Below are 72,089 nucleotides of genomic sequence, written 5' to 3' on the forward strand. Positions count from 1 at the left end.
AGTCATTCTTCAATGGTCAAAGTAGGATATTTTTGGGGCACATTATCTCCCAATTTGGGATCATGGTGAATCCCTTGAAATTGAAAGAAAATTGGAATGCCCCAACTCCCACTAGCCATTGTTAGATGACATTGCCACTCCCTTATATCTATTGCTATAGAAGGTTGCGAAATTTTTAAGGAGTAGTGCTTATGGTGTGTCTTTCCAAAGACTTATTTTTTAAATGTCAATAACTCTAATGATGAAAGCTCAATAACTACTCTAAGCATTTTCGTATGTTTATTGATGCTTCAAAAATGGTACTTGGAATCACATTATTCTAAAAAGTCTAGATCTACTATGTGAAATAACTCTAGAGGTTTCCCACTAAGTAATAGTTTTGTGTGGGTCATTTGGGATTGTGATATTGACAATGGCTCTAATTTTGAAAATGTTGTACTAGACTATCTATCTTGGTTGGAGATAGGTGAATCATAGGATGGTGTTATGGATGACTTTCTAAATGATCAAATGTTCTTATGGCTTCAAATTCCAATCCAATGTAGTTGCAAATACCTTGGACTTTTAGGAAAGGTTTGATGTTTGGAGTCATGCTAGACCATTCCTCTTGGGATTAGAGGAAGCAGAGTGCTCAAATCATTGTGCTATCCAAGGTCCATCAAGGCATAAATAGTACACATTCTTCAAGAGACCCAAGAGATTGAAAAGTTTTATAGGGTTATCCGCCATGGCCTACATTTGTTTGGCGACACTTGCTAGTTTGATTAGCCAGACTTAGGGTAGAATGACACATCATCCAATGTTACCCTTAGAACCATTTTAGAACTTGGGTCTAAAATTTAACAATTCTATCAAGCCCCTGATGAGGCATACTATAATTGGTACATCATATTTGTTATGGATCAATACACCAAGCAAGTGGAAGTTTGTGCTTTGAATGATAATACATCCCAATCCATAAAAAATGAAGCCATAATGACCTATTTTGGCTATTTGATTGAGTTGGTGAGTAGACATGGTAGTCCTTTCTTAGATTAGGTCATTTAGGAGCTATTTTACTATGTGATTATTCTTAAAAGGCTACAATGTATGCTTGCATGTGAATGGCCTACTTGAATCGACTATCAAAACTTCAAGAGTATTACAATGGAAGTGGTGGATGAGTATCATACCAATTAGGATGAACCATTGTACTTGGCCTTTTAGGGATACCAATTATCTTTTAAAGTTGTAGTGAAATATACTTTTTTTCAACTAGTTTACGATTTTGAAGTCACATTGCATACGATTCAATCAATAACATATTCTCCAAGATAGATCAAACGAATTGGTAAGAATCAAAAACTTTTACTCCACGTCTTTGGGTTGTTATTATGGCTTGATTACCACGAGATGAAACTTTACAACATCAAAGTCACGATTTGGACCTTCTTGAGGAAAAGTGAGAGCACAATAATGTTATCCAAAGGCATAGGGAGAAGTGGGTAATTATCAATTCAAATTCTAGCTATTTCGAAAACATGATTTGGTTATGGCATTCAATGCTAAGATTGACAATTTCTTCAAATTTTGTTCATCGTAGTATCAAATAATTTTTTGACTAATCCCTTTTGTAAGATTCAAACCATAAATGGTGGAAGCTTTTACTTTGGAACTAAGAAATTCTTAGCATGATCTTTGCTTGTCATTTGCAAGGTCAAATTGTTGCAATTGTAGACTCAAAGCAAGAAGTGTCACTACCTTGTTGATGTCTTAGAATCCAACAATGGTTTATTGACATGGTTGTCCCCTTTTGGTAGTGAGTAGGCAAATGATGGGGTGAGAAGGTGAACCTTGGAAAGACATACTTTAGTGATATACCAGATAATGTGGATAAGATTTCTACCATCCATGTAGCTTCTTTGAGAGCCCCTTTGCATTGATTATGTGTAGATGCTACTCCACATTTTAATACAAATGAAATGAAGGCTTACACTTTTACTATTGTTTGTCTAGTGAAGTTAAGAAAAGAACCTCGTATTCAATTATTTAGGTGATATTATACATTTTAATATGAAGGAAATGAAATCTCACACTTGAACTATTGTTAATTTCATGAAAGCCCATGCACATGAGATACCATAGTGTAGGGCAAGTCAACCTTTTTCCATGTGACACTAATTTGGCAACAACTATTCCTTTACCTTAAGTTCAATAGTGGTATTCCCTATAACTATGGGCAAAGTGTAATAATGGATCTTACTATAGTAAGACTTGCCTTTTAAAGCGCATTTCATGTTCAGTTGCATTGCTAGTTGGGTGACATGGTCCATAAAATGTTAAACTACAACCTTCCACCACATGGTATGTCATGTAGGAGGGCCATGAAGTTATGCACCCAATTTCAAAGGTTCCAAAAAAAAAAAGATACGGACAAGGTTAGGGGGTTGATTACATGATGACCTCGAAAGGGCCACACTTGTGAGGTAGCTAGTAGGGACTGAATACAATCTGTGGTGTAACCAATAGTGTCGTCATATGGAGGCAAAAGTGGCATGCAATTGTGGATTGGGCTTGCTTTGGTTTAATTCTATAAATGTATGAGATTCCCTTTGTAAATGTTGGAAAATAAAGGATTGGAAAACTATTAGTGGCTTATACTTTTCAACTCAATTTAAGTTGATCACCAAATCACGAGTGATTCTTCATCAACACTCTAAAACTTGTTTTGGAATATCACATCTACGTGTTACTAGTTTAACACTCTTACCCTAATGTTGCTCCAAGTTTCCAAAATAGGCATGGACTTTGAAAGCTAGATTCGAGTGGATGCACATGAGCAAAAGAAAGAGCAAAGAAAGAGCTATGGTAGATAGAGCAAGAGAGTAAGAGCAAGAGAAACACCATATAGGGAAACTCTAACAGTCACAATGTGTGACTAACCTTCCCTTATTTAATTGTCATGGAAAGAATAAAGAATAACGTAAGAATGATGGGCATCCACCACTTGTAATGTATAGATGTGTGGTCACGGTGCGTGTAGTAAATACAGGGCAGTGTGACCCTCGTGTAGCCACGGGTACCTTTACTCCCAACAACCTTCCACTTAAAGGCAAATATGCCTCAAGTGAGGAGAGAATAAGAAAAGTGACAAGGTACAAATGCATATAAAGTACAACAGGATGAGGAATAGATGCCATCTCATCCTACACCCATCGTCTTCCTAAGGAAGGCAAAGCATTCCAATAAGAGACTATCAATGAGCAGACATGCAAGATTCTCATTTGACAAGCTCACCAAACATGTCCTCTACCACCTCCCTGATGATGTGATAATGCACCTCGATGTGCTTTGTCTTTGCATGGAAGACCAGGCTCTTGGTTAACTGAATAGCACTCATAGATTTTGAAAGCAGTATAGTAACAATAATACCATGGTCATGAGATGGCCTAACCATAAGGCCTCCGAGCAAGCCTCGCCTTGGTAACTAATACCATGGTCACGAGATGACCCATAAGGCCTCCATGCAAGCCTCAATGACCAGGTTCTTGGCTAACTGAATAGCACTCATAAAATTTGAAAGAAGTATAGGAGTAATAATAATACCATGGTCACTAGATGGCCTAACCATAAGGCCTCCATGCAAGCCTCAATGAAAGCAATATAGGAGTAACAATAATACCATGGTCACAAGATGGCCTAACCATAAGGCCTCCATGCAAGCCTCAGTGACTACAATGTACTCTGCCTCAACAATAGATAAGTCAATGCATTTTTGCACCATGGACATCCGAGAAACAACACCTCTAGCAAAAGTGAAGGCATACCTAGTGGTGAAGATCCTACTTTTTGCATGCCCTATAAAGTTAGAGTCAATGTAACCCACCTTCCAAGTTTGTGGATCCTATAGGTGATAGCCCATCTCACCTACATCCCCATAACCAATAAAGATACATTTCAATGACTTAGGATTGATCTTATTGCATTTATCCTTGGGTAGATGGCAAAAAGCCTCACATCTGAAAACTCTGAGATGTGCATATGAGGGAGGTTTTCTAGACCATACCTTCTCTACAACCTAACGACCAATAGTAATATATAGAGATCAATTTATCAAATGTACGGTAGTAGTAATTGAATTAGCCTAAAAATGTTCCAGTACGCTTGCCTAACTAAGTAGACTCTTTCTTCAATGATCCTATTCATACACTATATAACACCATTTTGGGGTGGCATGTATGGGGCGGTCAACTAATGCTTAATACCCCTCTCCTTGCAAAACTGCTTAAATGCTTTAAAGGCATACTCACCCCCATTATCAAACTTGATATATTTTAGCCTATATCAAGAATAGTTCTCATCAAGAGCAAGCCAATGCTAAGAGGTAGATAAGACATCCTATTTTCATTTAATAGGATATGCCCAAACCTTATGCAAATAATAATCAATGAATATAACAAAGTATTTCACGCCACTCAATGACTAATAGGAATGGGACCACATACATTCGAATGCATAGGAGCTAGAGGCTCACCCATGTGCATAATACCATACTTGTTATGAGAATTGTGGGTTTGCCAGCCATAAAGATGATGATCATAAGAATAAAAAATTTCAATCAAGGGATGGAAGATATTGCAAATGATTAAGCATTTTCATTCCGTGTAAGGGCATGTATCCAATGTGAGAATGCCATGAAGATACATTTAGTATCTTAGCCACAATCGAAACATGATCAAGAGACCAAGATACAAATAAAGGATAGAGGCTGCCAACGTTAGCACCTTTAGCAAAGACAAGATTCTCATGTGTAATCTTTCATGTGAAATCACCAAAAGATACATAATAGCCTACATCATCTAATGGTCCAGTAGATAGAGGACTTTTGGTCAAAGCTAGAACATACATTATGCAAAGTAAAGGAGCTACCTGAGGGAAATTATAGCCTTACATTCCCAATGCCAATAAAATCCAATGCTAAGTCATTCTCCAACAACACAAAACCTATCATGCTGCGATAGGACTAAAACTAGTCTTTATGTGGTGCGTAGATCGGATGCTGTACGCTCGCATAGTGAACGCCGAAAGGTCCCCAAGAACAATAGAACTCTACTTTTTGCACAAAACTCAAGGTAAAAAGCATGAACGACATGAACAAGAGACTAATTGGGTGCAATCTCCCCCCATGCCTTGTGTGAGCGCTCCACAAAGCATGTATTTTATGTATTAATCATCTTCAAGCTCAAATAATAGCCCAAATTACAAAATAGCAAGCTTTTAGCTTTTGAGTTTGCTTTAGCACAAAATAGAAATAAAGCTAACGGGCGGTGCCCAAAGAGTCTGGCATACCCAATACAATGTCCAAGTACAAATAACATAATCGTGTGCCCATGCGCATACAAAATAATAAATAAATATCCAATGCCTCAATAAATATGCGCGACAAAATATAGGCGCCATGCCTAAGGTATGCGCCCATCAAAATATAAGTGATAAATCGAATACTCGCTATCCTCCAATGCTTTCCTCCGCCACTGCTGCTATCTCTACACATCAACTGAAGCATTCACAATCGTTAGTAAAATAATACAATTAAACCGAAAAAAGTGAATACCTAGCAGTCTTTAGCTACATAAATAAATCAATTGGTTAGAAATCAATCCTAACCTTAATTTATTACGAGTGCGCACTCTAAACTCATAAACGTTTATTAATTTAATATGCATTTTGCGGAATCACCCATGTACACACTAAATTAATGAAACACCCGAAAAGGATAGGCGTCCCCATCAACTTCTCGCACAAAGAATCCACTTTGTGTATGAGCCCCGGTCATCAAAGTTTACGGAATCCATCGTAAAACCTCACGGAATCCACCGTGGCAAGGAATCCACCGTGAAATATGCCTCCTGGCATCATTATGTAGGATAACATGAAAGGAAGCCCCAAAATCAAGAAGCCAACATTGAGAATATACTGATAAAGTATTGTAATCAATTGAGAAGCATTAGAGAAATTTGCTATGATGTGCTCATTATCTAATACTGGCTACACTATATTTATCTCTTCAATCTTTATACTAGAGTTACTAGGGACAATGCTACAATCATCAAACTTTTCTTGCACTTTGCCCTTGCCTTTCTTTTCGCGCTTATCATCACACATCTTATGGCATTGTAGCTAAATATGACCCTTCTTCCCATAGTAACGATATGTTAGAGAGGACTTAGACCATGGGACTTATTGCGAGGCTACCTGTAAGACTAAGATCTCTATGAGTCTCTACCATGGTGATCATTAACACTCTTTACCATCATGTTTGCCCCTAAAGCTAATGCATGAATAGTGCAGAGGCATCTACATTCTTTTTGCTTATTTTCTTTGTGAGTAAAGCACCATTGACATCGTGGAGTTTCAATCCATCCTTAGGAATATTAGCACATAGAGCTATATGGAAAATGTCCCATGACTTGGGAAGTGTCATCAATAAGAACAAGGGAGATAGGTTATCCTTAAACTCAATACCTTGCAAAGTCAACTGGTTGAATATTGAATGAAATTCACGTAAATGCATAAAGAGACTAGTCCATTCATTCATTTGTGAAGGTCCATAACCTATTTCAAATAACATATTTGTGATTACTTGTCATAAATATCGCATATCTTTTTCCATAACTACTAGGCATTATCCTCAAGTGCAATAGCAAACTTGTTTAGACAATGATAGTATATGGGTGGATTTATATAGTTCATCCAACTCATCTCAATCATCTTGATACATGCCTTCAAGCTTTACACTCTTGGTTTTCAATGACTTAACTTGCTTCTTTTGGACCAATACTTCCCATATCTATGTTTTTCAATAGGAGAAATTTATGCCATTAAATTTCTAATATTGAAAGGAACACTACCATTCAAAGAATTAGCCATAGTGACAATATACCAATATAATATCCAAGAGAATGGGTTTGCTGTAAATGACTACAAATCAGCCCTTCAAAATTTAGCCAAAACAAGGGCAAAATAGGAGGGAAGACCAAAGAATAGAGTTGTCTACCAATTGCAAGTAGTAGAATATCAAAGTAAAATGTCTACTCTCCAAGACAATGCTAAAATAAAGACAACAATACATGTCAATCCAATTGTGGGCAAATATCCAAGAAAGAAAGCTTTCACTACGAGGGATATCCAAGTAGCAAGTGGGATACAAAGAATGCAATTAGAAGTGACTAAGCATAGATCACTAGTACCAAAGATTGTCGAGAATTCAAAGTGTTAGTAAATCATATATCCCATAAGCATATACATCACTAACAAATTAGTGATAGAGGTAAGTGTTGGAGTCTAAAGTATACGGAATCAAATCAGCCTACAAATGGAGGTAACTGCATCTGATAGCATATAGGAGAGCATGTATATGAACCAAGAGTCCCAATGTCTCAAAGAACCATTCTCTCCCAAGTAAGTATAAACATTTCTCACTGGAAGTGAATCCAAAATTCAAAGTAAGCAAGCAAAGCTCAAGACATATACATTAAATTATTTGGGAAGCCTAAGCATATCACATATATATTTGAGAGCATAAGCTTCAATACTCTTAAGTGAGTAAGCACGAAAGCTCAAGGCAACTAACTAAAGCCTAAGTGTATCAAAGTGTGAAAGCATGTTATAACCGATATCAAGCTCATACATCAATGCTAGACATCACCATAGATACGCAGCATACACGAAGTACCATGTAGGCACAATAATCATTTAAAGCATGAGGCTCATTGTTGTATGCTTGCTACCCAAATTTCTACTATAACAATAAACACTTCAATGACTGAGCCAATCAAGCTCTAATTAGCCCAAAAGCCTTTTTAGAGCATCAATGTAGCATCTGGGCATTGCAAACATTCCCTATAAGTATCAGTAGAGCATAAACCAATCAAGTGCTCATTGTCCAAATCATAACTATTTTGTTTTGTATAAAACAGAGAATTAAAAATTGCACGAAATCAACTCTATAAGTGGTCAATCTATAAAACAGAGAATTAAAAATTGCACGAAATCAACTCTATAAGTGGTCAATGACTGAGCCAATCAAGCTCTAATTAGCCCAAAAGCCTTTTTAGAGCATCAATGTAGCATCTGGGCATTGCATACATTCCCTATAAGTATCAGTAGAGCATAAACCAATCAAGTGCTCATTGTCCAAATCATAACTATTTTGTTTTGTATAAAACAGAGAATTAAAAATTGCACGAAATCAACTCTATAAGTGGTCAATCTATACCTTTTGTCACGCTCTTTATTTTTGGCTATATAATACCTGAATCTGATATCGTATGCAAATGTTATGGCCAAAATACAAAAGTGTTGTCAAGTTGCCATAGCTATCCAAAAACTTCTACAACATGCTATGTATCAACTCAAAATGGATAGAATGGCTGCTCCTCAGCTCAATAGGCACTTGATAAGACTCGTTAAGCCTTAGGAAGCTCCTCGATAAGCCGGGACAAGCTAAAAGAAGGGAAGACTCAATGCATACCTTGGGAGGAAGAAACAATGGCTGCCATGAAACATTGAGTTGAAGTTTTGAATTTGGACTAAAGCAAAGGATGAATAAGCTCCTTGAATACCTGCTTTGATACCAATTGAAAGGTAGAGTTTGAGTGGAAGCACACAAGTGAAAGTAAGAGCATAGCAAGAACTATGGCAAATGAAGCAAGAGAGCAAGAGAGAGAGAGAGACTCGTATATGGGAACTCCAACATTCACAATGTGTGACTGGCCTTTCCTTATTCAATAGTCACTATAAAAGAATAGAGACTAAAGTGATAGTGATGGGTGGCAGTCACATGAGTGTACATGTGTCTAGTCACAATGTGTGAAGTAAAGATAGGGCCGGCGTAGCCACAGGAGCCTTTATCTCTAACAAACTTGCTAGGCCTTCTTAGAGTTAGGCCATGCGTAGGTCAATTGATGTTCAAGTCGATAGTTGAACTTAACCTACACTTGTGCCATTGGTATTAACTTGCACTTTGGAAATGAAGGCACTCATTGAGGTTCATGGAGTAAAGTACTAGCCCAAAAGAGTGATATGAAAAAATAACACATTGTATCTTCTTGGCTATGGCATTTGAATTTGATTGTTTGAAGGATGCAAAATTGCAAAGCTAAAGAGGGGCCATGAATTTTTTCTCAACAAGTATGGTTGAGGAAAATGAATTGATGCAGTTTTAAAAAGCCGATAGTTAAGGGCCAAAAGGAAAATAGAAACATAGTTTGAAATTTGAATTTGACAAATGGGTTGCTTCTTTGCCAAGATTTGACCAATCAAATCACTAGAAAATCTAAAAAAAGTGATCCTCTATTGGGGGGTGGTCAGTGATCTTATTGAGGCCGCAACCTTGTTGGCCCATATACCTTACTTACCTTTAAAAAACGAGGGTGCTCCATCAATTAAGCCTACACTGCACATGTGGCATATGCTTATTGTAACACACACATATATACACACTTCTTCCACTCACAAATTTCACATTTTTCTCTCTTCTTGTCATCGCTATATCTGGATGGGGTCCACCATAGCTTCCATTGGCACATGGTCAAAATGGAGTGAAGTAAATAGCACGTGTTGTTCATGTCAATTGACATGCATGTGGCAAGGCGCTTATAATTGTGCAAGTTAAGTGAACCTCACCTCATGTGGCAACTTCAAATTCCATTGATTTCAAAAATTGCAAGCCTCAATTTACTTGCTAGACTTCCATGGAATCGAGGTCTAGTGTATATGTATTATATGTATGAGGAAGGATGATGGGGCCTCGGACGAGGAAAAAAAGCTAGAGGCAAGAGCATGTGCGTGGGAAAGACTATGTGGCATGTGAGGTGGCGAGGTGCCACAGTGCGGGGAAGGGGGGGGGTGTGTGTGGAGCGTCAGTCAGTTCACTTGTATAGTCCTTCTATCGATGTTGGGTCTGCAGTCTCTGTCCATTCTCTCTCTCATCACAAAACGCTTTACAACAGGTATGTTCCTCCCACCAAACACCTCTCTCTCTCTCTCTCTCTCTCTCTCTCAATCTCTGATTGTTGACGAGACTTATTCTCCCTCCCGCTTGTCTTCTTTTCTCACAGAACCCCATAACGAACCTGCATTCAAAGCGCCCAAAGTGGTAGTATGATGATGATGATGATGATACAGTCGTAGCAGTTCTCCCCCTGCCCCCTGCCGCCCCTCCCTCAGGCCTCTGGCCATGGCTTCCCTGACCCCAGGCGTCCTCCTGAAGCTCCTCCACCACATGAATTCCGACTTCAAGGTCGCCGGCGAGCACCGCTCCGTCCTGCTCCAGGTGATCACCATCCTCCCGGCCCTCGCTGGCACAGGCGATGACCTGTGGCCCAACCATGGCTTCTACCTCAAGGTCTCCGATTCGCTGCACGCCACATTCGTCTCGCTTGATGAGGAGCACAATGATCTCATCCTTAGCGACAAGCTGCAGCTAGGGCAATTCATCCATGTTGATAAGCTTGAATCCGGCTACCCTTTCCCTGTCCTCCGCGGTGTCAGGCCCGTTGCAGGCCGGCATCCTTGCGTCGGTAGCCCCGAAGACATTGTCACTACACCTATTGCCCCTGCAAGTACTGGAAAGCCTTTGCAGAATGCGAACGGTAGAAGCGGTCGTTCTCCACCTCAAAATGGCCATGGAGGAAAGGAGCTCACTGTTTCACAACATGCACAAATGGGGACTGCACCGGCTTCGCCATTGCCAATTGCACAGGGTGGGAGCGGGCGCTCCTCATTGCAACAAGGACATGCTGCTAACAAGTCTTCACCGAACACTAATGCTTCCCTACCGCCTGTTACTGCTCAAGAGATTGGCCTGGCAAGAGTCTCTTCAAAGAGATTTGATTCTGTCTCTGTTGAAAGTGCACTCTCGAGATCCACCAATGCTTCTAGCTCAAATGCCGGCACCCCTAAATTGAGACACACTTCAAGACCATCTGAAAAGGCGGGACGCTCATCTGTCCGCGACAGTACTCCATCACTTACTTCTGAAAGCAAGCACGAAAAGACTGCCAAATCTAGGACATCACTATCAGATTCATCACCTCGCCTCAACAGTGTTGCCACAGGCCGAGGTGCTATTCCTGCTGCTCTCTCACGCTCAGCTGATAGGGGCTCTCCAAGAGCTGTTAAACCACAACCAGCTTCCCCAACTCTTAAGACTCCCTCAAGCCCTGGGACGATTGCACAGAAAAGTAATGCGGGAGAGACTCCTAAGCGCAGGTCTTTTGGAAGCCTAATTACTGCATCTAGTGCATCAAAGGTTGGGGACTTGCTCGTTGTTGGAGCAAAGACATTACGGGGAAGCTGGGAAGGGGCAGTTGCAATCAAGGAGATAAAAGAGAAGTTAAGCCCAAAGAAAGCAGTAAAGGCAGAAAGTAAGACATCAGTGGTATGAATCCTTGCACCAGTTGCATGGCTTGTTTCTAGTCTCTCATTATGCCGTCTGTTTCTATAGGCCATGCTACAAGTGAATTTACTTTGTTTCTGTCTGCTATGACTACAACTGAATGCAGTCTTGACTTGTGCTATCTCAGATCTGTTCCATAATAAAATATAAGCTTTCTGTGGGCTGTTCTACGTAGTTAACTTGTTCTTACAATCTTTCTGGTGGATGTACTACTTCATATGTTAAAGCTTAGAACTATTTGATGGGGATATTAGTGTTTTTTAAAATTTCAGATTTAGCAATTGATCCTAATTTTGGAACATTATTCCTTGTCTTTCCTTGTTATTTCTTGTTGAAATGGCCACGTCTTTTTGTGACAGATTCCAATATTTTGTGCAAAGTTTTTTCTTCCCAATTTATGGAAGCAGTTGATCTTCTGGTTTCATATTTTCATCTAAAAAGTTCCAGTTATAATGCACAGGTGCCTGCTCCAGGATTAACCAATGGGAATTCACAGAAACTGCAAGAGGTGGGACGATCTCCTGAATCAGCGGACTCAAAGATTAAGGCACCAATTGCCTCACCTGGAAAGAGAGCCAGTTCATCTGACTCTGATTCATTAATCAAACTGGTTAAAGCATCTGTTCACAACAAGCGTTTAACTGATGGCAGTGTCAGTTGGGAGTGTCTTTGTTCAAGCCTTGTGGAACTGGGAAATGTATGTGTAGATGGTTTTGAGTTCAAGGTTGCTACTATTGAAAGTTCTATACCACTCCATGGTTCTGAGTTTTACTTCTTGTGCTGGATATTTAGGAGGCTGTGCATATGAGAGATGCTGCTTCATTAGCTGCTGCAGAGGCATTAAAAGAGGCATCTGCTGCAGAAGCCATAATCCGAAGTCTGAGGTATTGCAAATAATCGTTTTCCTTATTTGTGGTGAGTCAAAGAGTGTGCTGTTGATGTTATCCACCATCAAAGGCATACTTGATATGCACATGCAGGTAGGTCTAGATAACAAAGCTCAATAAAGTACACAGAAATTTTCATACTGGTTGCTCTTAACAAGGAGGGCATCCCGTCCTCGTAATAGCCATTCCTGTGGTGATGGTAGCAACACTTTATTAGCAGCACACAGAACGATTCTTATGCCTGCTCTACTGTCAAGGTTCAACTAGAAGGAAGCACCAATTCTGACCTATTACATGATGACTGTGTCCCTTGTTTTGAATGATGGCCAAGGTCTTTACTGCAAGCCTGATGTGAATATTGATTCAAGTGCTAGTCATGCTGGTTCTTCAGTCCTTTCAATTATCATCCAATTTGTGCTCCTTGGATACTCTCTGTGAATGCCACATTAAAGCAATTTTAAGCAATATGAGTGTTAACCATGCAACAACAGCTTGAATAGAGAGATTAAAGTTATTGTGGATGGTACTGTATTCTTTCGGGGCACTGTAAAGAAACAGCTCCACCTTGGACATCCTCTCTATGAAGCAATTGTCTCCATTTTGTTGGGTCTCTTGCAATAAAAGTTCAATGTTTTCTATTCTGCAAAAAATGTAAAAGAAAACAGTAGGGAGAAGCCTTCAGTGAGCAACACAGAAGAGGTAGAGAGAGGATTTTAATGTTGTATCATGCATGGGGTCTAAGACTTCCCTATGTCTTTAGAAGAGTTTTCTTGTAGTGTTTGGACCTGCAGGTCTCCAAACAACAGTTACAAGTGCTTAAAGAATTGATGCTTGGTTCTGATATATGGTCAAAGTACTTGGTTTCTATAGTTATTCTATATAGCTGTTTGGTAGCTTGTTTCAATCTAAACTCACAACTTTGTCCTATCAAGTGGTGTCTCCACTTCTTGAGGGCATGCACATTGCTAATAAACTCCTCATTTCATGTGGTATAATGCAACTCAGTTCCTTTTAGGATTTGATCCTCATAGGCCAATGGAACTTGGCAGTACTTTTGTTACACCATTGCTGTTGGCATGACAAATGGCCATGAAGGTTTTATTGGGGTCCCACAATTTCAAAGTTGCATCGGAAGAGTAGATGGGCTTGAATTTCTCAAAGGATTGCTTCATATATGTGAGAAATGTATATGCTACTAGAGTTGCTTAAGTGAGACATGTATAGTGAATCCTCTCAGCTATTCGACATGCCGAATCTCTGGAGTGTTACACACTTATACCATGTATCAAAATATCCAATTTGACATTCCAGTATCCATCCTTGACTATTGTTTTACTTTTGGTGTGTATGATGTTCTTGTACGATGCTCTCGGTGCTGTTCTTAGCATCCCCAACACACTTTCAGCACACCTTTGCCATGGTCCTTGAGACATGGAGGTTGGAGGTCACTTCGCCTCATCTACATCTCTATACACTCTCATCATTTTGAGCATTCATTAGATTGCATTAATCCTATTGTCGTAATATTTTTGTTTCGTTGTGTTTGGCCTAGCATTTGTTTGCATGGTATTAGAGTTGGGTACCTGTTCTTGATTGACACTTGAGCCTTGATCAAGAAAGCTTGGTATTCAAGAGCTTGCAAGCACACTCTTAGAGATTTAGTTGGTGTTTCATACCACCAGCTCACACTGTCCCAATATATAGATGCGCTGGCCAAAGGACCAAGAGTCCAAAGAGTGGTGATCACACAACGATGTGTGCAATAGGGCCTCAAGTTCTACAAGTAGGACTTGACTGTCCTAACCCTAAAGTGTCCCTAGTTTACTCGCACTAGGTCACTTTATGACCAATGTGACCAATGCTATTAGCCCCCATCCAAATGTCCAAGGATGCCCCATTTCTCAACCATTTTACCCAAGGAACCCCTCTTAAAGCCCATCCCTTTCATGTTGATCTTCCCCTTACTACAAGCTTTGAGAGAGTGCTATCCTCACTCTCCTTACATGAATACAAGGGAATATCTTAAAGAGAAGGATTGTTATTCCATCTCTTGTGAAGAATACCACTAAATCTTGAGCTAGAGAGAATAGAGATAGAAGTAGGTCTAAGTAATCTTTTGCCTCAAAATGCTACTTATAATACTCCATACATAATAAGCTTAAACAAAGATAAGAAGCCATACAAAAGACCAACATTAAGGCTTTAGCTACATTGATATTAAGTCTTTCTAATAAGGTGCTCTTTGTAATGCACACATTCAAAGACCTTATGCTTGGAGAGGGCAAGCAATTATACTACCAAAGCTAGTAAGGAGCTAACCAAGTTGTGCAATGTGCACAAATGTATGTTTCTACCCTATGCGGCTAACTAGGTTCTACTTGCCACTATGTGATATACTAGTTCTTGTTTGGCCTTTTCTAGATCATATCTGCTAGGTGAAGTGCCTCATAGGTGGAGTGGAAGCCGACGAGGGCTAAAGTAGCTACGGATGTTATCATTCATCCTTGCTACATCTCAAGGGGATTTATTGATAGAATCATTCTTTCTATGAAAGAAAAGGGAAGCTTGAGGAGTTGTTTCATGAAGGTTAGGACACATTCTCTTGGCACAATGTAATTACAAGTTCATTAAAGGGAGTGTGTTGTTCTTTTTTTACCATTGTTTGAGTAGGTTTTTGTTGGGAATAAAGACTCACCATGCCTTTTACTGTGTTTGGGTGTGAACGCACCCTTCACTTGTTTTACTTTATATATATTCAAAACCTAAAAAGTGGTACACTAGTCTTTGTACCAAACATCAAGTGTCGTACTCACTCTCTCACTCTACTACTCTCAACTCTCTGCATCTTCACTCAGCTCAGGAAATGTGCTCAACAAGTTGGTAGTAGGGCACACAGGTTGTGCACGCTTCCCGAAGCCAGTGACGGGCGTCAGGCCGCTTGATAGACGAATAGGAGCTTCAAGCACCAATTGTCAGTGTTTAGCAGGTGCAGGAGAGGCAGATGGACAAGTAGGTGTAGCGAGCAAGGATCAGGAGGCATCTTTGTCAACACTTGCTGCAGGTGACATGCGATAGGTTGGCGCAAGCCAAACAGGACCTGCACGTGACCAGCCAATGCGAATGTGACCAAGCTCAGCGTGACGCAACCAAGGCCAGGTGACACGCAATCGGGTTTAGTGGGTAGACACGGTGACAGGTTCAGTGCTGCGGATGAGACGGGCTTTAGTAGGCGCTCCGATCATATTCGGCAGTCAATGTTGTCATTTTTAAAAAAATTCATTTCAATTGTATCCCCCTCCACAACTGGGTGTTCGCACACACATGCACAGTGTGCAAGCCTGACTTGAAAAATTGGGCTTTTCTTGGATTTGGGGACTTTAATGCAGAAGTGGACAATTTGACTCAGAAATTGCAAAATCAGTGCACATTTGCACGTGAAATTTTGGGGGTTTTTCACATTTCAGTGAAATTTCTATAATTTTAGTGAAATTTGTGTACACCGGACCTGAGAAATATGGGGCTTTTGCAGAATTTCATCAATTTGTGCAAGAATTGCATGGTATATGCACCTGGGTACTTGAGTTAATGCAATCTGAATGGATTATCCTCTAAAAATTTGGGGCTTTTGATCCAAATTGTCAAATTTGTGCTCAAGAATGCCTTTCGAGCAGAAATTGCAGTGAAATTTTGGGGATTTCACATGTAATTGGTGGCTTGATCTCTCATTGTGTTAGTAATTGCTTGAGGAGTGCAGCAAATGACATTTTTAAATTCTGAAAATCCATTTGCAGATCTGAAATTTCTGCAATCTTGGGATTTTCATTGCTAGGTTGGTACTTTTGTGTACTGTGATCACTTGTGTCACGTTTGGGGTTGCCTTTGGTGATTGGTTAGTCAATTTGGGACTGCAAAATATGGCTGGAAATAGTGACAACAGTAATCTTTTGCACATTAAGAAGCTTGAGGGTGCCCATAATTTTGCAATTTGGCAAAAACAATGCTATAATGTCTTGGTGCAAAAGAAACATGTAAAGCCCATAAAAAAAAAGGAAATCAAATCAGCAAATATGGAACGAGATGAGTGGGATGACTTGGACAAGCTTGCTTGCTCTACCATTGAGCTCTCAGTATCGGACAACTTGCTCTTCAACATTGAGAAGCTGAATTCAGCATATGCAATGTGGCAAAGGCTTGAAGAATTGTATACTCAGAAAAGTGCAGCCAGCAAGGTTTATTGACTGAAAAAATTGATGGACTTTCGCATGAAAGAGGGTACAGCCATATCTGTACATTTGAATGAGTTTAACTCAATTTTCAGTCAGCTGATTGCTTTGGATTTTCATATTGATGAAGAGTTTAAAGCTACCTTTTTGCCATGCACTCTACTTGAAAGTTAGGATATTTTTAGGACAACTTTGAGTAATTCAAATGCTCAGTTGCTATACTCTGATGTGGAGAGTTCTTTGCTGATAGAAGAACTCAATAGGCAGAATAACTCAACATACAAGTCTTCAAATGCATTACACACTAGAGATAGATTTCAGCATAAGAGTAGTTCTAAAAACAGAGCACGTAGCAAATCTCGTGGAAAGAATGTGGAGTGCCATTATTGTGGCAAAAAAGGGCACTACAAAAGGGTATGCTTTCAACTGAAGAAAGAGAAGGGCAAAAACAAAAACAATGAAGCCAACAAGGTTGAAAACAAGGACAGCCAGCCTGCCAAAAAGAGCAATGTGAAAATAGAAGAGGTTAATGTAGTCACTCATGACAATGACAATGATGGTGATGCACTTCTTGCTTCTTCTCTAGATGCACATGCATTGATTGCAGATTATGAGGATGATATGCACACTTGGATACTTGATTTAGGTGCGTCTTTTCATGTCACACCACATCATGAGTGGTTCTCTGACTATAATGGTTCTATACGTGGTGTTGTCCACTTGGGGGATAACCATGCACGTAAAATTGCAGGCATTGACAGTGTGAAACTAGAATTTCAGCATGGCTCCATGTTTGTTTTGCATAATGTGAGACATGTACCTTAGCTCAAGAAGAGCTTGATAAGCACAGGGCAACTAGATGATGCAGGCTATCATACCACCTGGTGGGGTGCAGGTGCAGGTGTAGGTGTAGAGTATAGTGTAGAGTACAGGCACAGGCACAGGCACAGGCACAGGCACAGGATAAAAAAAAAAAAAAAAAAAAAAAAAAAAAAAAAAAATTTTTTTTTTTTTTTTTTTTTTTTTTTTTTTTTTTTTTTTTCAAAATTTTTCGGCTAAGGCCCAGGGGATGTTTTTTTTTGTTATTTACCGTCTTTGAGGTATGCTGATTTTGAATAGTGTGATTATTGTATTTATGGTAAACATGCTCAAATGTCACACAAAAAATCTTTCTCTAAAGTCTTCACCCTTAGAGTTAGTACATTTAGATGTATGTCAAATGCCAAGATTATCTCTAGGGGGGAAGAAGTATTTTATTACCTTTATTGATGATGCCATACGCAAAGTATGGGTTTATCCAATTTGTCGCAAAGACGAGGCCTTGGATGAATTTAAAAAATTCTTAGCACTTGTTGAAAATTAGATCAACAAGACATTAAAATGCCTTTGCTCTGACAATGGTAGGGAATATGTGTCCAAAGTCTTTCAAGACTTTTATGATAGCAAAGGGATTAAAAGGGAGCTTACTGCTCCTCATAATTTGCTCCAAAACGGTGTTGCAGAGCGTATGAATAGGACTATTCAAGACAATGTCTGTACAATGTTGTCACATGTTGCTTCACCCCATGGTTTTTGGGTAGAGGTTGTTATTGCAGCCATACACTTGATTAATCGGTCACCAAACAAGTCTTTGGGGAGGGGGGGGGGGGAGTTCGGGAGTTCTCCAAGAAGCGTGGTTGAGCAAAGCCACCCTTGTATGGACACTTCAAAGTGTTTGGTTGCGAGGCATTTATGCACATATGCAAGGAAGAACGCAACAAACTTGAGCCAAAGTCATGTAAATGTATTTTCCTTGGATATGGTGATGAAGGTGAAATGGGTTATAGATTATGGGATCCCGAGAAAATTAAAGTAGTATGCAACAATGATGTTATCTTTCGGGAAGATAGCATGCACAAATAGTCCAAAAGAATAGAGGAGGTTAGAAGGATTGTATTCCGGGAGGATGTACCAATAGGACAACAAAGAATGCTCGTTAGACAACAGCAAATACCTATTGAAAATGTCCTTGAAAATGTAGGGAATGATGCGGAAAATGATCAGCAGGATCTTGCCCATCATGTCCCACAAATTGAGCAAGAACATGTGCACCTAGAACAAACCAAACCAGCTATACAACAGGTTGAATCTGCAGAACAGCAAGCTGTTAATGTGGATTTGCAGGCTGAATAGCAAGCAAATTTTGATCATTGGGTCCGTAGGTCTACCAGAGTGCAAAAGCAACCAAGTAGATTTGTTCCTGGAGTAAACTATGTGGCTAATTATGTCATGTTAACAGATTATGGTGAACCATCATGCTTCGAGGAAGCTATGGACAGACATGATAATAAGAAATGGCAAAAAGCAATGCTATCATAAATGGAATCTCTCATGAAGAATGGCACTTGGGATTTGGTACATTTACCAAAAGGACAAAAAGTGTTACCCTGCAAATGGGTTTACAAAATGAAAGTCACTTTTGGTTCTTTGCCCAAGTACAAGGCACTCTTGGTTGCTAAAGGGTATAAGCAAGAACATGGAATTGATTTTGATGAAATCTTTTCTCATGTAGTCAAAATGACTACTATGCGAACCATCTTGGGCTTGGTTGCATCTGAGGACATGGAACTCATATAGATGGATGTAAAAACCGCCTTTTTACATGGTGATCTGCATGAGGAAATCTACATGCAGCAACCTGACGGTTTTGTTGCAAAGGAAAGGAGCACATGGTATGTAAACTCAACAAAAGTCTATATGGGCTGAAGTAGGCACGACGAGAATGGTATCACAAATTTGATACATTCATGCAATCTCAGGGATTTCATCATTGTCAAGTTGATCATTGCTTATATGTCAAGAAGGCAGCAAATGCTTGCCTTATTCTCTTGGTTTTGTATGTGGATGACATGCTAATTGTAGGCAAGCAAGGATGTTCATGCCTTGGACTCCTTGAAGCAGAGTCTACACAAGAGCTTTGATATGAAAGATCTTGGTGAGGCAAATCACATTCTTGGCATGCGTATACTCAGAGACAGATCAAAGGGTCTTCTTTATCTGTCACAACAGGAGTATATTATGAAAATTCTGTAGTGTTTCAATATGGAGGGGAAGGGGAAGCTATTAGTGTACCATTGCCTCTATATGTGAAACTTAGTGCAGATGACAACTCTACATTAGATGATAAAAAGGCTGAAATGGCCAAGATACCCTATGCTTCAGCTGTTGGTAGCTTGATGTATGCTATGGTTGCTATACGTCTTGACATTACATTTGCGGTGGGAGTGGTTAGTAGATACATTGTATATCCTGGCAAAAGGCATTGGGAAGCAGTGAAGGGTATCATGAGATACCTTAAGGGCAGAAAGGATTTGTGTATCTGCTTTTGTTCTGTTGTCGGTTTCACGAATGCAGACTATGTTGGCCATTCTGACTGCAGGAAGTTTACTTCAAGATATGTGTTTATGTTCATAAGAGGAGCAATCTCTTGGATATCTAGGCTGTAAAAGTGTGTTGCATTGTCTACTACAGAGGTAGAATATGTGGCTGCCAGAGAGGCATGCAAAGAGGTGTTATGGCTTTCATGTCTGGCGAGAGAGCTTGGGATTACAGAGGTTCCTATCCTCCATTGTGATAGTCAGAGTGCTATCATGCTAGCATGGAATCTTGTCTTTCACGCAAAGACTAAGCTACAGGTGAAGTATCACTTTATTAGGGATGTACTTGACAACAAAGGCATCGAGCTTGTCAATGTACATATAGATGATAATCTTGCAGACCTTACGAAGGGTCTTCCAGGCGAGCGGTTTGCTCATTGTCACCAGATGATGGGGGTTGGATAGTATATGTGTCTTTCAGCTTTGCACATACATAGACTTAGCTGATTCTTTCCTCTACCTTCAGGCACGTTGCCTTTAGGTGGGAGGTTGTTGGGAATAAAGGCTCACCGTGCCTTTTACCGTGTTCGGGTGTGAATGTATCCTTCACTTGTTGTACTTTATATATATTCAGAACCTAAAAAGTGGTACACTAGTCTTTGTACTAAACATCAAGTATTGTGCTCAGTCTCTCACTCTACTGTTCTCAACTATATGCATCTTCACTCTCAGCTCAGGAAATCTGTGCAACCGTTTCAAGGTTGATGCATGATATTATCAGAGTGAAACAATGTGGAAGAGAATGACCGTGACAAAGAATGAATAGAGAGAGAAGGGAGAAAGAGAAATAGACAGTGAAACACAGAAAATCTGCAGTGAAGAATGCTGTATAAGGATGCAGAATTATACATGGATACAGAGAGAATATTTGTGTATGTCTCCACCTCGAAGATCTCGGTCTCCGTCAGCCCCAAGAGCAATCTCCGCAGTCTGCAGCCTGAAATATGTGAGACACAAATGACCAAGATTGTTGAATACACAGCCTATTTATGGGCTGGAAATAATGCCTGAAAATAATTAGGTTGGCTGGAATTAATGCAGTCGGTAGTTACAGTTGATTGCTGCCACATGGCAGTTGGCCGACTGCCAGCCATGTGGCACTTGCTTGCGTGGCCCTGCTTGCCAGTCTAGGTGATGACTTTAACACCCCCTCTCATATCTTGGACAAGGCAGTAGATGGAGGGATGTGGAATGGCGGCAAAGTAGAGCCTAGGGAAGTGGCTTCGTAAACAAATCTGCAAGGTTGTCTTCGGTCTTATAGAATGCCACATCGATGGTCTCATCCAAAAACTTCTCCTTGATGAAGTGGTATTGGATCTCTATGTACTTCGTCCGGGCATGAAACATAGGATTCCGTGCTAGGGCAATGCAACTCTCATTGTTGCACTACAGAATAGTAGGATGAGTTTGGGGGCAGCCAAGCTCCTTCAGGAATTGCCGAAGCCACACAATCTCATGTGGTAGAAGACGTGGCTCGATACTCCCCCTTAGTCAAAGATAGGGCTACCGTAGGCTGCTTCTTACTACTCCAAGAGATAGCACCAGCACCCAAGGTAAAACAATAACCTGTAGTGGACTGCCTTTGGTTAAGATCGCTAGCCCAATTTGAATCACTCCAACTTGCAAGAACAAAATCGGAAGCACCTGTACCTACTGGATAGGAAATCCCTAGGTTAGAGGTCCCGTCAGAAACCGTAGTATTGTCTGAGCAGCTTGCCAATGCACTTACTGAGGTGCACTCATGAACTCAGCCAAGAGACCTACAACAAAACATAGTAAAACATAGATCAACCCGTGTGTTGAGGAGCCAAATCAATGATCCAATCAGCTGACGGTAGCGGGTAGCATCTGCCAAAGGAGAATTTGAGTATGAAGTGGCCTTCTAGTTCGGATCCATAGGAGTAGAAATGGACCGGCAATCCTCCATCTCAAAAGTCACCAAGAGCTCATGTACATATCTCTGTTGAGAGATGAAAATTCCCCTTTGAGTCTGATAAATCTCGTGGCCCAAAAAGAAATGGATAAGTCCTAAATCCATCATCTCAAACTTCTGATGTAGGGCTGCCTTTGTCTCTTCGACCTTTTAGGCATGGTCACCTGTAACAATCAAGTCATCAACATACAAAACAAATAACACATGACCACCCTCAGAAGTGTGCATGTAAAGCTGAGGATTGGCCTGAGAGCGCCAATATCCCAACTTTGCATGGAGAAACGAGTCAATCTTCTTGTCCCAAGCATGCGGAGTCTGCTTCAAGCCTTACAAGGCCTTCTTCAACCTATAAACCTTCCCATTTGAGGAACCAAAGCTAGGAGGCTGCTCTACATAGATCTCCTCCTTCAAATCATTGTTCAAGAAGGCCGACTTCACATCCAGCTGAAAGACGGGCCATCTCCTATGACCAACCAAGGCAAGAACAACATGAATAGTCGCCATACGAGCAGTAGGGGCAAAAGTATCATGGAAATTAACACTTGGGCACTGTGCAAAACCTTTAGCAACAAGGCAAGCCTTGTGCTTGTTCAAAGAGCCATCACTATGGTACTTGGTCTTAAAGACCCATTTGACACCAATCACCTTCTTACGAGAGGGATGAGGCACAAGGTACCAAGTGTCATTCTGCTCAATAGCCTCCAACTCGGCTTCCATCGCTTTTCGGCAATGATCAGACTGTAAAGCCTCTTTCACAGATGTACACTCTCTATCCTACATAACATGGGACATCAAACAATAGTTAGAGCAAACAAACTCCATAGAATGTGCTTGGTGCCGTTGTGACCTCCGCTGTCCATCCTATGGTTGCCACTCCTTAGGGACCCCCTTGATCCCTGAATCTTGGAGCATGTCATGAGCCCAATGAGAAGGCCGGATCTCGCCCTGGCGCTCTCCATCTGCTGAAGTTTCTAGAAGGTCCACCAACAACGGAGGACCAATTAGTGAATCCGGTGGTTGGAAAGTAGGATCTCATCTAAAGAAGGGTCCTCAAGAGACATAGGCTTAAGAGGAATAGTCGTCGGGGCCGAACTATCACCAGGATCCCTAAGAACAGGGTGGTCCTCACCCCCCTCTAGGGTTGGAACCTCCACGAACTGAACGTGATGGCTTGTGTAGACATCCCGCTTAACAAGATCACACAAACGGTAGCCTTGAGATTGCAAGCTATAGTCCACAAACACCTGTCTTATGGAAGCTGTGTCTACACAAAACCGAGCAAACTCATTAGAAACAAATTCTCCGCCCTTATCCAAGCGTAAGGTCTTCAGTTTCCACCCCAATCAGTTCTCCTCAAAGAGCAACCAATCCTTAAAGTTGGAGAAAGCCTCCGATTTCACCTTTAAGAAATAGGCCCATGTCATCTTGCTGTAATCATCTACAATGAGCATGAAATACAAGCTTCCGTGAAGGGATTTTGTGCGCATCAATCCACAAAGATCAGTAGAAACAAGCTCCAAGGGCGTTGAAGACCGCCTCGAAGCCTTGTTGGGAACAATATCACGAGTCTGCCTCCCACGGATGCAGGATACACTAGGTTGTTGACTCACCATAATATCTAGCAAACCTCAAACAAACTGATCCTTAGATATCTTCCAAAGGTAATCATAATTGAGGTGACCAAACTGAGCATGTCGCAACTCGGACTGAGTTTGAGAGGTAAGAAGAAGAGAAGTCAAGGCAGAAGAAGACCGCAACTTGTAGACTCCATTTTTCTCATAACCTGAAGAAAGAACTTGTCTCGATCCTCAATCAAGAATTTGAAAAGAATCCACATCAAATTCGACTAAAAGGTTAAGGGCACAAATCTTGTGCACCGAGAGTAGATGATATCCCAAAGTCGGCACATAAAGTATCTCAAATACATGGGTATCACCATGCCCATCTGGAATTAGATGCATGTTGCCCCGTCCCTATATAGGTATAGACAAACTATCTCCAATGAGCATTTGACCATGAGAAGGTCGCAAATGAGTAACATCTGCAGAAGGAGTCATGTGCCTAGAGGCACCATTGTCAAGAATCCACTCTCGAGTAAATAGGGCTGTCAATGCAGCATTAGAAGCCGGTAGGGTCGAATCCTCAACCACCTCCAAATGGAGGAAAGCAGTGGATGAGGGAGCAACCACTGTTCCAGAAGCCTTTCTTCTTCTCCTTGTTGGGGCAATCCTTTTTCTAATGACCTGTTTTGTCACAGATGTGACTAGTAGACTCCTTGTCTTTGTCCTTCTTAGACTTGTCCTCCTTCTTCTTTTGGTCCTTCCCCTTCCTCTGAGAGGATTGACCAATCAAAGCCTTAGATTTTGAAGCATTGGTTCCTTTCAGTTGCTCCTCTTGGTCCAAGACCATAGGTGTCAAAAGATGACGTACCAATAAGACAATAGGGTTTGTGGGGAGGAACACGGAGTGAACTCGGCAAACATGGCGACGAGAAGAAAAGAGAGAAGAAACTCGTGATGAATGGAATGATGAAGTTCTGAATCATGGAGTAAATGTGATACAAGGGAACGAGGGTGCCATAGCACAAGGAAGATGATGAAGATAGCCATGAACCAAGAACCGCAATGTCCTCCTGAAGGGGTGTGAGGTTAGTGGAGAGGCTAGAGAGAAGAGGCGATGGATTGAATGAATCAGCCGTAAGGAATGAATGAGAGTGGCCTATAAATAGGGACAGTCTAGGATGGTACCCCTTTTCGGGGCTGCAAATCCTAAACACAAACCCTAAACGCAAAATGCAGAAATGCAAAAACGCAAACTGCGGGTGAAGGGTTTCTTAACACTCCCTCTCAAGCCCAAAAAGGGGAACAAGAGAAGAGTGAGGTGGAGATGCAATGCTACATGCTGAAGAATGTTTATGCAGCAGGTGCCACTTGGATAGTGTCCCTTGTGGGAAAATTGTTCACTTGCCCAAGCGCTCCAGTACAAAGAGGATGAAAACATGCAATGCATAGGAGGAATGTCGAACTTAGTGTGGGGCCGAGAACCATAAGGATATGCTCGTACTTGATCTCGAGATGTGGCTCCATGCTGACCGAGGGATGAAGGCAAGAAAAAGAGGAGGAAGATGTAGAGGATCCCTAAGATTCAAGATTTTCATTGGAAAGGGAACCTACAGTAATGAACAATAGAGAGAGTGAACTGGAGAACTCGAAACTCAACCTCGGGAGAGAAGCCACTAGCTCCGTGCATCCATGTTGGAAGGAATATGAAGGCCTCGTCACCAAGTCGCGGTTGAACCTCCAAGATCCCGATCTAGGTGGTACCTGAAGATCTTGGGTATCATTAGAAGAGATGACTAGTCGAAGACAACCATCCCAAGAAAGTAGAGGTTGGGTGAAGAACTTCATGTGGAGTAGGTTCCCCCTCTGAGGTAGATAGGGAATCCAAAAATTCATGGATCACGGACTCCGAAATGTCTGAGGATGAAGGAAGTGCGGCTGGCCGTGCCAAAGAAGGTATCTGGGGTGCCGAAGAGCTTCCAAAGGTAGCTTCTCGAACCTAAGTAGTCGAGGGTGGGGAAGGGTGGGGACTCAGAATGAGTAAGAGGTGGGCAACAGTCACTGTCTCTTAGTGGAGCGGATTGGGTAGCCGAAGAAGAGGAAGGAGTCAAGCAGCCAGTGTCTCTCGAAGGAGCGGACTAATGTGGAGACGGTATCAAACAATCACTGTTTCTCGATGGAGCAGATTGCAGATCAGTAGGTTGTGGAAGCCATTGTACCTGAAAATAAGTGGGAGAAGACTGCCGGTGGCATTGTGACGATCTCTAGGAGGTCGCAGTACCAATCAATCCTCCATGTGCTCGAAAGAACTTAGTGCTCATCGGATGCGTCTTATTGCCTTGAGCATAGTACTTTGATAGCCAATGCAGAACGATCTCTGTGGCCCTGAAAGGAGAGGTGGCATAAGGAGTGCTTGGGGGAAGACGTATATACTCTAGGGGGGTGGGGAGCAAAGGTCGAAGTCAGCAAGTATCGATGGTGTGTCCGGTGATGCCACAGTAGGAGCACCCAGTAGTCTGGTCATTTGTTGGTAAAGAAGCCATGGGTACCTGTGTGCCTTACTGAAGAAGGAAGAGATCAGCCATGAACCATGAGCCGTAATGTCCGCCTCAAGGGCTAGGAGGGAGGGAAGTGGAAGGGCTGGAAGTGAGAGCTGCCAGTGGGAGGAGGAGTAAAATGCAGCAGTAAAACGTTGGAGTAAAATGTCGCAGTAGAACGCCGGAGTAAAACATCGCAGTAGAACGCCGTAGTAAAACACCATAATACAACACAACAGTAGGGGAGGTGGAGGCGGCAACAACAACCCTAAATGCAGGCTAGAAAACAATAAATGCAAGAGGGAGTAGTTGCCAGTTAGAGTGTTGATGCAGTGGAAGAAGAAGAGAAGTGGATGCCAAATCCCCCATTGGTCTTTGCCTTCACTGGAGTGGAGGATCTTTGCCACTGTTTGAGCAGATCCCAGCTTTGATACCATGTCAAAAGATGGCGTACCAGTGAAACAATAGGGTTTGCGGGGAGGAACACAGAGTGAACTCGCAAGTTGGCAAACATGGAGAAGAGAATAGAAGAGAGAAGAAACTCTGATGAATGGAATGATGAAGTTCTGAATCATGGGGTATATGTGATACAAGGGAACAGGGGTGCTGTAGCACAAGGAAGATGATGAAGACAACCACGAACCAAGAACCGCAATGTCCTCCTGAAGGGGTGTGAGGGTAGTGGAGAGGTTGGAGAGAAGAGGTGACGGATTGAATGAATCAGCCGAAAGGAATGAATGAGAGAGTGGCCTATAAATAGGCACAGTCAGTCTAGGATGGCGCCCCTTTTTGGGGCTGCAAACCCTAAATGCAAAACGTAGAAATACAAAAATGCAAACTGCGGGCAAAGGGTGAAGGGTTTCTCAACAATAGGAACCAACTCTTCCCATCAAAGAGTCTTAGACTGCCTTGAAGCAATCAAGGCGGAATAAAAACCACTGAAGCGAGGCGGTAACTGGGAAAGGAGAGTTATCGCCATGTCTTTAGAAGCGATCACCTTCCTTGCGTGTTGAACTTGCATCCAAAGTTGCCTTAGCTAGTTGATATGCTCTGCATGGATGACGACTTGTTGACACTCATGGTCCTCATTTGCGCTTCCAAAGAGACTTGCTTCATGACGGTCATCCAATCACACATCTGATCCAACTCTAGCCATATTTCCCTAGCCACCGTCAAATGCTCTATATGAGAGATAACAGTTGTAGTACAAGAAAGAAATAAAAATGAGCGAATACGAGCATTGAGTTTATGCCAATGTGTCAGCCTTTGCCAACTCTGCCTTCTCACTAGAAGAGAGACTGGACTTGTCTCGCGAAGGATGATTGATAGCCTCTATAACAAGCTCTGCCAAATCATAGGACTCCAATATGGCAAGCATCATGGCCTGCCAGATGGGGTAGTCCTCACCATCGAGCTTTTGATTTGAAGGAAGAGCCGGTAGGACCTTCTGGTCCATGATCGCCTAAAACCTTGTCTTGGTCTTAGAAGACATCTTCACCTATGATGCCTGCACAAAACACAAAGAGCACCCTCCTCTGACTATGAAAATACAGCTTGCTAGGGCTATGGTTCGCTCGTCTTGCTCCTTCACCCGCCGAAGGTGATGAAAAGGTAAAATCTGCACTTGAAGGCCCAAAACACAGCCTTCTTCCTTCTCTGACAGCAAAAAACAGCAGCTGCTTCAGCAAATCTTCTCTTTTCTCGCACGCCCATGCTCGCCTCAGCCTTGTGTTGATGCGCAGCCCACCTTCTCGCACTTGAATGCTGAAAATGCAGCCTTATGTCGCGCTGAAATCTCCTCTTCAGATGGGTTTGCACTTGAAGGCCCAAAACACAACCTTCTTCCTTCTCTAATAGCAAAAAACAGCAGTTGCTTCAGCAAATCTTCTCTTTTCTCGCATGCCCATGCTCGCCTCAGCCTTGTTTTGATGCGCAGCCCACCTTCTCGCACTTGAATGCTGAAAATGCAGCCTTGTGTCGCGCTGAAATCTCCTCTTCAGATGGGTCCACCCTAGGTCAGTCCTTCAATGCTCTAATACCATGTCAGAGTGAAGCAATGCAGAAGTGAATGACCATGACAAAGAGTGAAGAGAGAGAGTGAAAGAGACATTGAAACACAAAATCTGCAGTGAAGAATGCTGTATAAGGATGCAAAATTATACACGGGTATAGAGAGAATATTTGCGCATGTCTCCACCTCGAAGATCTCGGTCTCCGTAAGCCCCAAGAGCAATCTCTGCAGTTTGCAGCTTGAAATCTGTGAGACACAACTGACCAAGATTGCTGAATACACAACCTATTTATAGGCTGAAAATAATGCCTGAAAATCAGGTCGGTTACAATTAATGCAGCGGATTGCTGCAGTTCGATTGCTGCCACGTGGCAGCTGGCCGACTGCCAGCCATGTGGCACTTGCTTGCGTGGCCCTGCTTGCCAGTCCAAGTGATGACTCTAACAGATATGTTGTGTTGTTGTTGGTAGTCAAGCATTTGGGAGGTGTGCATGGCTAATTGGTGATGGACCTATCTCAAGAGAGTTGTGGAGGGCTCACCCTGAGGCAACCGAGGGTAGGGGCTATGAGCTTGAGTGCAATACCCTTGATGGCAAGCCCATATAGCAAAGGTGTGGATATAGGTTGCTGCTAGGTCAAGAGCCTCCTAGGTTAGGTCTTGTGCATTTCATTGTGCTCCTGCACCTTGGGAATGTTCGAGGATTGCGGTTCACACACCTTTGAAGATTGTCTTGAAAGGTTGCCAATGGCATCTCAAAGTGTAGCTTATGGGTCCTTGATAAAGGGCAATGGATTCTTGAGAGTCAAAGTTGGCAGTTATATGTGATAGGGATGTGAATTGTGCCTTGTAGGTCTTGGTAGTGGCGTGGGTATGCCACAAGGGTGGTGCTGCAATTAGTCATGTGGGCCGTGGCATGTGACAAAGGCAATATCAATAGGCATCGGGTAGTCTTAGAGTTGGTCAATGGGCAACATCTTGCAAGTGGTGTGTTGGTCAATTGGCCTTGCATAGCCCGTGGATATATTGGAGTGGTGATTGATCATAGTAACATGGAACGGGGAATGGGAACAAGGAGGGGGAGGGGGTCGGGGGACGGCTAAAAGCAAGGAATGGGAATGGGAGGTGGGACGCGGGAGTGAACAACATACATAGATAGCATTTGAATATGTATGCATGTGATGTGGTGGGTGGATGTATGGGCATAGTAATAGGGGATGCCCATTTTGTAGCTTCCCGTCCCAATCCCATCGCCATGTTAGAGCCCCCTCTCATGGTAACTGGGGACGGCAATTCATTATGTGTCCCCGTTCCTGTTCCCAAAACGCATCCCATGTACTATGTGTGTGGGTGAATGTATACTACCAAAGAACATATGCATGTGCATGCATGCATACATGTATTTTCCATTGTAGAAAAAATGTATGTGTAATGTGGGCTTATTTGATTTGACTTCATATAAAATATGCTGATTTTATATGTGTATGTGTTACAAAAGGGGAAGTCCTTGGAAGAAGTCTCACAAAAAAACCACCTCCCCCAAAAGACACCCACTCTACCACCAAAAAGAAAAAAAGTCCCATGTTGTTAGGGGGTGTGACAAGGGGATGGGGTAGGGGACGGCCGGGACGGGGGGACAGCTGTTGGGGATGGGATAGGGGACGTCCCCCATCCCATTTTGGCCCATTCGTTCGGGATGGCATTCCCACATTCCGAGGCGTGGTGATGGCCGTTCTCGGTTACTATGTGATTGATAGAAGGTGCTTGGGGGAGTAACCTAGGCAGCTTGTAGGCAATGCCCCAAGTTCCTTGTGAGTGGTATCTTGTGGTGATTAGAATATTGGTAGCTTTGTCTTATGAATTGTGCCTTTTGGGAGTGCCTTGCGGACCCTGTCAAATGGTATGAATGTGTTGTAGACTACCTATGGTTGAACCAAGAAGAAATTTTCCAAATGAAACATTGATCAATCATGGATAGGAGAAGGGGTTTTGTCTTTTCCTATCTTTCACAATGTTGTTACGATGATTCACCTAACTTCATATCAAACAAGACAAGGAGATTATTCTCACAAACACTTTTGACTTGAGACTCACATTCCAAATGTTATTGTTCTCATGCCCTCAAAAGCTCCTTTTCCATAGCATTGTTTTATGTGTATTCAATGGAAACATAGCTTATGTTGAGCCACATTCATCTGTTCTCATTGTCTAAGATGACTTGATTCATTTTTACCAAGATGGCCATGAAAAGCTAACAATTGGCTAGTCTCTTTGTTGGACATTTGTACAAGTTGTATGGATTGCCAATGAAATAAGTCTATGATTGGGAACGTAAGTTCATTGATCATTTTTGGTAGGTCTTCCACAAATTGAAGACCTATAGGATACCTACTCTGTCTTTGGACATTCAAAAAATTGATGGGGGTAGATCAGACCGACAAACCAAACTATGCAAGATATGCTTCACACATCTATTTCTTGTTATCCATCTGATTGGTTGTGCCACCTTCCGTATATCACTTGCTTATAGGTACTTTGTCGCTAGATATAGTTTGTTGATGCCTATTTGCAAATATGATTCAGAACCAACAATGGCTCTTTGGATCATTAAGGCGAGATTTCTAGCACCATGTGCAAATTGCAATAAACATTAATGATTGCAAAGGAAAGCATAAAGCAGCTCAAGATTGTGCTATATTCTATGTCAACCAACATTGTACTCCTTGATTGCTCAAGGAAGTTTTGTGGTGCACCTGAAGGTACCAAAAGACTGATACAATGAAGTTCAGTAGATGTTATAGCTTGTTTTCAAGGTATTGTAGACCACTCCAGATTGCTAAGAACTGAGAAGATAATCAAGGTATCTTGCTGGATTCCTTGTAGGTCTTTTGAATGAACAATTGGGACAAGGTGAGTAAATAAATCCACACCCACACTTGAAAGAGACTCCTTGATATATTGCATGCTCGATATTTTGCATTGGAGCCAGAATTGGTTATTCTTTATGAGTCCTTCTTTACAGGTCTTGGGGTTGTCTCTGTGAAATATTCCATCAAGTGTAAACTTTGCTTCAAAGCGGAGGCAACATGGGGGTTGGCTCACTTAGTCAAGAGGTACTTTCCTAACTTGAGGATATTGCTGAGAACAACCACCCTCCATAAAGGGGGAATTGTTACATTTCTGGACATCTTACATGGGTGCCCGCAGCATTGGCCATGACCTCTAGGTCATTAGGTATGAATGTACCCTAAAGCTAGGAGATTAAGCTGTCTTGTAGTGTAAATATATTCTAAGACTGGCAGTTAAGAAGTCCTAAAAAAAAGACAAGTGTTCATTTGTGCAACAGCTAGTGTGATCTCCACTATTAGACTTAAGGCCCTTGGGATTCTTATCTGCACATAGGTGTGGGCTGAAGCCTGATGTTGTGGGATGTCAGTCCTTGTGATGGAAGCTAGGCTTAGCATGCTGCTAGGTTCTGTTTTGTCTGTGCAGCTGGAAGGTGAGCTTGATGTCTGTTCCCCTGTTTCTTCCAATGCTTGTATGGTTCGTGTCTTAGTCATGTGCACAAGTTGCATGTATGTGGGTGTTTCAGGAAGTTTGTTATACATAATCCTGCTCCGTTAGTGTGATATTAATTGTCTCATGGCACTTCAGTACAGTAATGTTTTATGTTAGCAATGGTTCAGTGTTGGTGACTTCCCTCTGATTCTAGGAGACTGTCAGTCAGGAAGTCCCTAGTATGAAGTCTTACCACTATTGTTACCTTGTACTGCTGCGTGGAGAAACACAAGTTTTGGAATCTTCAAGCTCTACTGTCACATTTACTGGATTGTTTTAGTTAGCTCTGACAAAACTATAAGATAGTTGTTTTGTAAATGTTGGGTGTAAAGTCCCTTCGTCTCCGTGTAAATAGACTTACGGGTGTGAACACACCCTTAATGTACCCTAACATATAAATACATTCTTTTTATTCTTTGTGTACCATCACATTGGTACACCTATCTTTGCGTTCACTCTTCCTCTAACTCTCAGCTCATCTTTGCTCTTCGGCTAACACTTTGACCTTGCACGCCATTGCGCACTCTCACCCCTTCAAACTGGTATCAGAGCGCGGCTGTCCAAGCTCGCAGACGAGACAGGTGCAAGCAACAGCCAACACTCAGTAGTTGTAGGCGAGGGGGAACAGTCGGGTAGAACAGATGGCAGGTCCATTGTGGATCAGCAGGCAGCAGAAGGCGTGATGGAGCGTTAGATGGGCGTCAGACGAGCGTGAGATGAGTGTCAGACGGGGTATGACGGCGGGTGTGACAGGTGACGCGCGTGAGACGAGCGCGAGACGGGCGTGACGGCATCGGGCGGTGGACTTGCGACACGCTAGCGACACCAGGGGCAGTGCGACCAGCACATGCGGCAATTTGGCAGGCGTCATGTGGCCTGACAGGTCACGGGCTTGAACGTCGGGTCAATGGACTCATATTCTGTTTTTTTCCAAAAGTATTTGAGATTATTTTTACCTCCTCTCTTCCGGTGTTCCCACATGCAAGCACAGTGCGCAGATTTGTGTAGATTTAGGCCCACAAATTTGGGGCTTTTCTAGATTGAGTGCTGCCCATGCAAAATCGAGGCATTTGCGTCAGAAATTGCAGACATTGTGCGCATTTGAATTGGGGATTTAGCCAAATTTATTGAAATTTGCTCATTCGAGTGAAATTTCTCAATGTTGGACCCATAAAATATGGGGCTTTTGCTGTATTGGTGAAATTTTGGTCAGTTGAGTCAGATTGGCTGACATTGGTGCACAATTGGACCCGAGAAATTTTGGGACTTTTGCAAAATTTTGTGAAATTTTACTAAATTTGCCCGTTTTATGCTTTCGGGAACATGTATTAATGCAATCGGGGCAGATTAGTCATTGAAATTTTGGGGTTTTTTACTGAAATCTGTGGATTTTGGCAAAGTTAATGCGTGAAATGCACTTTGGGAATATTTCTGAAGTAATCTTGTTGCCATAAGCAGAGTGATTTGAGCATTTTTAATCTCCTGCTTGTGCGATTTTGGAGAAATTGCAAAGAATTCTTAGTGTTTTGGGGTATCACAAGTTGATATGAGCACATATGTATGTAGTGCCCATGTTGGGCAGCTCCCATTGAGTTGATGTATTGCTGATTATTCATGTTGCAGCAGTCTTAGTGATCATTTGCAGATTTGGGATTGGTGCAGATGTATTTATGGTGTTATTGCTGAAGTGGGAGTTACCTGGCAGTGATGTATGCATTTATTGTATGCTGAAATTGTAGTCATATTGCTGAAAGTCATTCATTCTATTGTTATACATGTACTTGGACTGAATCTTGCTATTATTTGCCGAAAAATTGGGCTGAAATCAGCTGAATATTCAGCTCATTTTTGCTGTCATAAATTGCAGCATTGAATTTCTGGTGTATTGCTGAAAAATGGCTGCAAATGCTTCTAGCAGCAGTGACACAAAATCCCTCTTTGAAATCAAGAGGTTTTATGGCACTGGCGTTGACTTGTGGAAGGATAGGATGCAAGGCATTTTGTTTCTCAAGGACTGTGAAGATGCTCTCTTGGAGACTAAGCTTGCAGCTATGACAGATGTGGATTTTGGGCTAGACTTAATACGAAGGCCATTCCATACATTAAGATGGCAGTGTTTGATGATGTACTTATAGACATCAAGCGTCTTGGTATAGGCTATGCTTAAGGATACTTATGAAAATACAACTTCTGTGAATCAAGTGCATCTTATGCGTAAACTTGTGAATATGGAATTGGATGAGTCTAAGCCAATATTTGAGTATTTGAGTGCTTTCACAGGGGTTCTGAGTCATTTGTAGGACTCTGGCTTGACTGCTTTCGATGATGAATTGAAAGCTATTTTCTTATTGATGACTTTGCCTGACAGCTGGGAATCTTTGGTTGTGTCACTTAGCAACAACCTCGCTTTGACTTTTGATGGTGTTAGAGGTTCAATCCTCAACGAAGAAATCAGAAGAAAGTCTAGCGATGAAAGCAATGGCTTAGCTTACCATGTAAGAGGCAGGTTTGAAAAGAGGGGTAATGCAATCAGTAAAGGGAAAAGCAGAAGCAAAAGCAAGGGCAAATAGCAGGATGCCACATGTTATCAATGTGGGCGTAAAGAGCATAAAAAGCTTGATTGCCGGTACTTCAAGAAAAAGCAAGAAAGAAAGAAATAGCAGGGTAAGAAAAAGAAAGATGATGACATCTTTTCCTCAAAAGAAGTTGCAAAGGCAAATGTTGCATCTAGTGTGGTCATTGAAGAGCTTCCTGACACTGAAGAGATACTTGTTGTAGCCTCATGTAATGATGCAGATATTATGGCAGCAACATGTAATATGCACATCACTAAAAAGGAGGTAATTGATGCCTTACTTTCAGCTCATGATGAGCTGTCACAATCATGGATAGTGAACAACGGTGCTTCTTTTCATGGTACCCCCTCTTTGGAGTCATTTTCTGAATACACTGCAAGTTGCCTAGGCAAGGTTTACTTGGGTAATAACTATGCATGTGAGATAGAGGGTGTTGACACCATTCACTTGGCTCTTGAAAATGGCTAAGAGTTGATTTTGCAAGATGTCAGATTTGTACCTGGCATAAAGAAGAGTCTACTATTAGTTGGGCAGCTTGATGCTGAGGGGTACTTTACTACATTTGGTGGTGGATCTTGGAAGGTCCATAAGGGCTCTATGCTGATTGTTAAAGGCAACAAAAGGGGGACTTTATATTACTTGCATTGTAAAGCATTACCTGGCAAGTTCTTGGCCGTGGCTGAAGTCCATTCACAGATGGAGCTTTGGCACAAAAGACTTGGTCATATGAGCGAGAAAGGCCTTCAGGTCATAGAAACATGAAACGAGGAACGGGAACGGGGAACGAGAACGGTGACGGGAACGCCAAACTTAGGGAATGGGGATGTGGGAATGAGAACTGCATTTAAAAAATTAAAATTCATGAAAAAAAATTAATATTTCACTCATAATCCATGTGGACTTTGGAGTGATAAAACTTAAAACCAAGGTATATAATCCACAAGGACAAATCATTTTAAGTTTTAACTTTAAGATATCATGCATCATTCTAAAACTACTCATTAGAAATTGAATTGCAACTTACAATGCTCAAGAGATAAGCTATTCAATTATAAATAATAAAATCCATAATACATATGTCAAAAATGATAAAACAATGAACAATGAACTAAACTTTAAAGTCTAAGCTAAAAGAACATGCCTATGGTCCCATTGCCAAAAAACTTAAAAGATTACAAATGTGAAATTGAAGTCTAATCTTTGAAAGAACATGCTCATTGCCCCAAAAAAGACTACAAATATAAAGTCTAATCTCTAGACTGAAGCGAAATGCGGCATGTCAAAATAGCCCAAAGAGCAACTGCAAGACTCAAGTACAAATATAATATCGGCATGGTACAACTGTCAACAGTCCAAGTGTCACACTGTCATCAATGATCATAATATCATATATAATGTAAATGTGTCATGTATCATGAGACTTATGATAAGTAAACTAAATCAAAGATCATGATCATGATTTGAGGCTGCTCTAGCCACTCCTCAAGTGCCAGCCTCATCATCATGTTTACCATGAATTGCTGCATCTTCCTCAACATCAGCATGCGTTTCCTCTTCTTGCTGCATCTGCTACTCTGTGAATGGATCGAACTTTGTTGTGATATTGTTGCATAACATCCTCAAATTAGCACTAACGAATACTAGATCGTTTGCTCTCTCCACACCAAGACGGTTTCTCTTCTTTGAAGCAATGTGAGTGTATGTACTCCACAATTGCTCCAAACAAGAGGAGCTATATGACTGACTCAAAATACGGATGGCTAGTTGCTGCAACTCAGGACCATCCGAACCATAGTCCTCCCACCACAAAGCTGCCCCAATTTTACAGCGATCCTCCTATGCATCCCCACAACCAAAAGAACCTCAAAAGGTCCTATAACATGAAAGCTGATCTCTGATCTTTCGTCTAGTGCCATGATCGGGCACTAGACGAGACAATATAAGTCTCCATGCATCCATAACCTCAGTGTCATTCTCCTGACCCTTGCCCTGGAACTCAGGATTCACAACAAATGCAGCTGCATGCATGGGTGAGCTGTAGGAGTTTCACCTCGTCACAATTAAATGGTGTATCTCCTCATACGCCTCATCATTTGGTTCCAACTCTTGTAACTTTTCATTCAGCCTATCCATAGCCTCATATACCTTGCCAATGCAAGGTTGCATAGCATTCATAACCCTCAATAAATGTACAATAGGTGATACCATAGCATCTATCCGCTTTACATCATCCCAAAAAGTGGTGTTATTTGCTTTTTCCAAGCATAAGATACTTGTAGGAGAATCTGCCAATGTTGATGAGGTAAACTCATCACTAAGAAATAACTGTCTCAAGGCACCATTGCATTCTCTTAACCTGCCTAGCATCAAGAAGTTAAAGGCAAATCTGGTATCAGAGTATTTTAAAAGTGTCTTCTTCGACCGCAAAGAGAAGTGATGGCGAAGAAACTGGTGATTCAAAACAAAGCTAACCATTTGAGCTCCTTGCTCTATGATAGGTGCAATCCATGACAGGTTACCAATATCCTTTAGTAGGTTGTTCAAGCAATGAGCTATACAATATGAAACTGTGATATGCGGATAATATCCCTAAATAATAGCACTTGCTGCCCTATTTGCGGGCTCTCCATCTGCAACAAATCCCACAACATGCTTTGGGCCAATAAGCTTAACACTTGTAACCCACTCTGCTTCAAGTACATCTGCTGACTTTCCTGTCCTCGATGCATCATGTGAAGATATGAAATACATTTCCCCACGAGAATAAGCAACCATACCATGAATGGATCGCTTGCGTGTATCATTCCAACCATCAACAATAAACGAAACTTCATTTTTAGTCCACATGCTCTTTCTAGTCACTGCTGCTTGCTCAACAAGGCGCTTTTCCTTGTCGAGTAAAGTGGTGTGTAAGGTCTCTGATGATGGAGATACATACGAAGGGCCAGACTCACCAATCTTCTTGCACATCAATTTAAAATACTTTGACCTGGTTGCACGAAATTGAATGTGGTCATGATAAAAAAAGCGTGCCTCTGATGTATCCACCTCTTCCTTCTTCTTGGGATCCCAACTAGCATCAAGTGTGCTTTGTCTACGTGCAACATGTGGCACTGTTGATGCCATGGCCGATGCAATGCCTGTAGGTGTGGAGGTAGCACTTCCTGATATTGACCTTGCTCTAGATACATCTGATGGCGATGGTGTGACAAAAGTTGCAGGGTCAACTGCAACACGTCGTGGTCTAGATGCAAGATAAGCTTGTTGACCTGCTACACGGTCACGAAGCTCCCTTTGCTTCTCCAAGGTCACATTCGGACAAAACTGTACCTCTGAATTTGACTCATGCAAGAGATGAGCTCGGACTTGATTATGCATAAATATTAAAATGGAACAAGTGGCAATTGGTATTCCATATTCTAATATTTAAGTAACTTTGAAAAATTAAATCAATAAAAATTTGAAATACAAATGCTCGGCTCAATGGATTACCTTGTTTGCTCCACTAGTTCGCTTGTACGGGCAAAGCGTGCAAGTCCATGGTCGAGATCCTCCACCACTTAAAGGGCGGTCAGCATTTACTTATTTTCACCATGACCAATCATCCGACCTTCTTCCTTGACCACCAACCCGACGAGCGGGGCGGGAAGATGAAGCCATTTCAGGCTGAAAATTGAAGGCTCAAGAGTCGAGAGAAGGAAAAATTGAAGGCTGAAAATTGAAGGCTCGAGAGAAGGGAGAAGGCTCAAGAGTCAAGACTCACTCATGAGTCGAGAGAGAAGGGAAAAGGAGAGAAGGGAGAATAAGAAGAAAAGAGGAGAACTCGGAACTTAGAGAAAAAGGAAGACTTAAGAGAAGAGGAGAAGAAGGAAGAGAAGGGAGAAGGTTCAAGGAAGAAGGAAGAAGAGAAGGGAGAAGTGAAGAGAAGGTAGAAGGAAGAAGAGAAGGGAGAAGTAAAGAGAAGGTAGAAGGAGGAAGAGAAGGAAGAGGTTGGAGGTGGGAGGAGAAAGAAGAAGAAGGAAGAGAAAGAAGGCGACTGGGATTGGTACAGGCTGCAGGGCAGCACGGAACGGGGGGGGGGGGGGGGCGTAGGCGATCTGGAGTAGGAGCAGCGGCACTGGGCGCAGGCGATCTGGAGCGGGAGCGGGAGCAAGACATGGTTGCAGATCATCTAGGCGGGATCAGCAGGCAGCCGGCCGTAGGTAAGTGGTGCCACGTGGCGTTTCCTGTTCTGTTTCAGACAGGGAACGTTCCATTAATTCAAAATGCGGTCCATGACGGATTCGTGCCGGGGACGGCGATTCCACGTGTCGGGGGGACTGTTCCGACCGTTTCCTATCACTATGCTTCAGGTTCTCTCCTCTTTAAGGAAATTTGATGTAAAAGGTTTTGGTCTCGAATTTTGTAATGATTGCTTATATGGAAAACAAGTGAAGTCTCCTTATTACTTTGGTGTCGTTAAGAAGTCTAATGCTCTTGACCTAGTACACTCTGATGTGTGCACTATGCCTGTTAATTCGTATGGGGTGCACGGTACTTTGTTACTTTCATGGATGGTTTCAGTAGAAAGTCATGGGTGTATGCACTTAAGAGCAAAAAGGAAGTGTTGTATTCTTTTAAAAAATTTCATGCTTTTGTTACCACACTAAAAGGGCTTAAGTTGAAAGCCATAAGAACAGATAATGGGGGTGAGTATATCTCAAAAGAATTTAACAAGTTTTGTGAGATGCATGGCATTAAGAGGGAGTTGACAGCCCCTTATAATCTTGCATCTAATGGCGTGACTGAAAGATTTAACCGCATACTTTGTGAGAGAGTCAGATGCATGCTGTCCATGGCTAATCTCTCGTAGTAGTTTTGGGGAGAGGCTCTTAAAATTGCAGTTCATGTATGCAATTACTTTCCCAATCGTGCATTGGAAAATGGCATTCCTGAAGAGGTTTGGTCTGGCAAACCTGCTTCATATGACCATTTGCGTGTCTTTGGCTGTGATGTCTTTGTGCATGTACCTGTAGAACAGAGGACCAAGCTAGACATGAAATTGATCAAGGGCATCTTCATGGGATATGGAGATGAGGGAGAGATGGGTTATAGAGTTTGGCTTCCTCAAGGTAGGAAGATAATACGCATCTGATATGTAGTATTTAATGAGGCAAAGTTGCTGAAAAATGCCACACATGGTGATCTTGATAAAAAGAAGGTCAAATTTCAGCATGAGCAGCCAGCCATTAGCTGAAAATTCTGTCCCTTTTGATGTTGAAAATGAATAGCAACCTATTGTGCTACAGCCAAAAGATCATGGACAGCAAATAGATGCACAGGATGAAATAGGACAACGAGAAGAACATGCTGAAAACAGATTACAACAGCAAGAAAATGCTGAAAATCAGCCACTTGCTGATGGTGTGCACATTCCTCAGGATGTATGCCCACTGCTTGATAATACATATCATTGGGTAAGACGGTCTACACTTGTCAGAAGGCAGCCACAAAGGTTTCAGCCATCTTTGGATTGCATTTTGTTGACTGATGAGGGTGAGCCTCTGACATTTAAAGAGGCACAGTCATGTGAAAACAAGAGAAAGTGGGAGCTTGCTATGCAAGAAGAGATGAAGTCTCTATATGCAAATAACACATGGGAGCTTGTACCTTTACCCAAGGATAGGAAAGCTATTCCTAATAGATGGGTTTACAAAGTGAAATGTTTTGATGGGAAGCCCAAATATAAGGCACGGCTGGTTGCTAAGGGCTACACACAAAAGGAAGGTATAGACTTCTAGGAGGTATTTTCACCAGCGGTGAAGATGACTACGCTCCGTGTTTTGTTTGCTCTCATTGCATCCTTGGATTTAGAGTTGGATCAAATGGATGTGAAGACTGCTTTTCTTCATGGTGAATTGGATGAAGAGCTGTACATGAAATAGCCAGAAGGATTTGCTATTCTAGGAAAAGAGCATTTTGTTTGTAAGCTGAAACACAGCTTATATGGGCTGAAACAAGCCCCTAGACAATGGTACAAAAAATTTGATACCTTTATGCTCAGCCATGGATTTAAACACAGTCATGCAAATCACTGCTTATACACTAAAAAGGCTGATGATGGCAGCCTTATTGTGTTGGTTTTATATGTGGATGACATGCTGATTGCAAGACAGCATAAGAGTACTTTGAATGCTCTTAAAAGGCAGCTGAGTTCAGCCTTCTCTATGAAAGATTTGGGGGCAGCTGAACATATTTTGGGCATGCGCATTAAAAGAGACAGAGGGCAGCGTTTGTTGTTTCTCTCACAAGACTAATACATTAGCAAAGTACTTGATAGGGTAATATGGCTGATGCTAAGCCTCTTGGTGTGCCTTTACCGCCACATACAAAGCTTAGCAAATCTGATAGCTCTAAGGATGATGCAGTTGCTAGTACCATGAAGGGTATACCTTATGCATCAGCTTGTGGATCTTTGATGTATGGCATGGTTGCAACTTGCCCTGACATTGCTAATACAGTGGATGTTGTTAGAAGATTTATGTCTAACCTTGGCAAGCCACATTGGGAAGCAATGAAATGTATCTTCAGATACTTGAAAGGTACACAAGAAAAGTGTGTATGCTATGGAAAGGGTACACTAGTGTTGTAGGGATTTTGTGATGCAGACATGGCAGGAGATCTTGACACTAGGAAATCTACCAGTGGGTATGTTTTTACTTTGGCTGGTGGGGCTATCTCTTGGTGTTTAAGATTGTAGAAAATTGTGGCACTGAGTACTACAGAGGCTGAATATATTTCAGCCACAGAAGCTTCTAAGGAAGCTATTTGGCTTGGCTGTCTGGTCAAGGATTTTGGTCTTTCTTCACCTACTCAAGTGCTTGGTTGTGATAGCCAGAGTGCAGTATGTCTGGCTAAGAATGCCATGTTCCATGCACGTACCAACACATAGATGCTCGGTATCACTTTATTTGACAGGTCTTGGATGATGGTCTTGTCACACTGACTAAGGTCAAAACCCAAGATAACCTTGCAGATTTTCTCACTAAGTCTCTTGCAAAGGCTCAGCATGAGCATTGCATTCGTTTAGTGGGAGTTGGTTAGCTTAAAGGTACCACTTCGGGCCTTTAAGTGGGAGGTTGTTGGATGTAAAGTCCCTTCGTCTCTGTGTAAATAGACTTACGGGTGTGAACACACCCTTAATGTACCCTAACATATAAATACATTCTTTTTATTCTTTGTGTACTATCACATCGGTACACCTATCTCTGCGTTCACTCTTCCTTTAACTCTCAGCTCATCTCTGCTCTTCAGCTAACGCTTTGACCTTGCATGCCATTGCGCACTCTCACCCCTTCAGTAAATCCACAAACTCAAGAGTGACAAGTGAGAACAAGGCAGAATAAAACTGGTAACATGATGTACAACTGAATAAATGACAGATTAGGAAAAATTGAACAACTACCGAACATGCCAACAGGCCAACACTGAGCATGGTCTTACAATAATTTTAAGGCTGCAAGCTGTTTGTACTTCTTTCTGCCTTGGATAGCACTATTTGCAGCACCTCTCAAAAATACAGTCCTGGAGGAGTGTAGGTCTGATGCAATGCTCACATGCAGTTGTTTCTACTGTGGTTTGCCAGGAGACTGCTGTCCAACATCTTGAAGAGAGTTATTTTGCAGAATGCCATAGGCACAGGTATACACCTGACTGTATGGCTGCTTGTTTGGGCTGCCAATGGTCCGGGTTGCCTGCCTATCCTGCTTGCTCAGTCTGCCTGACCTTGTGGTAATGCCTGTTGGCCTGTGGAAGCCTCCTGGGTGGAGAGCTTTGAAGGCTTTGTGAAAGCTGCAAACCTAACATTTCTCGCCGTCGGGTTGTCCAAAACTACAAAAACCAAAATAAAATTGACCTAGGAAGATGTTGGGATGGACATCAGCAGCACGTCCCTTGACTATTAGGTCACTTGTTGTAAATGCACCCCTAACTCTAGGGTGGTTGAGATGCTATAGTGTGAATGTGCCCTTAAAACTAGGGTTGCTAACCAGCCCTATCAAATGAACTTGGGGGCTCATTGTGGTAGACTCTAGGCACACTCCCATTCACACATTGTGATGGTGTGGGTTGATGATATGGGATGTCAGCTCTTGTGATGGGGTTTCACCCAATGTGCTGCTGGTCTTAGGCTCGTCCCAGGCTTGGGGGTCTGTTTCACTCTATGGCTGGGAGATGAGTCTAATGTCCATCCTTTGATGTTTCTTTCTATGCTTGTTTGCCTGGGTGCCATGTTATGTGAGCAGCTTGAAGATCTACAGGGGATGTTTCAGGTGTCATCAAGTCACCATACTAGATGCCACTTGGGTAAGTGAGACTAGAAGTGACCCACTGTGGGTCGGTCTGAATTATGGCAAATAAATGAAAATCAATGGCTTGAAAGTGGCCAATTGTATTTAAAGCCGTAAAAAGTGTCACGAAAGCAGCAAAAGTGAGCCAATGTCATTAACCAAAAAACAAACCTTAATTCTCTAGAAGTGTCTTGTTAGTTTGGTAACAGTTATAACCTTATGTAAGCACCAGCACTACAAAACGTTATAAACATTACAGTGGACAGGCAAGCAGGGCATAATGTAACTGATCAGAACTGTTGATTAGAAAGGCTGAATACTTGGTCTAACTTAGTAGAAAATTGGCCAAAACTATTTTCTGTGAATGAGAAAACCATGGACAATCCATTACATGTGTATGCAGAAGATGTATTGGCACTTATGAGATGAATGATAAATGCTGATCGAATCTTCATTTTATCATTCCACCTGTTCTGTAGTGCAATTTTTTGTAGTAATTAGTGATGTACAGAATTTCAAGGTACTGATGTTGAATTGCAAGTTTCTTGAGAAGGTCATTTTTTTACTTTCAGTGTTTAGTTATGAATTTTGATGAGTATTGCGTGTTTTGCAGCATGTTTGCTGAGCTGTGTTTGTCAGCAAAAGCTGAGTGCCCCCAATCCTCAGTGGAGCAGTTTCTTGACCTTCAACAAGGACTTGTTCAGGCTTTGGCAGTTGCAGATGCTTTAGCAGGTAGGGAAAGCCCAGAGCCAGAATCAGATGCAAATCCAACCATTCCAGTAGAACTTCAAAATGTATCTCTTGCCAAGGCGAAGTGGGCTAACCTTTGGGTAGCGGCAGCTTTGTCAACGGATCTGGCTGCTTTCACAGTTATGACCAAACAGGCAGCCAATGTGCACTTGAAGCCAAGGTTGGTGAAAGATGTCAATAAAGACAATGCTTCTAAAAGTCAAGTGGTTCTAGTACTGGAAAAAGCTTCAGCTCTCCAACCAGTGGAAATATCCCGAGCAAATAATTCAACCTCTATGGTCGCTTCACCAAAAAGGCCTATAAGCTCAGCTACTCCTTCCCCAAGAACAGGGTTGATATTGCCGAATTCTCAAACCAAAAGTGAAAAGAAACACACAAATGGGGGTGAGCCTGAAACAAAGCAAACAAGTACAAAGGCAATGTCAACTTTAACTCGTCGGTTGCGCAGTAGTGCTACATCCAAAGCAAAAAATACTAAGCTCTCCAGCAAAAGTAGACCTGAAGCTCCTGCACATGGTGAGCTTGGAGCTGCTAGTTGGATCAAGGGTAGTGGCCTGCAAGAATTAGCACAGCTTGCGAAACAGCTCCAGATCGAGTCTCAAAGCTGGTTCTTGAATTTCTTAGAAAGTGCCCTGGACAGTGGTTTTCAAGTAACAAATGCTTCTGAACTAACAGTAGACAGCTCAGAATCAAGGACATGTCCGCAACAAGACAACAGTCAAATCGCAGCCATGCTTTCACAATTGAAGAGGGTTAATGATTGGCTAGATTATGGCACAGTAAAAGAAGAAACTAGTGATTCGTCTGAGCTTGATGGAACTGTAGCCCGTTTGAAGGGGAAAATTTATGCTTTTCTACTTCAACATGTTGAGTCAGCTGCTCTTGCCTTGGGTAATCAGGGTAATGCTTGATGCCATTGAGGCATGCCATAAAAGAAAGGAATCATATATCCGACAGGTTATGAAGTTTGCAACTCCTTTTGGAGTGATCAAGTGTGCAATTTGTACTTCATGAGGGAACTGAAAAGGTTAAGGGGTGCCTTGCTATTCGGTGTGCTGCTAAAAGGTGTATATGGAGCACCACCTCTAATGTGGTAAATCATGATGGCCAAGAGCATCCCCATTCCGTGGAAGCACAAAGCTGTTGGCAAGAAGCCATCTTAATCCAGGAAAAGCTGTATAGAGTGGTAGGTTCTACTTCATTTCTATTTTTGGAAGTGCATCTTACTTGGTGAACTTAGGGTCTTTCATAACTGAGGTTTTCTAAGAGCTGGACTGATACCAGATTTTATTCTCTTTCAGATGCCAATACTGGATAACATATTCAGGCAGCTATTGATTCAGTGCACAAAGCTTCCAACCTGGGGCTTATCAAACTCTGTAGCATGTCATTCTTGGGAGCTTTGCTGGGTTCTGATGTAGAACACAAGCAGGCAAGGAATTAAAGATGGTAATTGTGATTACTTCATCAGGTTTCTGGTATTAGGGGTTGGTATGTAAGCCACCCTGTTTGCTTGCTGATGCAAAATAAGGAACACTGGAGTATTATTACGAAGACAGAAAAGATCCCGTTTTTCCGTGTTGTTGGCGATCAAAAATAAGGATGCAAGGTTGAGCCCTTCGGTCCTGTCTCTGACTCGCGTGTAAATTCATCTGATTTTGTTTGCTCTCCATTAGTAGTGAAAAAACCCTTTGAACAAAACTACTTCAAATTCCGACTGTGCTCCAATGGCCCATCTTTTACTGCACTGATTGTAAGATGGCAACATTATTATTTGAATTGAAGTGCCCCAAAAATCTTGAAAATTGTTCGATAAATTGAAACATTGAGAAGGGTGAAAATGGTCCCAGAGCCCTCCTGGTCTCTCTCTCTCTCTCTTTTTTCTGTAAAAGGTAATTGTATTAATTACGAAAAAAGGTACAAGTTTACATGAGTACACGATGGCTCTAAGCCAACGTGTGTAAAATGTCAGTACAAAACCACGAAAGAGTTACACAAGTTATGGCAAAGACGCAGAGGAAATTGCCATATGCCAAGGAAGTAAGTCTTCCCGAGGGAGCAAGTCAGAGTGCTGAGTGAGATCTATCTGCCAATGCAAGAGACCTTTAAGCCTGGCAATGTGTCCCGGAACATTAGAGCCCGAATAATAAAGAAAGGCATTCCGAGTGGTCCAATTGTGCCAGCATTCCTAGTATCTAAGAAAGTGGAACAAGATCTTCATATGCAATTGTGCCGGTGTGGGGTATTTTGGGCGTACAAAAACCCAATCGAACGGGCTTAGTGAGAAACCAACCACAGCTCGCTAAACCGCTGACAAGAGTGACTAGATATTCTTAGAGAGAAGGCAAGAAATAAATCGATGACGGGCCGGTTCCAGAGTAGTGGTGCAGAAGAAACAATTGCCTTTAGAGATTCGACGCTTGGAAAGGACCGAGGCAAGAGGAAGACCACCAATCATTACCCTCCAAAGAAAGACCTTGCATTTGAAAGGTTTTGTTCAACCAGCCCTCCATCACAGTTGCCTTCCACCATGACTGAGATTTTCGCAACCCCCATACAGTATTAGCTTTAGTAACCAGCCATTGATGATCTTTAATCAGAAGATGGTACACCTGGTTAGCTGAGGTCTTTTCCAAATTTAACCGACCTGCAAGGTTTCAGTCCTGCCAAGTACGATTCACAACAAGGGCAGGAAAGGGTTGCTTGCTCTGGAGCACTAACAAAAGCTGTTCCTATAAATCACGGTATCCACGAGGGATTTTGAAAAGCCTCCTGGCAGTACGAAACGATATGAAGACATTGCGACTGGCAAGGGTGGCATCTGCAATTGAAGTCAAGCCCAAACGGGCCATGCGGTTAAATTTTGGTTTGAGCTCATATTTGCCTTCCTATGAAAGTAATCTCGAGGCTACCAACAATTCTAATTGAAAAGAGTTAGTATGTAAGCGGTTCTCCACTAGATGTCAATGCGCCTTCTGGAGAACCAATTTTCAGGAGCCGACCAAATGAACAAGCAGGGATGAGGAATGACTCGAAAACCGAGAGTTTGCATTAAGAACATGTCACCAGGAGCTCCGAATTTGTGTATTACCATGCAGAAGCCCGCGGTCCTCAAGAAAATAACGGGCTATAACGGCCCACGGGTGATGATCCACACACATGGCACAAAAAAGATACCAACAAAGTGTCAGCATATGAGTTTCCACATCCAAAATAGTCCCACTCCCTAGGCGTTTGGGGATACATGTATGCGATCACGAAATCCACGAAATACCTGCATGCAATGAATCCTTCTTCCATAACATGAAACGAATGGGCCGAGTGAGAGCATTCAAAGTAGTAGGAGTCCAAGGCAGCAATGGCAAGAAATATGTGAGCATTGCCTGACAATGGAACCATGGGGAACAACTTGTCCCTGCCAGCCCGATGACTGTAAATCGGACTTCGTGCAACTGAGAATGGTTGATTTGAAAGCATTGATACGAAGACCAGAAGCATGACCAAAGAGCATCCAAACATCTAATGCCTTGTGAATATTGTCCTTGTTCGCACGCAAAATCATAAAGCTGTCACTCATCAGCTAAAGATTGACTAATGAAGTGCTGTCCAAAAGGAAGAGACAATTCGGCCAACTGAGTAGAAGCTGCCATGGAAGATAACATTGAAAGAACTGGATGAGTCGTCAGGGCAAAGAAGAGAGGACTCAAAGGGCAACCCTGTCTCACAGAGCATGCAAGGACAAATGGCTCTGTAAGACCACCATTTAGCATAACTCGCGAAGAAGCCGCAACACTAATGGTGTAGATCAAGCGGGACATCCGAGTACCAAAGCCCATAGTAGACATAAGTTCTGCAATGAAAGACCAGTCTAAATAGTCAAAAGCCTTTTCCAGATCCAATTGAATCAATACCACTTCCTGACTAGAGTGCCTTGCATAGTCAATAGCCATTTGCACATTTAAGATATTATGCAGAATGTTGCGGCCCTTAATGAAACCATATTGAAGAGGGTGCATAATCTCTCTCTCTCTCTCTCTCTATCACATTTTTCCAGTAATAGTTCTACCCTCATAAAGGTCGTAGGGCAAAACAAAAATAAGATCGGGTGGAATAGTTAGTGGAATAGTTTTCCAATTTTCAAGTTTGAGTCTGCCAGGGTTCTAAGTCTTGCATGTGTGTGGGATATGCCTTTTAAGGCACCTTGGGATTGTTCCTACCACAGTAATACTACTCTCTTAAAAATGGATGTGTCTGTTGACACCATAAAACAAATGGGAAAAACAAGATAGGAGGTGTCAAGTAAGAGGAAACTTTCCCCTGACTATTATATCAACTTTATGCAGGTAGAATGGTTAGTGGAATAGTTTTCAAATCTAAGTCTTGGATTTGTGGGATATTGCTAAGGCATCTTGAGATTGTTCTTACCAAGTTAAAAATACTCTCTCTTTCTCTCTCTCTCTCTTCCAGTCTTCATTTGAGTTTAATAGGGTCAAAAGTCTCAGATTTGTGGGATATGTCTTTAGGGTATGTTGGGATTGTTTCTACCATGTTATCTCCCCCCCACCCTTCCCTTGTGATGCACTTGTACTCGTTTGCTCACTCATCATAGCACAGAAAGGTAACACGATATGTGAGAGTAAGGTATACTCTTGTATTATTCAATCAAAGAAACGGTACAACATAGGCATATCCCAAGATTACACCCTCATGACGTCGCACATAAGAGGGTTCACCATTGGGTATAGGGAATCACACATAGAGTGAAAACCAAGTAGGGCTCAAAGTCACTACTCTTTCTTATATAGGTGTTTTTGGTAGCTATGCCATGGTATAGCTACAAAGCCCTTACACTCACTCTCGCTTATTGGATTGTTGTCTTTAGCAATCTAAGGGTAGAGGTTATTTTGACTTATTTGGGGTCTTAACATAGCTTTTGCTAACAAGCGAGTTAGTGTTTATCGACGGTTTAGGATTGTGAGACATTCGTGGGGTCTTAATGTAGCAACACTACTTTTTCTAGCAAGCTAGTCAATGTTTGCCTATATAAACTTGGTGGGGGCTTTTTGGTTTATTTGGGCTACCATGCAAGTCCACCCTTGACTCAATTACATTTGAGGAGTGGATGCGTTACTGGGCCTATGATGAGTACCGTTGGGATGACTCAAGGGACATTGGAAGAATTGATGTGATTCTCCTTGAGCCAGATGGCGAAGGCCTCTTTGCTACTTTCGCACACCTTCGCTTTCGAAATCCAAGTGGCTTCCTTGAGAGCGCACCCTCACCACTTGGTGAGATACTTAGGGTACCCTTTGTGTTCTCGGCGTTGGAGGATTGCTTCTACTTCGAAGGGGCCATTGGAATGAAGGATTAGTATGTGCCGCTCCCATTGGTTGTCAGGATATAACCTGTGCAGAAGTCCATCATGAAATGCATTATGAACACAAATACTTTTTGGCAGGTCAAGCTTGTAGGTGACTTCATTCAACACTTGAGTAATACGGTAAGGTCTATAGTAGCGGTGATTGAATTTGGGGCTCATATTCTTTGGGAGTGACATATGCTTGGGGCTGACTAGGATCATGTCGCCCTTGGTGAAGAGTATTGCCTTTCTCTTTTTGTTGGCTTGTTCTGTCATGGTGAGTTTGCTCTATTCTAGACTCTGCTTTGCTGCGGCATTGTGGTCTCTTAATTTCTTCAAGAATTCTTTCGCATCTTGATCTTCAGCTTTGGTTGCTCGAGTTGTAGTGAAACTCCAACACATCGAGGTACAAGGCCCAATCCTTTTGATCCACTTGGGTGTAGCTCCTGAGATAGTCTTTAATGCATGGGTTGACTCGCTCTGTTTGCCCATCTGTCTCGGGGTGGAAGGATGATGAGAATCTCAACTGTGTTTCCAAGGTCTTGAAGAGTTTCTTGCACATGTCACTCATGAATCTTCCATCTCTATGTGACACTATGGCTAAGGGTAGACCATGTAGCTTGAACACGTGTGAAGAAGAGGCGAGCTACCTCCTTGGCATTCAATGGTGGCTTGGCAGGTATGAAAGTGAGCTTGCTTGGAGAAAAAGTCCACCACTACAAAAATGATGGTGTATCCATGCGATTCGGGGAGCTTTGTAATGAAATCCATGCTAATTACATCCCATGGTTGGCTAGGTACTAGCATTGGTTGGAGTAAGCATGTTGCCTTAGAGCATGGTGCCTTCACACGTTGGCACGTAGGACATGTCTTGATGTAATCTATGACTTCTTCCTTCATGTTCGGCCAAAAGAACTGCTTTCTGAGTACTTCAAGTGTTTTGCTTTGTCCTTTATGTCCACCTAGTTTTCCATCATGCACTTAATGTAAGATGGCTTTCTTTAGTTCCACATTGTTGGGAATGTACAATCTCTTTCCTACAAATAGAATTCCCTCCTCGAGGGTATACATACCATGCGGTGTCTTGTCAGCTTTCACATCTTCTATAATCTTGTGCATGTCTTGGTCGTGTTCCAAAGCCTCCTTCACTAACTCGAGGAAGTTGCTGCTGACCACACAGATGGCTTTCAAATTAGCTTTTTGACTTAGGGCATCTGCTATCTTGTTGGTGGAGCTTGGCTTGTGTTTGATCTCCAAGTCAAATTCGGTTAGGAAGTCAAGCCATCAAGCTTGTTTGGCAGATAGCTTTGATTGGGATTGGAAATATTTGAGGGAGATGTTGTTGGTGAAGACTACCCACCCCACCGCCCCCCCCCCCCCCCCCCAACACCCACACCCACACCCACACACACACACACACATAGCTAGCTTCTATGTTAGAGTCTATATAACCAAATAGCTTTGAATGCTTCAAAGCTCCCAAATAAGAATAATAATAAAAGTTTTATTGGCTACATGACATCATATCTTCATGATTGAGAATATCTAGTAATGCAACATCACATTGAATATCATTTTGATAAGATGGTAGATCTTTGTAGCTAGATTATGTAACAAAGCTTTAAAAATGCAAATATGGGCCAAATAATTGAGGTGAAAGATTGGAATCCATTCTCATAAATTTTCGTATGTGAAGTGTTTCGATATAGGGGTGTAGAAGATGTGGAAGTGAAATTGAAGCATTCTCAATAAGGTCATATTTGATATGGATGTATTTGGGTTGAATCTTTCATATGCATGTTTTCGATGTATAGCTATGATGATTAGAGGGAATATAGTACTAGTTAGTTGGTTGTAATGTCTAGTATTTATGTTAGTTTGATAAGTTCAAGAGGGTAGATCAAGCAACCAAGACCATAATAGAAGTTAGAATCCTTTCCATAAAAACCCTTAATTAATCCCATAAAAAAGTAAACTTGCCATCACAAAAATGCAATTTAGTAATGCCTTGTATCATTGACATAATCTTCATTTACATAACCAATATGCATACATAAGTGTGTGCATAGGTTATAATAAGTGTATTAGCTACAAAACATATAACCTAATTAAATTTCAATATGTAATTAGGCACTCCACACCTAGAGGTGCTTCGTGCCTAGGCACTCCACACCTAGAGGTGCTTCATGCCTAGTATCTTGTCTCTTCGTGCTGGGGCTAGCACTACATGCCAACTTATGTTTGGTGCTTCAAAGTCGTGCCCAACTTTGAAGCATTATTGCTATTATTGGTTCACACATTTCATGTCTTGATACATGTTTTATGTAGCAATATGATTCTTGGCTAGTTGAGTATCCAAAAAACAAAGCATGAGAGTTCCCAAAACCATTATGAGGCACTTGTATTATTAATTGTTAATGTACCACACTCCCATGTCAATTATTGAAAAAATAACTTGATTTTTAAAAACATATACTTTTGCAATTAATTAAGTTCACCATACAAAAGAAAGAAATGTTTATGTTATTTATTGACATTCAACTACTTTTACAATTTGTTGACTTCACTATACAAAATAATGAAACCAATAACATTGTTTATCTAAACCATACGAACACAAAAAGATGAATGAAGAAAAGTGGTATGAAAATGTCATTGTAGTATCCTAATCATAAGAGAAGCAAAAATATACAAGAAAGTATGTAATGTTCTAAATCATTTATTGAAAGGAAAGCCTTCTCTTCTCAGTAAACTTATTCAAAGTGGATATAGCTTGTAGAACGTGCAATGGTGAAGTTGTGACATGTCCTCTCTCGAAATATGTTGCAATACTTGAAAATAATAAAATACTTTAGAAAACAAAATATTAAAATGATCAAATTTGTACAATAAAACATTTATGAAGAAAGTGAGGAAGTACTATTTGGGAGAATAGCACGATTAGCTCCAACATTTGTAGGGCAATTGACAGAATTTAGATGGAATTGGTGCAAAGTAACAAAACATGACAAATCAAAAAATCAAATAAGAGCTCTCCTTTTTGAGAGGCTACAATAGTTTTTGTAAAACTTCTTTATACATAATATTGACAATAGCATTTACTATATCCTCTCTCTCATTAAGTAGAACTTTCAAATGGTTTGGTGACTTTACTCTTAATAATGCAACATACATCTGTCCATAAGTAAAGATTGGGGTTTTTAAATACAACCCCAAATATGATAGTGTTTGTCCTTGAGATTTATTAATCATCATTGCAAACGACAAAAAAATAGGGAATTGCAAACACTACAAGATATAGGCCTCATACCGACGTTCAAAGCGACGAAAATGTTCATTAAAAAATTTTGCCCCCGTTGTCGCAAAAAATGTTGGTATTAGTGATGCCATAGAACATTCAATATTATTGTCGCTATATGCATCACTATTTGCATTGTTATCAGTGTCGCATATTATGCGTCGCTGATATGCAAATATCGATGTATATAACGATGATTTGTGATGCTAATTGCGACGCTAATAGCGACGATTACATGGATTTTTTTTTTTGGTGGCAGGGCAGCAAGCTGCCAACCACAAATAGCACTATGTGCTTTATTTGGGCCATACAAAAGAGTTACAATAAAGTGTACAATGCTCATCTCCATGAAGGCAAAGTGTACTTGAATCCATAAGACTGATACATAAAATAAATACAAGATCACGTAATGAAAGTGACGGTATAATCATGGCAAGATACAAAGGATGATAATAAGATAGTGCATAGAAAATGACTACATAAATCACATGACCAAAAAAGAAGAGGATGTGCGGTCCACGGATCCAAGGGCGAGCTATAGATCCTTGCCATCCAAAAGCTCGTCTCGCCACAAAAAGGAGCATCGAACAGACTCTGCAAAAAAAGAAACAACTACATATCAGTCCATCGCCATACAATAATGCATTTTAATTAAAATTAGTAACTACGAACAAGAAAGATGAGTGACTTATTGGGCTGGTGCATCCATACAATCAGTCGATCAATGCAGTGAGACCGTGTCTCTCTGCATATCGAGTCTCTAGGGCGGTGGGATTGCGGTTTGTAATGGAGTGCTGCAAAGAAAATAAAATACAAATGTTAGAAACACGATTGTCAGTACAAGGGATATTGAAAAAAAAAAAGCAAGCAGAATAGAAGAAAAACTTACAAAGTCCTTCAGATAAGTCTTGTGGCCGCAAATCCAAGAGATGATTCAACAATCCTGCCTCTCTAGTTGTGCCCTCATCGCCTCGCACTGCTATATTCAATGTCTTGGAGAATCTATAGCCCCCTCTCTGAGTCGGTGCCAGTCATCTATGTCTAGCCACTCGGGCTTTGAGACCCCACTCTTAAGTGCCTTGTGTGCTTTCGATTGTCTGTGTGACATGTACGCATGCATGCACTCCATCATCCAGCATGTGGAAAATCTATCTACTGTGGCGGGTACCGGAAACTTCTCATGTAAGGATGCTACTATGTAGTCCTTGCTCCCCTTTGGTATGTTCTTCCAATGATCCAAGACATTGTGCCAAAAAACTTGTTGGCACAACTCTCTTATACAAGACATCACCCTCCTCCCCTCATCATTCATGATGATGGCTCATGTCCTATCATCTACAAGGTATCCATACCCCTCTGGGGTATGCCTAAGATGTGTCCTCTCCCACTTGCAACCACACTCTTGGGCATATCTAGGAGACCCCTATACATCTAGTGTACCTACGGGGTAGTATCTCTCGGAGTAGCACCCATAGGGGTACCACCTCTATGGACGACTGAGCAAAAGCTGGAGTGACTAGAGTAGACATTCCCACAGGTGTGAAAAATCCCATAGATGACACAATTCCAGCAGAATGACGAGATGGAGACACTGTGTTGATACCTCCACAACAACCACCTGAGCCACGCTCTCTCAAACCTGCACGAGAGCGAGAAGTAGCACCTGTATCCTGAGCTGACTACGGGCTCATTGCACCCACGTCTCTGCAGCATCCCCCAGAACCACTCCGTCCGTCTGGCCCAAGTCTGGAGTGTCGACCTCGTTTATTGGAAATTGAAGCATTAGAGTGCACTGAAGTAGATCTACCAGAACGACCTGATGGTGTCCGAGATAGCTCCTGGTCTGCCATATCTTTGAATCGATCCATCTCATATGGAGACATACGTGTGAAGATCTCCTTATAGCTTCTCGTCGTTCAACTCATCATGCAAATCCAAATATCCACAAAGGTCACCTACACATAAAAAAAAATATGTTAGCATAATCAATATAAATAAAGCAAAGCACGATAATATAAATATTTAAAAAATGGTCTTACTTAAAACAGATATCTTATATACCCTTATAAGCAATTCATCAACGAATTGAGTAGGTGGATGCTCTAAGTATGAAGTACCCTATGGTCTCATGTCAATCTCCTGACTCAACTCCGCATACACGGGAAGGTCGATCTGCATGTCAGCATAAAAGGATGAGTCAACCTCATTCTCAAAGAATTCTTGGACTCTTGTATTTTCATCATTGTTACCCGATTTTGGCTCCTCTACATACTCCAAGCTTTCAGCAGCCTCCACCCCTTGTAATATCGACCCCTCTATTTGCATACTGTCCTTATCTATGTTGGAAACATTACTTTGAGTTGAAGGTACAACATACCACCATTGAGGTTGTCGGGGGTTTGAATAGAAAATTACATGTTCAAAATCATGTACAAGAGAGATTTAACTTTTGTGACATGTATCATGTTGTAATAAAATTAAAAAAAACATGAGTTTATGCACATGTTCACAATGGGCCGACAATACAAACGTGTCTCGCAGATCTGTCCATCTTTTTTCAGAATCTATTTCGAGAAATCTAGATGGACCTTGTCGAACTGTTGCCCCAACTCCTTCAAGTACCACTTTGAACCACTGCACATCGAATAGGTTCATGGAAAAGCTACGGTAACCCACCTTGATAATACTTTGCAAGTTCCCAAAATACTCCATCTCATCTATAATGGTGTTTGGATCCATTGCTCGTCGTCAGCTCTCTTGCTCAAACTTTGCTATGATACCACAATCAGTTGTGGAGCCCATTTTGTCGATACACTCCACGCGAAAATGCCGTCCGCGTGACCATGTCGCACTGTATATTTTGTATTGTACATTGAAACATTCAATTAGTTGTTGCATATAAAATCTAGATACGACAAACCCTAAACATGTCATCACCTTTGGACTCCATTCCCTCGAGAATTCCCACTCCTTAGTTAAGACATTTGTCCCTTCGCAAAGATGTTGTGGTCAAAGCTCCATGTAACCATCACGTTGACATAAACCATGGCATCTCCTCCATGCCCTCGGGATATTGGATTGGTTGATGACATGTACTACATCAAAATTCAGATCGTGCTTCTTCCCGATCTTTCTTGTCTTGCTTGTACCTAGCGAGTCACATCTCCATGGAGGGATGGTGCAATATACAAAAACAATTCACTTTCTCCTCCATTGCAGCATTCATTCTTTTTTCCATCCCATTTTCAACCACCACATCTCCAGTCATTCTATCATTATCCTTCAGCGAGCATAGCATAGTGTTTTTTGAATCCACCGTTTGGTAGCCACTGTGAAATATGCACTAACGCCTCAGACACCAACCAATCTTCATCCATGCTACCTTTTGGCTGAGCTCATTGTTGCATAAAGCCTTTTAGGGTTTTCATGAAGCACTCCAAGAAGAACATCCATTGTGTATGTACAGGTCCACCAATCTCCACTTCATCTAAAGATGCACCAGAAGGTGGGTTTGTATCGTGAGCATGTTGGTGGGCAGGTACTTCTTAAAGAGACAGACCATCTCCACTGCTCCCCGCCTTGCGAATTCAATAGAGGATGTCTTGATCTCCTTCTGTGAGATCCATTGCACTAAATTTGACAACTTGTAAATCGCTCCGCGTATTTTTGGAGTAAGGCATCATGTGATTGCGATCGGTAGTACAAACTGCCACAAATGAAGAAGCATTACAAACAATGACTACACTCTAAATAGCAAAATATACATGCCACTTACAATCCATTTGTAGAACACATCATACCCGTCAGAGTGCGGATAGACTTGATAATTTGCTTCACAAGGCATTCTTCTTTAGTGAAAAAAACCTAAGGAGTGCGAGGTAGCTGCAAGCGACCATCAGCACTCGACTGCGGCCAAAGCGCCTCCATCTTGCCTACCTCCTTCAAATCCATTCGTGCCCCTGCAATGTCTCTCTTTCCTGTGATGTGGTCCCATAGTAAGCTTCCCACATTCTTGAAAATATGCATGGGATCCAACAAGTGGTTGATCTGTAGGTCCAATACGACAACTCGTAGAAAACTAAGAATCGTCGCATTCTGTTTGGACGTGACTCCGTGTGGACCATTTTTTTACTCGTACCAACTTTGGGCGTTCATTCGTGCTAGAGGTCATCCAAGAAAACCTTCCCTCAGTTCATGACTCTCCGGCAAGAAAGCGACGTGTCCTTGATATACCATCTTCTTCATGGTTTGTGACCTCCAGGAGTCTAATTGTGGCCCACACAATGGATATGCATGATAACCTGAGGTAACCAGACTTGTCCCAACACCTCAATCTAGTGATAATCTAAGGTAACCAAACCTGTTCCAACACCTCTATCTAGTGAATTCAAACTTGAACGAGCTATGATAGATATTATCAATGAGAACGGAAGCCTACTTACTTGAATCCCGGAAAGTCATGCATGGTCCATATGAGAATGGCTTGAATATTGGCGGACCGTCAACCATCACACTTACTCATATATTCCACGGCGACCCCCTCCTCCCACAAAATCTTAAAGCTCATCAACTAATGGACGAAGATACACGTCTATATTCTTGACTTTGTAGTGGTCGGGAATGAGCAAGCTAAGGATGAGGTGTCCTTTCTTCGTAGAGCCATGGAGGGATGTTGTAGTTAACAAGGACTACATGCTACACATTATAAGAAATTGAGCGTAGACCGAATGGGTTCACGCCATCCATAGCAAGACCGAGCCGAAGATTCCTTGGCTCTCGCGCAAAGCCTAGAGGTGTAAAGTCAATGTGGCTCCATGTGCGTGAATCCACTGATATTCGTTAGACTCCATCTATGGATCTATTCTGTGCATGCCACGTTGTCAAGCTCGCCATGCCAGGATATACAAAACATGTGATGTATACGGGGGATAAGCGAAAAATGTCTAAGAACTTTTTGAGGGATGGTTTGCCCTTGCAAGTCCTGTCGATATATGTGAGCACCACACTTTGGACATGTCTCCATAGTCTCATATTCTCCTCGAAATAATACGCAATCGTTGACACATGCATGGATGCTGTTGTAGTCCATGTCAAGCTTTCGTAAAACATGTCGTGCATCATCGCGAGACTCAGGTATAGTATTTGTAAGTGGTAATATATGATACTTTAGTAACCTTGAAAAAAATTATAAAGCACCTTTAAAAAGCACAATTTTTTTTAATGATGGCGCTGAAAAGAAATCAACAAAGCATACGTAGAAGGTACCTAAACAACTCGGTCACACTCGCGTCACTCCATTCGTATTTTGCTTGCACACTTAGGAGTGCAAGCAGTGTCTTTAGGCGAGATACTCGGCACCCATCATATAACGGTATGGATTCTTCCTCTCTAAGCGGATCACATGTCTTGACATCCATGGGCATCAATGCATCGATCATTGCCTCCATCTCAGGCTCCAAGATTGTAGAAACTTCTAGAAGGCTGCTTGTCTCCTTTGGTATTGACGGTATAGATTGGGTAGTACCTTTCAAGTGGTGGATTGGCTTAGACACTCCATCCATTGCACACCCACAAACTCTTCTAACTGGCCGCAAAGGGTGCACTCCTCCTTATAATGAGACGTCACCTCCATGTAATAAATTTTATGGCCACCACAATCAATGTTTTTGTATATGATATTCAATTAGTTTGTAAATACAAAGCATGATTGATATACACTTTTCTTACTGTTTACTCAAAATCTGAGATCGCGTGATCAATGATCTTTGATTGAAATTTGCTGAAGCATCATATGTGTTCCATAGACAATCGATATTTTTGTCTAATTGCCAACTTACATTGAGAGCAAGGACATGGGACATGTTGATTAAGATACACGTCATGATCTTGAACATCCTTCATCGTTTTTCATTTGGTCTACATTATGACAAACAATTTGTTTTTGTTATCATTCTTTTTTTCTTTCTTAAATTGTTTGAGAAGGGATTTCTTCTCTTGTAACTCAACAAAATTAACGTATGTAAAATCTCCACCTCCCTACGGACGGGCCTACAGTATGTAAAGTCGAATATGCTATGCATGGGGACGAGGGAGTAGCCACCCTATGTTCCGTCTCATGGTATTGCATCAGACCACTACTACTACTACTACTCTCCTTCTTGAACACACCAAAGGTGCACCTTTAACAAAACCTCTCTCTCTCTCTACTACTACTACCACCACCACCACCACCACCACCCAAGGTGCACCTTTAACAAAACATCTCTTTCTCTCTCTACTACTACTACTACTACTACTACTACTACTACTACTACTACTACTACTACTACTACTACTACTACTACTACTACTACTACTACTACTACTACTACTACTACTACTACTACTACTACTACTACTACTACTACTACTACTACTACTACTACTACTACTACTACTACTACTACTACTACTACTACTACTACTACTACTACTACTACTACTACTACTACTACTACTACAACAACAAAAAATAAGAAAACAAGGAATTAAAGAACTACCACTACCACTACCACTACCACAACAATAACAACAAAAAATAAGAAGAAAAGAGATTAAAGAACTACTACTACTACTACAATAAAAAATAAGAAAAGAAGAAATTAAAGAACTACTACTACTATTGCCACTACTACTAGTACTACTACTACAAACAAGAAAGGAAGAAATTAAAGAACTATTACTACTACTACAAACAAGAAAATAAGAAATTAAAGAACTACTACTACTACTACTACTACTACTACTACTACTACTACTACAAAAAACAAGAAAAGAAGAAATTAAAGAACAAGATCTTACCCTCACTTTGTTTTTTATCCATTCATTCTTCTCTCTCCCTCCCTCCCTCCCTCTCTTTCTTTCTTTATTATGTTTCATGTTTATTACCTCTCTCTCTCGTTCCTTCTTTCTTTTTCTCTCTTCCTCTCCCTCTCTCATTTCCTCTCTTTCTGTCTCAGTACACATCATTCGTAACAAAAACAAGCAAAAGAAAAATAGAAAAAACAAAAATAAACCAAGAGAGAGCAATGCACTCACCAACCACAAAGGTCCGAGGATGGATTCGGCAGCTCCTCTTTCACAATGACGGCTCCTCTTCGCCCTTCGTGCACTTTCTTCTCTTCTTCGCAAACGGCGGCGGCGGCAGCGAGAAGCTCTCCTTCTCCCTCTCCCTCTCAAATGCACGATGCAATTCGCTCTCTCTTTCACTCTTTCACACAAAATGCCGCGCTCGGGTTTTGGCCCGCTTTTTTTCATCTGAGGACTGTCGCTATTTACATCGCATTTGCGACGCAAATAGCGATGCCACTAATTTGTGTCGGAAATGGCCGTCACTATCCTCCTATATCCTTGTAGTGAAATGTTTCATTGAAGAGAAGGGAAGTTCCAATGTAGTTGGGATAAAAGTTACTCTTGGAATAAATACTATCCCCAATATTGCTACTTGTTATAATCTCTATCTCAATGATGTTGTTGTTAAATGCCTTGCATATAAGCTTGTATCATTGCATAAACCATTTGAAGGATTCAAATTTCTGAGCAAATTTATTGGAGCATTTATCTTCAACAGAAATACATGAGAATGAATACCACCGCCAATATCAAGGAAATTAAGATATTTGACACTATATATAAGAATATGTTTTCTTCTGTCTTATCAATGGAATCAATACTGTGGTATTGCTTAACCTCTCTCGACATCAATTGCAATGCATGGTTATTCGAAATTTCCACATCATTATTTGAAGATGCAAGAATGGCATGCCCACTAAAGAATGACTGATAATCATGTATGCAATGCACATTTTGATAGACAAATTGTATTAAGTTTTGTATCGATCCTCCCTTCAATACAATTGTAGATGCAATCTACAATATGTTATTACCACTTAATAGATCTTTTCCATGCTTGATACCTTGCAACCATGCAACAAAATGGACCTCATTCATAGTCATTCACATATTTTGTGTGAGTTTTAACACCTTGATATGTTGCCATAAATTGGAACAACACAAAATTGCACCAACAATATCCTCATGGTTACCATTTTTCACAATAGGCAATATCTACTTAAAATCTCCACCCAACAAAATAACCTTACCACCAAATGGCTTATTGCACCGTATAATATCCTTGAGAGTTCTGTTAGGTGCTTCAAAATTGTAACAATGCATCATTGGAGCTTCGTCCCACAAAATAAGACTTATATCTCTTAGTAACGTTGCAAGGTCACTTTGAACATGTATATTGCATGTGGAGTTATTGTTCACTTGCAATGGTATTTTGAATTTTAAATGGACTATACAACCTCATGGTAAAAGCAATGCTGCAATACTTGAGGATGTTGTAGGTATGGCAATGAGAACTTGGCTACGGAGCCTTGCAAGTATACATTTGTATAGAAATGTTTTACCTGAACCTCTTGGTCTATCCAAGAAAATGCTCATGCCTGAACCAATTTCAATAGCATTCATTATCGCCAGTAAGGATTTTCTTTGCCCATCATTGAGCATGCATTCCATACATGAGAATATTCTCTCTTCTTAAACTTTGTCATAACTTTCTTAATCAAGGATGTAAGGATTTACATGGACATGCATTCTTAGAGCAGGGAGACCACGATAGTTTGTTAAAGTTCAACCATGTTTACACAAAAACCCTTTGATATGCATCAAAGCTTCATTACTAGAAACATCTTGCAGGCAAACATACTAGTGATTTTGCAAAGACAATTGATGTAGTATATTCTCTGTTAATGGTCCCAAGAACCTTTCTAAAGCACACCGAGTTGGGAAGGTGAACAAAAACACCAAAATGCTCACAAAGAAAATCCTAAATTGTGCACCTATTTGCATTAATGTAGCCTCACGCAAACAAATTTCCATTCATCATATGTAATTATACAATATGTAATGGCATAACCCACATGGGATTCATAAAAGCACAAATAGTTAGTACGATGAAAACCTCAAAGTGCTAGGTAGGGTTTAGTTACGTTAAAAATTCTGCCTAGTATTGCACTTGGGATGCCGAGTCAAGACTTTCAATCTCAAAGGTCCTACCCACATTCACGGAATGTTAGGGTTAGCTAAACGCCTATGCAAGAACGATCTAGGGTTTTTACCCTAAGGATCAATTAGCCGATTACTAGACTTTCGAAACCCTAGGGTCAAATGTTGACGGCCTAGTAGGGTTAAGGGGTTGGGTTGGGCCAAGAGGATTCCCAAACCCTACATCTTGACCAAAGGTATTCTCGACCAAGGAGTACCGGTTGATGAGAGAACTAGTCCCGCAAGTCAGATGCGACTCCTATGCAACAAGTTGCAACGTTGGATGGCTTTGTGTTTAAATAAAAAGATAGATTTGCCACTCCTTGGAACAAGGTTGGCAGGTAAGTACAAGTTTAATTTGAAAGAGGATGAGTAGTCATCCTGTTACATCATCCTTCTGTGAGGCTGAGTTGCTAAGTTAGGGTAACTATGAATTGCCTAGCAAGCAATTGACAAATCAAGTTAGAGCGACAAGGTTGCTAGGATCTACTGTCCTAGTTTAAGGAACCTAAGGTGTTTGTTAATTTGGGTTAACAGGGTATAAACCCTAACCCAAGGATAAAAGGGCAAATGAGCAATGAAACCCTTGGGGATCTTGCCAAGTCACAATTGTTCCCAGATCGAATCTTGGATGTGTTCGGAGAGAAGAATTCACACCTTAGCAGTTGGCCAAACAAATGACCACTGGATTGATTGTGTTTGTACAGTTAGGAGCATTGTTTGTACTTCTTTGCTTAATGAACTAAAGATGGAAAAATAAATAATGCTTCAGGTTGAAGGCCTGGAGGGAGAGGCAGCATCAGTTACCCCCTATTGTATTAATGTGTCAAAAAGATAACATAAAATTACATGTCCTCTCCTTTTATACTAATGTCAGTGTGACATGGCAATACACACTAAATTCCTCATTCCCAGCTTCTTACAATCCATCCCTTCCCAAAAGTTTTTGTCCTCAAAAACAAACCTGAAAGACTAGAAAAGGATAGATGAAACAGAGTACTACTCTGATACAAGGGCTGCAAAAATACAAGCCATATGAACATCCATTTTGAAATGATAAAACTGAAAACTAAACCATCATAACTCCAAGAAAGGACACCTGCAAGAAATAGACAACTTGCTGTCTACTACAGAACCTGCTGTAGTAAAATGGAGATATCTTGTGATGGGCATATCCAAATCAAGTGTGCTATGAGTCAAAAGAAAACTCATTGGACATACTTGCAACCCATATAGATATCCTTCTTTTGTAATCAAACCAGAATTGAAGCTGAACCAAAACAGTAAGCTGTCCAGAATTGTTTGCTGTAGAACAAGAGATAAATGGACTAATTTTCAGCCAAATAAACCTCTCAAAGATGAAAATTCTGAACCCCAATATGGACGTTGGCCTAATGAAGTTGCAAAATCCTGCTTAAAACCTCTTGGATCAAAAGTTATTCCGTCATAATGATTGTCCAAGAGAATAGAATGCCCATCAACCACATACTCCAATCCACCCGGATCAAATGGATACGATGAAGTATCCCCATAATCAAGTCCATGATCACATCCATAATCTCCCGGATCATAGGGAAGCACAATGCCATCTTCATATTCATGTATGCCCAAATCATGTATTATATCATCATCGGACATGTGCCAGTCATCATAATCATGATCAAGGTACTCATTATTAAATGCATTCAATGGTTGTTGTAAACCTTGATTAAGTATAAACTGATGCTCAAGAATATCATCATGAGGTTTCTCTAAGAGTCTAAAACCTTCATCATAACCATCTACATCTGCAAGTGCCTCATGTGATTCATCAACGAAGATGCCATCAGCTTGTACATCTTGCTCATCTGCAAGTGCCTCATGTGATTCATCAATGAAGATGCCATCAGCTTGTACATCTTGCTCTTCATTGTTCCCTTCTTGTACATCTTCTTGGTCTTCTTGCTCATCCTCTTGTTGATCATGTTGTTCATTATCCAAATCTTGTTGTTCAACTTGCTCATTGTTCTCTTCTTCATCATCAGCACTTGGAAAAGAGCTCATCATTACATTTGGGTAATCATGAGGTATGAACTGATTGGGATATGGGGTACCATGGTAGTTATGAACTTGCTGCTGATCAAAGCTAGAAGAGTACTGATAAACATGACCATTATTGTCACATCCATAAGAATTGGGCTACTCAATTAAGAAAGGTTCCCATGTATAATCATAACTATGTTGCTAAAAAGGTGGATGCTCATAAGCATAAGCATGTTGCCCATAATAGTCATTCTGCTGCCAAGGTTCAATGGAATGATACTCTGCATTATGACATGGTACATCATGTTTATAAGCATTAACATGTTGTCCAGATGTACTTGCATACTACTCATATTCATTTGCATGTTGTTGTTGTTCATATTCATAAGATGCATGTAGATCATAGTGTGTACCATCAGCATATACATGTTGGCCATAAGCATAAGCATTTGATTCAAGTCTTGCTCTTTTTTATATGTCCGCCTTCATAAGAGCAATACACCGATCAACTAAAACTCCAAGTTTGTCAATATTAGCCTGTGTTTGAAGCCAACCTTGTTCACTAGAGCTAGAGTTATTTATCTCTATTGCCATTGTAATCAAGTTGCTTTCAGAATATTCCTGTTTGATGAGTATCAGCAAAGCTGCATAACTTCTCTACTTCTGTTTGTGTCTTCTGATTCATCTCTTCGTTGGAATCATTGAAGCCATTAGCATGTCTTTTCTAAAAGTGTTTGTTGTTGATCAATGTCAAGCAGTCATTTGGTATCACAATCAATGTATCTACTGACTTTTGAAGCCGTTCAATGGCCTCTAATGCCTGCACAACTCTACGACATCCCTCAAAATTGAATAGATATGTAACCACCCCAATTAGTTAGATTGCCTGCTTCTTTAGACATCTGAGAAACTATTGGAGCTGAACCAGAGCCAGTGCAAACTACATCCTTTTCGGTTACTTCAGCATTACCAAGCCTTTTGTTACTTCAGAATCCTGAGCTACACATGCTTGCTGCTGCAAAAATGTTACAACTCAAGGTTACAGCTCAAGTAGTATGTCAGGAGACAAAATTGCTCTTGCAATGTTTTTCCAAATTTGAAAGTAGATATCAGAGAGTCCACTCAGCTCTTCTAAAATATCAAACTTGCTTCCAAAAATATCCAACTTGCTTCGAACATCTGGGGCAAATGATTTGTAATGCTTGGAAAACTTAGTATAACTATCCTTATGACATCAACTGCTCCAAGTGCACAAAGTATAGGAAATATATCTCTTCATGTTATTGATGTAAAGCGTGTTACATCAGGCATCAACTGTTAGGACATGAAGTTGAAGCCCAAGCTATTTGTAATGCGCTATCTCATTGATTTGGTGCTCCAGGTCTGCCAGATTGAATGCTTCCCAGGTTTATGCTGGTAAGAGTGTGCTTCAAAAGCTACTCAATCAGATTTGCAGACCTCCTGGAATTGGAAAAACCGACTGTAACATCAGCTGCGATTGTGTATCATCTTGCCAAGCAAAATCAGGACCAAGTGCTAGTTTGTGCTCCTAGCAATGTGGCAGTTGATCAACTAGCTGAGAAGATCAGTGCCACAGGCTTGAAGGTTGGAGAAGCAAAGGCAATGGAACATGCACTACGAGAAGGTGTCATTGGAGAGACTGGTCCAATTCATCCTGCTAAGCATGCCACACAAAATCCTGCTGAGCCACAAGGAAATGATGTGGCCACTGGGGATCGTGACTTCAATGATGTCAATTATTAGAGGAGCGATTATAGTCAGTCACTCTCACTGTGTCTGTCTATGCAATCAATCTGTGAGCTTGAGTTCTAGTTTCTCAACATGGCCCTATGACTACAGTGAGCAGATTTAGCATTTACAGACCAAATTTGCAGACTACCCACTATAAAACAGTCTGGATCTATGGTGGTATTTCAAATTGGGCACAATCAAACTTCTCGACCCTTCCCTCAACTCAAGGATGGCAACCTTTCATCATCCACACATGATACCAATGCAGGATTGTCATTACTGATGGAAGCAATTATGCCTGTGTGAGGTTCTCCTCCGTCAACATCAAACATAGTAAATTCAGGGACAAAGTCACAGAGCACACTGCCAAAAGCCCATGTATATCTATCTTGATAAATGTTGTTCCCTGATTTCTCTAATCATTTTCACCTCCATGCTGTTCCCTGTTTTGTGACAGGCTTTTCTGATGTGTGACTGACTAGAACGCATGCCAAAAGGAACTCCAACCCTTGGTGTTTGTCCCAGCCAATCATCTCTGAAGCATCAAGTAGCTATATTGAGGGGCCACCAATGTGGCAAGTGTAGGATCGTGACATGATGACTTACACTGCTCATCAGAAGCCTATGTTTCCTTCCAATTGGACTGCCCCCAAATCTAGCAATCTGGCACCTTGGCAAGATGCCCTGGAACCCACCTATGGGAGGTCAATCTGGTGCTGTAGGCCCACCTTATAATTCACCACAAGGGATAGGAAACACATTTAGTCTTCTTGCTAGCCCTATGTATGGGATGTCACCAAAAAGTCCTACTGCATATCAGAGTGCTCCTTATGGGTAGTTTTGTCACCAAGCATTCCTTTGCAAGCAAGAGTGCCTTTCAGGAAACCTGTCAGACAAATACATATGCATCCTCAAGGCATCCAAGTTCTGCATACAAATCTGTAAGGGAAATCCCTGCAATTTCTCTATCCAATTTCTCTATCAGACAAACACATATGCATCCTCAAGTCTGGATAGGCAGCAGCACTCAGTTGGCTTCATTAACTGAGCAGCCTCCTTCATCAACTGAGAACAAGTCAGCATTGAGAACAAGGGAGCTTGAGTCACGTAATAAGAAGCAATTGTTAGAGACTCATCTGCAGAGGGCCAAGAGGCGACGTGCGGAGTATCTTGGGCAGAAAGGAGGCTGTCAAGGTGCCTGCCACAACAATCGGCATAGGATGAAGAAGTATGGGGATCGATTATGCCAAAAGCTCACGAGATGCTGGAGACAATTTCTACGCTCAAGGCGCACAACACTGATGTTGGTCTGTGACTTTGTAGCATGTAGTATTAATCAACAAACAGTAACCTCTCTTCCATTTGAGGAGCTGGCTGCTCGAATTACATCTCCAAACACTTTGCGTAGTGTAAAAGCTCTATTAGCGTGTCTTGAGAGCCATTTTCTGCTATCATCAGCAAACAGTTCTAAAGTTGCCAAAATTGATCATCTTCTGAAATGATTGTCTCTTCAGATTTTTGGGGTCAGTCTTCAACAATTGGTGTCCCATCAGTCAAGCAAGCAGATGTTTCAGCTTCCCTTCCACCAAAGCAAGGAGGCCATTTCTACCCTCAAGGACACAATAGGATCCAACCACTACTTCAGATCCAAGAGGGAAAGCTGAAGCAAGTGTGGAAGGAGGAGCTCAAAAGGGCTTCAAATCTTTGAGATCTTCAACTCCAAGAACAATAGGGTTTCCAAGAGAGAAGGAGGGCTTGTAAATGAAGAGGGGAACTCCACTGAGTGGCCAAATGCAACCTAGTATCATGCGCAGAGCATAGAGGCTATGTGGCACCTTGGCATGGCTGAAATTTCATGGGCAAAGAGGGCTGGAAACCTAGCACAGGTCACATGACAGCATACTCCTGGCTTGCTACTTCAGGTGGGGTCAAAGCCATCAAGTATGGCAATCAGCCACTCCCCATAGCAAGTAGAGTCAGGGTAGAGATGCCTTTGGAGCCATAGAAGTGGGGAAGAAGAGATTCCTCCATAGATCTACCATGAATGCTCCATGGAAAGCTTGAAAGAGGGAGGGGAAAGACTCCTCCTAAAAAGTAACTGGGACTTAAGCCTTCTCCAACTCTTGTGACTCTATTTTAAGAAAATTACCTTCAAAAATGGCTTGAAATGAGCAACGAGCTGCTAAATTTAGCCTTCCTTCCTCCACACTCTCCAAGAAAGGCTGCCATGGTCTGTGTGGTCTTCAAGAAAGCTGCCATTAATGCTCCTGCATGCAGCCCTTGTGGTCTAGAGATCTTTGGAAACTCCCCTACTGCTCCCTGTACCTGTGTACCTATGACTCAAAATTCCATGTAACTAGAAACTTGTAACTGGGTAAAAATGAGGGACTAACTGGGACCAAGAACCTAGGCTCTGATACCACTTATCAAAGAGAGAACTAGGGAGAGAGAAAGAGGAGAGATAAGACTACAGAACAGAGAGAAAGACTGCAGGAGTGAGAAGAAGAGTGACGAGGAGAGATAAAGACTAGATTTAGAGAGAGAAAGACAGGAAAGAGGTAGAAGCCATAGAAGCTGTGAGCAAGATGGGAGAGAAAGACTGTAAATTGTATTAATGTGTCAAAAAGATCACATAAAATTACATGTCCTCTCCTTTTATACTAATGTCAGTGTGACATGGCAATACACACTAAATTCCTCATTCCCAGCTTCTTACAGCCTAGCAAAAGATCTGATTCAGTAGATTGTCATAGGGCAGCAAACATATGGTATAGGTGACTTGTGGCTCTACAATGCCATCACATGATAATACTTTGGCTAATCTTGTACTTTCTCAAGTCACTTCAATCGTGTTTATGATTTCTAGTATGATGGCTTTGTCATACGGTGGAAGTAATGACAATGGAGGCAAGTAGATATGTCATGAGAAGAAAGGTCCCATCACTCTCTCGAAAACACCACCAACATCCAAATCTTCAAGTACAAAGTCTCTAGTTTCTATAGTAATTCAGTCTTGTGTCTCTATCAAACAAAGATGACGCTTCTTTTCCTCCTTGCAAGATCTAGGCATCGTCAACAATGTCTTCATATCGATGCTGCAGTGAGTGCCTCCAACAAGTAGATCTAACAGAAGGGAAGTTGAAGTACTCCCTTGCAGGCAAAACTAGAACATGATATCTAAGGGCGAAGACTCTAAGAAAGGGGATGGAGCAGGATACTGAGTGTTTTGCATCAGAAGCCTTTGCTTGAGAGTCTCCAAGAGGGGCTTGGCTGGATGCACACCGGATTCAAAGTAAGACAATGACAATGAGGACATGTTCAAAGGGTGGTTCTACATCGGTACCGGCATGCTAAGAGGGGTTGAAATGCACTTCCCTATGAAAGAAATCAAGGGTATTGCCACCATTCAATTTGTCAAGGCTCCTAGGATCAACACCCAATCACTGCAACCCACTATTTCAAGTCCTCCTAGTGATGCTTCATAGATTTGGGATCAATCTAAAATTTGTCATGCTAGCTCAAGTGGTATTGTTCGTACTAAAGTAGATACTATGAGTTCTCAAAGCATTCCAATGCCTCAAAAAATAGCCAAAAACTATGCACAAACAAGTTGAAAATGCCATGTTGTCTTGCATGATCAAAAATAAGGTTGAGACCCCACTCAAGGGTGGTCAATCTCCTTCTTGAGATGCCTAGAAAGGACCTATGTGGTCGGTTCTTGTTGTAGGATGATGAAGATCAAGGAGGAATGTAGAGATCTCTCGTTGCAACTCCATGAAAGCTCCAAAAAGGAAAGGAGTAACTCTTTTGGAAAAGTAACCATAGTTAAAACTCTGTCCAAGTCCTAAGAGGCTTCTTCAACCAAGAACCCTTAAATATTACATCAAAGTTAGCAGTGAGCTAGTCTCGAGGAGTCCACCTTATAGAACATGTAAGATACCACATGAGTTCAAAAGAAAGGGTATTATATTTAGTAAAATTTACAAGATTATATTTACAAAAGATGTTTTTTAATTACAATTTGAAAAAAAATCTATTAGTTTAGTAAAGTAAAAGGGGCAATTTTAAGACCTTATAGCATATAAAGAAATAGTATTTTTAAATATCTTTTGAATGCATGTTATACAGATGATTTCTTATAGGTGGACCCCTTGGGGAGCTGGTAAAGGTGATCTAAGTACCTCAAACTTGGTCATGGCTCAAGTGAGATCTCCAAGAAAGGCTGGTAGCACCCTATGGTACTCCATGATGTTGGGGGTAAATGCACCTATGCCTACGCTATCGATGTATTACTACACTAACAATACCTACACACATATACATTGCAAGTGGCAAGCATCCATTAGTGTAACTTCATTCTTTATTCTTTTAGTGACATCTGAATGAGAAAGGCCAGTCACATATTGTAATAGTTGGAGTTCCCACATCATGTATCTCTCTCTTTCTCTTGCTCTCTTGCTCCATCTATCATAGCTCACTCCTCCATTGCTTCGGATTGCTCGTGCTCTCACTCAAGCTTCTCGCTTCAACTAGTATCAAAGCACAAATTGAGGAACTCCACTCGCCACTATTCAGCTCAATTTGAATACCTATAATCCATTGATTCATGGCAACTATGGCTTCAGCTTCAAAGGAAATGGACTATTTTGCTATCATTTATAAGAGCCTATCTGTCTAGATTGTGCTTTCATTTCTTGTATCATGGTTAATGGTTTGAATGATAGTGCTATCTTCAATATTGACAAGTTGGATGGCACAAATTACAACTATTGAAAGGCATAAATTTGGTATGTTCTAGTGCAGCAATTGAGATTAAGCTATTGAGACATGAGGGTATAAAGCACGAATGCTTTGATATAGAGGATTGGGATGAACTTGATGAGTTATGTAAATCTACAATCATCTTATCACTCTCTAAGTAGGTCTACTATAATATTGTCTCTGATGGGCAGATTGCCTATCAGTTATGGGATAAGATTTATATTGTTTATGATAAGCAAAGCCCTACCTCTCAAATGTATTGGTTGAAGCAACTCATGGACTTTTGTATGAAGAAGAGAAATTCCATGTCCACCTACTTAAATGAGTTTCATTCTATTTTCAATCGCTTATTTATGTAGGGGCTTGAATTTAAGGACAATCTTTCTCCCTTGTTCTTGCTAGTCACATTGCTTGAGTCATGGGAAACACTCTATAGTGATATGTGTGCAAATATGCTTGTTAATGGGATGAAATTGCAAGATGTAGAGGGTGCACTCTTGAATGAAGAGGTTAACAAAAAGAATGTATATGTTTCTTGTACCTCTCATTCTTTGACAGTTAGATGCAATAATGGTAGGAGTGGTAATGACCACTGTGGAAGAGACTCTCAAAAATCTCATTCTCAATATGTGGACAATCACATAGTAAAACCTGTGGCCATAAGTCTGCATTGACTTGTCTCTATTGTGGAAATTAGGTTCATCCTTAGCCACAGTGCCATAAAATGTGTGATGATAAGAATAAGGGAAAGGGAAAGGGTAAAGTGCACGAAAAGAATGATGATCGCAGCATTGTCCCTTGCAAATCTAATGTTAAGATTGAAGAGATTAATGTTATACATACTTATTTTGATTATGATTACATACTTGCAGCTTCTTCTCTTTATGTTTCACAATTAATTGATGTCTCGTCTGCTTATGCTCATTGTTGGTTGATTGACTCAATCAAGAGTGGTTCCACTCCATTCGTAGAATGACAGGATCTATCAAATTGATAATGACTTGGCATTGGATATTGTTGATATTGGACTTATCTAGCTGCAATTTCTTTCAAGAAATATGATTACTTTGCATAATGTATGCCATGTTTTGGCTTTGACTAAAAGCCTAATTTAGCTGTATAGTTGAATGATGGAGGTTATTCTATTTGTTTGGTGATTCCTCATGGAAGCTTACGCATGGGAATCTTGTCCTGACATGAGGTGCCAAGTGTGGCACTCCTTATTTTTTACTTGTATATAGGTCTATGAACCATATTTTGGCAATGGCTACACTACCACATGTATCGGCATGGCATCATCGCCTTGGACACATGTCCTTAAAGGAAATGAAAATGCTTGCTTATTTATAGTATCTTTCGTCCCCCTTGACTATAAGTGTTTTGATTTTTGTGATCAATGTCTTTATGGTGAGCAGACCCATAGTTCATATAAGAAGTATAGCATTATGCACATGGGTGATCCTCTGGCTCTTATTTATTCTAATGTTTGTGGACCTATGTTGTGCAAGTGTTTAGATGGCATGAGTTATTTTGTTACTTCCATTGATGATTACTCACATAAGATCTAGGCATACCCCATAGAGCAAAAATTAGAAGTCTTGGCTACATTTCATTGTTGGCTTGCTTTTGCTAGGAACCAATGTGGTATAGGCTAAAATGCCTTCAATCTCATAATGGGAGAGAGTATGTATCTAAATCCTTTGAGCAGTTTTGTGATAAGAAGGGTATTAAGTGTCAGTTGATTGCCCTATACACTCCACCCCAAAATGGTGTGGCTGAGTGCATGAATAGGATGATTCAAGAGCAAGCTATGCTTGGCCATGGAGGCTTACTGCAACACTTTTGGACTGAGGTAGTTACCACTACCATACATTTGATTAATCAATCCCCTTACACTATTCTTGACTAGGTCGCAAAGAAGGTATGTTCTAGAAAATCTCCATCATATGCTCATTTACATATCTTTGGTTGTGAGGCTTTTTTCCATGTTCCCAACAAGGATAAGTGCAATAAGTTGGATCTTAAGCCCATGAAATGCATCTTTCTTGGTTATGGTGATACAAGTGAGATGGGTTATTACCTATGGGATTTGGAGGCTCAAAAAGCCATCCCTAGCCATCATATTGTTTTCCATGAGGAGAAAATGCATAAGCAGCTTGAGCAAGTCATTTAGTTATGCAGGGTGATATTTCAAGAGGAGCCTCCTATTATTGTATAGCTAGCTGGATATCCTGGAGCAATTGATGCTCCAATGACCCAAGACCATGATGTTACATAGGAGGTATAGGCCCCACCACCTATTTTGAGACAATCTACTAGAGACTAATCGATTTGCACCATCTATAGATTATGTTATGGTGATAGATGCTAGTAAGTCTCTTACATATGATGTGGCCATGTGCAGAGGTGATAGTCACTCTTGGGAGAGGACCATACAGTTAAAGTATAACTCAATACAGAAAAATCATACATGGGATTTTATTCCTTTGCCTACGTAAAAACTTGCTTGCCATGCCAGTGGGTGTACAAGTTGAAATGTGGCTCAATTGGTTACTAAGGGTTTTAAGTAGGAGCATAGTGTTGAATTCAATG

The 72,089-nt window shown here is 41.3% G+C and overlaps 1 protein-coding gene across 1 annotated transcript; it reads left to right on the plus strand.

The window, feature by feature from the left end:
* Positions 1-9,874: 9,874 nt before the first annotated feature.
* LOC148026998 (protein CORTICAL MICROTUBULE DISORDERING 2-like) lies at positions 9,875-45,032 on the plus strand. Its single transcript, XM_087691542.1, has 6 exons — positions 9,875-9,992; positions 10,101-11,422; positions 11,901-12,137; positions 12,233-12,324; positions 43,079-44,401; positions 44,517-45,032. The coding sequence occupies exons 2-5, from the start codon at positions 10,220-10,222 to the stop codon at positions 44,124-44,126; spliced, it is 2,580 nt and encodes an 859-aa protein (XP_087547668.1). The 5' UTR covers positions 9,875-9,992; positions 10,101-10,219; the 3' UTR covers positions 44,127-44,401; positions 44,517-45,032.
* The last annotated feature ends 27,057 nt before the right edge of the window (positions 45,033-72,089 follow it).

This window comes from Lygodium microphyllum, chromosome 13, assembly GCF_053477565.2.
Source record: "Lygodium microphyllum isolate KBCC chromosome 13, Lygodium_microphyllum_v1.1.10, whole genome shotgun sequence".
In the NCBI taxonomy this organism is placed as follows: domain Eukaryota; kingdom Viridiplantae; phylum Streptophyta; class Polypodiopsida; order Schizaeales; family Lygodiaceae; genus Lygodium; species Lygodium microphyllum.

Excerpts from the sequence above, each read along its gene's own strand:
- LOC148026998 (XM_087691542.1), top strand. The coding sequence starts at position 10,220 with ATGGCTTCCCTGACCCCAGGCGTCCTCCTGAAGCTCCTCCACCACATG. Across the intron at positions 12,138-12,232 it reads GCCTTGTGGAACTGGGAAAT|GAGGCTGTGCATATGAGAGA; the intron begins GTATGTGTAGAT and ends CTGGATATTTAG. Across the intron at positions 12,325-43,078 it reads GCCATAATCCGAAGTCTGAG|CATGTTTGCTGAGCTGTGTT; the intron begins GTATTGCAAATA and ends CGTGTTTTGCAG.